Here is a 72,089-nt window from a genome sequence, read left to right as displayed (position 1 = left end):
TGGGATGCCCACTTTACACACTAGAAAAAGGAGACTGGAGGCCGGGTGACTTGCCAAGGTCAGGACCCTGGTAGTGTTGGAGGCAGGGTTTGAATGGTTTGATTCTAGAACCCAGGTTTTAATAACACTGGCCATGCTGTCTTTAAGATCAGCACCTGAATAATTCCAAAGGTTGTCTGTGTCCATGCCTGTGATCATCTCGTTGTACGGGGTCATCCTTCCTTCTAAATGAGCCCCTTCTGAGGGGTGGGTCTTCGGAGGAGGGGTACAGAGATACTCACTTCCTTGGGGCCTGGGATCTCCACTCCAGGGGCCCTAGAACCCCTCTACTGCTAGATAATTTAAAATCTAGAGTAGGGGCTCTGGGCCCTGCAGCCTAGAGATACCGGCCCCAGTGGAAGAGCCTGGTGTTTTGGTCTTGGTTCATTTTGCTTTAGCTCACAATGAATGCAGATGCTTAGATGCAGGAAAGCCCTCAAAAGAGGCTGGGCCTTCTTCCTCCATCTGAATTCTCCATGCAGCTGTGGATTCACATTTCCAGACCAGTGCTTCTAATAGACACTCTGCGACCACTCAAGGTGAATTGGAGAGAACGATTTAGTCCTCCACTGTCCACATCACACAACCCTGCATTTCCGAGCCCTCTATTTGGGCAGCGTGTATCTGTCCCTGCCTGGAGGAGAAGGCTCCTGCCACGGTGGGTGTGCTCCCACTGGGCTCAAGGCACAACCCTTGTGGGGAGGGATTAGAAGGGAAACTGAGGAAGGAGAAGGGAGAACAAAGTTTGAGTGACAGAACTAAATAATAACGGGAAGGAGGGACTGCAAGGTGGGAATGAAGCAGTGTCTGAGTGAGTCAGACCATGCTATGCCCACTGAGGTGGGGGACATGAAAACTTGACAACCCTAGATTTTACGTTATCTACATCCGTAAAACAACTTAAAGTTAACAGGCCGATGCCACCAATACAAAGATGCCATTTTAGCAAATGTGACAGATGAAAGATTCATATGTTTAAAAGAAGTAGTTCTGATATATACATTTAAAAACTCACAAATGCAATAAAAAATGACCAAAAACATTAATAGGCAACTAACAAAAGAAGAGCACTATGCCAAAATATCTTTTCCATCTCCTTAGCAATGAAACAAATTGTAACTTAAATGGGATACTAGAACTTGCTCCTAAAAAAAAAAAAAATGAAATTGTTGCACAGCAGAGCCAATTCTCACCTGGGCTGGGTGGACAGCACGCCATGTGCACTGCCCGGGGTGTGAGCACTATGCACACCTGTCTGGGGGATGTGGAGACCTGGAGATCTGGAGCCTGGAAGATGCGGAAAGTCGCTCATGCGCTGGCTCTGGTTCTAGGAGTAGAGCACCAGGAAATACGCAGGCAGGGACAGACGCAGGTAGAACCTTACTTAGTGCTGTTTACATTAAGTATGTCACAGGTAATGATTCAGTGATTTAAAAAGTAAACTTTAAAATGGATGTAAAACCAGGGTGTCAGTATCTCTGGAAGAAAAGCAGAGTAAGAGAACAGCCAGTACCGGTGAGACTCATTGAGTCTGAGATTTGCTGACGCTGCCGGAAGGGTCTGAACGCATGGGAAACAGCTCAGAGGCTGAAAGCAGACCCTGCAGGTGCACAGCGAGGGAGCCGAGTTTCCTCCAGGGCTTGAACAAAAAGTGTTTACTTTGCCAGTGGGCCTTGTCACAGGAGTGGAGGAACGGCCTGGAAGCGCGCTTGTGATCTCAGCAAACTGTTGAAATCTGTACTGGTCAAGGAAATGTATCCTTGCTAAGGGACGCATGTTCATGTATAAAAGAAGAAGCGGTTTGAAATGGAACATTGCTCTTGTTCGTTTGTCTCTGATTTAACGTCTGAATAGTCAAAAATTAAAAATTACTTCACATCTGACATACAGTAACATTCTGTGATTACCTTAATTATGGCCTCAAAATACAATGTCGTTTTCACAATCATAAACTCTATTTGAATATGGAACAATGGTGATAATAATACTCCATGGGATGAAACTCAAGCAGTATAACCTTTAATATGCATTAAGTAGAGAAATGTGCGCCAGGCGAGGTGGCTCACACTTGTAATCCTAACACCTTGCGAGGCCGAGGCAGGTGGATCACCTGAGGTCGGGAGTTCAAGACTAGCCTGACCAACATGGAGAAACCTGTCTCTACTAAACATACAGAAATTAGCCAGGGGTGGTGGTGGGTGCCTGTAATCCCAGCTACTTGGAAGGCTGAGGCGGGAGGATGCTTGAACTCGGGAGGCGGACGTTGTGGTGAGCCGAGGTCATGCCATCGCACTCCAGCCTGGGCAATAAGAGCGAAACTCCATCTCAAAATAAAAAATAAAAAATAAAAAAATAAAAAAATGTGATGCACAGCAAATGTCCCGGAAAGGAGCAGAGGTTGGAGGCCAGCAGGGAACCCTGCGAGAGGTGCCCCAGCTTCCGCCTGCCGGGTCTGACTTCCCAATCTGACCCGGGGGCCTACCTGCAAATCTCACTCTCTTCACGCAAAATGGGGATTAAAACAGGAACTCCTGCACAGAACTGTGGGAACCTCTATCACAACCCAGGTGGCCAATATCATAGCCCCTGTGGGCCACGTGGTCTCCGTCACAACCCTCAGCCCAACCCTCATAAGAGTGAGAAAGCAGCCAAGGGCAGCAATTAAACAGATGAGGCGAATGTGGCCCCAGAATTATTTATGGATGAAGAAATGATGCCCCCAAATTATTTATGGACACCAAAATGTCTGTTTCAAGTAATTCTCACATGTCATAAAATATTCTATTTTTGACTTCTAAAAAATATTTAAGAATGTAAAGACCACTCTTAGCTTAGGGGCTGTACAAAAACAGACATGGGTTGAATTTGGCCCAAGCGTCATGGATTTTGTTTTGTTTTCAAATAAATTTTACTGTGTGTATCTAAGGCATACAACATAATATTTTAAGACACATAAAGATAGTAAAATGGTTACCATCCTGAAGCAAATGGACATGCCATCATCTCACATCATCTTACATAGTTACCCACTTGGCTCGCTGATCCCAGATAGGGCATTGCCTAAAATTTATGTGAGTTGCTAAAATTACTGTAATTGTTAACTGAGAAAAAAAAAAAAAAGAGAAATAAAATACCATGTAAACCTTAGAATCCTTTAATCATGGTTTATTTTTATTCCTTTCTTTATATTTTCTGGATTTTCTTTCTTTCTTTTTTTTTTTTTTTTGAGACGGAGTCTCGCTCTGTCGCCCAGGCTGGAGTGCAGTGGCCGGATCTCAGCTCACTGCAAGCTCCGCCTCCTGGGTTCCCGCCATTCTCCGGCCTCAGCCTCCCGAGTAGCTGGGACTACAGTTTTCTGGATTTTCTAATTTTTCTAAATTAAATGTCACTGGTAGTCATTCCATAATTTAAAAAGCGAACTTTAAAATGGATGGAAAACCAGGGTGTCAGTATCTCTGGATGAAAAGCAGAGTAAGAGAACAGCCAGTACCGGTGAGACTCATTGAGTCTGAGATTTGCTGACGTTGCCGGAAGGGTCTGAACGCATGGGAAACAGCTCAGAGGCTGAAAGCAGACCCTGCAGGTGCGCGGTGAGGGAGCCGAGTTTCCTCCAGGGCTTGAACAAAAAGTGTGTAATCTGCCAGTGGACCTTGTTGCAGGAGTGGAAGAATGGCCTGGAAGTGCGCTTGTGAGCTCAGCAAACTGTTGAAATCTATTGTCATTGAGGAAACGTATCCCTGCTAAAGGACGCCTGTTCATGTATAAAAGAAGTGGCTTGAAATGGAACATTGTTCTTGTTCCCGTGTCTCCGATTTAACGTCTGAATATTCTAGCATGAGACTTCTTCTAATCTGTGCCATGAGTAAGGAGCCACGTGCTCTGTTGTGAGGTGTGTTAGTCAGGGTTCTCTAGAGGGACAGAACCAGTAGGATATGTCTATATCTATATCTATATCTATATCTATATCTATATCTATATATGGGAGTTTATCTAGTTTATATATTTATAAACTATATATCATATATTATATATAAACTATATATAGGGGAGTTTAAGCATTATATATAAAATACTTAATATATAAGTATTATATATTAAGTATATATTATATGTTATATATGATGTATATTATATGGAATTTTATTAAGTATTAACTTACACTATCATAATATCCCACAGTAGGCCATCTGCAGGCTGAGGAGCAAGGAGAGCCACTGTGAGCCGCAAAACTGAAGAACCTGGAGTCCAATGTTCGAGGGCAGGAAGCATCCCGCCTGGGAGAAAGATGTAGGCTGGGAGGCTAGGCCCATCTTGCCCTTTCACAGTTTTCTGCCAGCTTTATATTTGCTGGAAGCTGATTAGATGGTGCCCACCACATTAAGGGTGGGTCTGCCTTTCCCAGCCCACTGACTCAAATGTTAGTCTCCTTTGACAACACCCTCACAGACACACCCAGGATCAATACTTTGCATCCTTCAATCCAATCAAGTTGACACTCAGTATTAACCATCACATTAAGGTACCAATCATTTTTGAAAGAGAAGTTCAGAGAGGAATTAAAGTATTTTCCATAACCTCCCCTCCCCCCTACCCATACAGAATTTACTGGAAAGAAAAAGAGAATAACAGTTCTGGGAAGATGGGACAAGATATCCCTAAACCCAAAGTCCCCAGGGATGACGACACCAGCAATGGTGGCCAGCCCTGCTGGGTACCCACCTCTATGTGGAAGAAAGTGCAGGGGAGCAGCTCTGAATCCACTGAGCCTGGAGAGAGGAGACTGCCGGGGTCCAAAGGGTATTTCCTGGAAATCCCTGCAGCCACCCAGAGCGAGGCAGCAGGTGCAGGGGAGAGCTCGGTCCCCTCAGATAGAGGGCTGGCTGGAGTGCTGGCTAAGTCAGCCCTGAGGGCTCCCTCCCAGGCAGGGCCTCACCTGGAGGAGAAGCTGCTTTGATTTGACTGGACAGAGGGAGCAGGACAAAGACGCTGGAGGTGGAGGAAGGGAGTCCAGAGAAAAGGGAGCCAGGCAGAGCCGAGAATCTCAGGAAGCAGCAACTGTTTTCATACAGCGAAAAACAGAACCCCAGAAGAATTCCATGAAGACAGAAAAAATACCTAGAGCCATACCAAATCCTCAGGTTCAGGAAAATGAACTCACATGGAAACCAGCAATGAAAGAGCACCCAGGTCAAGCCCCACACAAAGCTTTAGCTAGAAAAGGACGGAAGAACATCCCTGCAATAACAGAAGAGCACACAGATCAACCCTCCAGTGGGCTCATTCTAAATAAGCTAAAACAAAGCGGCACGAAATAGGAAAACAAACTACCAATAACAAATATCAGAATCATGCAGACACAAAAATGAGGTAAAAGAACCCAGAAAGTAATTGGAAGAAAACCATCAAAACAAATAATGAAATAAAAATTTAAATGAGCAAACAAAAAAGAAGAAAAAAATTACAAATAAAAAAATGAGGAGATAAAAAGATTTGAAAAGGACAAATGCTGAAGTAAAGCAATGAAATTTTGACATATTAATAATTGACATCCCTGGAAAGAAAAATCAAAATAAAAAGAAACAGAAGAAATACTAAAAACGATACCTCAAGAAAACTTTCCTGAAATTAATAGAAAGGAGAAAACTTGAAACCACATGTTGAGAGAGCACAACATGTGTCTGAGAATATAAACGCGAATGGCCAAAGTGAAGAGATTTTAGTAAATTTCCTGGCCTTAACAAAAGAAGGGAAGGAAGGGAGGGAGGGAGGCAGGGAGGGAGGCAGGGAAGGGAAGGAGGAAAAGAGGGAGGGAGGGAGGGAAGGGAAGGAGGAAAAAAGGGAGGGAGGGAGGAGGAGAGGAAGGGATGGAGGGAGAAGAGGGAGGGAGGGAGGCATTTTTTGAGGTCCAGGCAAAAATAACAAGTGATTTATAAGGAGAGAAAATGATAATCGTCTTTTTTTTCAACAACACATTATGCCAGAAGTAAATGGAGTAACTTGTTATGTTTAAGAAAATATGAACCAATGATTTTGTAGCCAGAGAGAGGTTCTGTTAGTTACTTATGGTCTGTCATCAACATGGAAATCTCTGAAGGAATATTATTGCTACGGTCCTTTCTGAGAAGTCAGGAATTGGTTCTGCTAGAGAATCCTGTGTTTCTGTTGGGTTTTCAATCTGCTCCCCCCTCATATCTTTATGACTTTATGGGTAAGTAATATTGGTCCTTGTCTTTGACAAGCATTTCAAATATTGCTTTCTCAACTAGTTGTTTGAATTTGTTTATGGTGGTTATAGGTTGTTTTTTTTTTCTCTTGGACACTCAGAAGTTTTTGGTTTAATTTGTTTTTTTCTGGAGGAGGCAACAAATATTCTGTGAATATAGACGAGGAAAGCTTTCCAAGTTTCCAGTGTCAAGTAGCTCTTCTTTGTGGCTACCGCATTAAAATATGGGCCAGTCTGTGGCTTCCCCTGATCCAGAGAAGTGTTTATTGCTATCTGGGCTTCTAGGTCTCCTCAGAGGCTTCCAAAGTTGCATTTTGCTCTCATTTCCCGGAATGTGTTACCTCTCACCTCCTCGGAGGCTTCCCAAGCTTCTTTCTCCTCTTCCTACAGCAACCCCTGCCCTGGTTACTGTCGTGTGCTCAGGGGTGGGCCTTCCTTTTGTGAAGGTTTCTAAGATCCATCACCTGCTCCCCAATCCACAACACACGCACCCTTCGGGGTGCTCCCTGTTCTGTCCCGTGACAACCCTTCTACTGCCAAGACTTACTGTCCTCTGCCTCTGGAAGCCTTTACCTGCATCGTGGAGTATGCAGCTTCTCCTCCTCTCTTCCCAAGGCCCACTGGATGTGTAATTTGTGAGCATTTCTTCCTAATGTTTTGCTTTTTTGTTGGTGGTGTTTCTAAAAAGGAGAAGCATTCAGAACAAAGATGCTGCCATGTTCCAACCAGAACCTACTCCAAAGTCTTCGTTAGCTTGTTTTCAGTTTGAAATATATTCCCATTTTGCTGTAAATTTATTTTTGACATTGGAGGATCACTTGATCCCAGGAGTTGGAGGCTGCGGTGAGCTACAATTGCACCACTGTACCCCACATGGAGTGAGAGAGTGAGACTCAGTCTCAAAAATAAATAAATAAATAAAGTTCTGTGCCAAATAATTTTATTATCTGGAATCTTTCACATCCTACTTGTATGTTTCTTTTGTTAGATTTTGTTTGCTTGCTTGTTTGTTTTTATCATAGATCCTTGATTCGTTTGTGTGAACAATTGCTTTTGACGGTGTGCTCATCAGGAACTTAAATAATTATTTGAGGCCTAGAATGAAGGTGCATTCTTCCAGAAAATGTTTCCATTTGCTTCATTTTTTCTTTTATCACTTTATACTACCTAGATTTGTCACCTTTAAGTTAGGAATCAGAAACTCATTTCCTTTTGATTACAGTGAGTGTCAAGGAGGTTACAGGGATATTGTAAACCCACCCAGAGTCCTCTTCTGCCCTTGCTGAAATGTCCATTAATTTACCATGTGTATGGTAAGCCCTAGGCAAACACTATCATATTTAATTTAGACCTTTGAAATTAGTAATGTTCTATAGACTATATGGGTAGTGGGATTTTATTTATTTATTTTTTAAATTTTATTTTTCCATAAGTTATTGGGGTACAGGTGGTATTTGGTTACAGGAGTAAGTTCTTTAGTGGAGATTTGTGAGATCCTGGTGCATCCATCACCCGAGCAGTATACACTGCATCATATTTGTTCTCTTTTATCCCTCACCCCCTCTCACTCTTCCCCACAAATCTCCAAAGCCCATTGTATCATTCTTATGCCTTTGTATCCATTTGCTTCTGCCAGTGGCCTTGAGTCACTACCAGTCTAGGATCATTTGTGTTTAAGAATTGAGGTTCTGAGCAAAAAGAACGAAGTTGAAGGAGTCATATTACCTAACTTCAAAATATATTACAAGGTGATAGTAGCCAAAAAGGCATGGTATTAATATAAAAATAGAAACATAGACCAATGGAACAGAATGAAGGACTGAGATATAAATTCACATATTTACAGCCAACTGATTTTTGACGAAGGAGCCAAAAACATACATTAGAAAACACCTTCTTCAACAAATGATGCTGGAGTCTATATGCTAAAGAATGATACTAGACCCCTATCTCTTATCACATTAACTCAAGATGGATAAAAAATTTAAATATAAGACTCAACACTATAAAACTACTAGAAGAGGACATTGACCCAAGCGAACATTTTATGGCTAAGACCTCAAAAACACAGACAACTTAAATAAAAATAGACAAATAGGACTATATTAAACTAAAAAGTTTCTTAACAGCAAAGGAAACAGTCAAGAGTGTGAAGAGATACCTGTGAAATGAAAGAAAATATTTGGAAAGTATTCATTCAAAAAGGCACTAAAGTCTAGAATATACAATGAGCTCAAACAACTCAACAATAAAAGAATCAAATAATACCATTAAAAAGTGGACAAAGTACATGAATAGACAATCTTAGAAGACATACAAATGACCAACAGATGTATGAAAAACTGCTCAACATCACTAATCATCAGAGAAATGCAAATAAAAACCACAATGAGATATCATTATACCCCAGTTAGAATGGGTATTATGAAAAAGACCAAAAATAATAGATGCTGGTAGGATGTGGAGAAAAGGAACTCTTGTACACTGTTGGTGAAAATGTAAATTAGTACAGCCACTGTGGAATACAGTATTGAAATTTCTCAAAAAATGAAAAATACAACTACCATACAATCTAGCAATACCACTACTGGGTATCTAGCCAAAGGAAAAGAAATCAGTATATGAAACGGATACCTACACTTGCGTGTTTATGACAGCACTATTCACAATAGCAAAGATAAGCAACAAACTTAAATGTCCATGGATCCCATGGATGAATGGATAAAGAAAATGTGAACCAACATTGCATCCCGGGGATGAGGCCTACTTGATCATGGAAGATTAGTTTTTGGATGTGCTGCTGGATTCAGATTTCAAGTATTTTTTTGAGGATTTTCTTAATCGATGTTCATCAAGGATATTGGTCTGAAATTTTCTTTTTGTTTTGTCTCTGCCAGGTTTTGTTATCAAGATGATGCTGGCCTCATAGAAGGAGTTGGGGAGGAGTCTTTCCTCCTCAATTTTTTGGAATAGTTGCTATAGGAATGGTACCAGCTTTTCTTTGTACATCTGGTAGGTTCAGCTGTAAGTCCCTCAGGTCCTGGGATTTTTTGGATTGGTAGGCTATTTATTACTGATTTAATTTTGGTGCATATTATTGGTCTGTTAAGGCAATGGATTTCTTCCTGGCTTAATCTTGGGAGGATGTATGTGTTCAGGAATGTATCCATCTCTTCTAGGTTTTCTAGTTTGTGTGCATAGAAATGTTCGTAGTAGTTTCTGATGGTTGTTTTTATTTCTATGGGGTCAGTAGTAATAGTCCCTTTGTCATTTCTAATTGTGTTTATTTGGATCTTCTCTCTTTTCTTCTTTATTAGTCTAGTTAGTGGTCTATTTTTTTTTCCAAAAAAAAAAAAAAACCGTTCCTGGATTTGTTGATCTTTTGAATAGTTTTTCATATCTCAATTTCCTTCATTTCAGCTCTGATTTTTGTTATTTCCCATCTTCTACTACCTTTGGGGTTGATTTGTTCTTGCTTCTCTAATTCTTTCAGTTTTGAAGTTAGGTTGTTAATTTGTTAATTTGAGATCTTTCTAACTTTTTAATGTAAGTATTTAGTGCTATGAATTTCCCTCTTAATACTGCTGTAGTGGTGTCCCAGAGACTGTGATATGTTGTATCTTTGTGCTATTTTCAAATAATTTCTTGATGTCTACCTTAATTTTATTATTTACCCCAAAGTCATTCAGAAGCATGTTGTTTAATTTCCATGTAGTTGCATGAATTTTAGCAATTTTCATAGTCTTGACTTCTATTTTTATTGTGCTATGGTCCAAAAGTATGTTTGGTATGATTTTGGTTTTTTAACATTTGTTGAGGATTGTTTAATGTCCAATTATGTGGTTGATTTTAGAGTATGTACCATGTGGCAATGAGAAGATTGTATGTTCTCTTGGTTTGGGGTGGAGAGTTCTGTGAAGATCTATCAGATGCATTTGGTCCAATGTTGAGTTCACGTCCTGAATATGTCTATTAATTTTCTGCCTCAATGATCTGTCTTGTCAGTGGAATGTGTAAGCCTCCCACTATTACTGTGTGGGACTCTAAGTCTCTTTGTGAGTCTCTAGGAACTTGCTTTATGGCTCTTCATGCTCCTGTGTTGGGTGCATATATATTTAGGATAGTTAAGTCTTCTTATTGAATTGAATACTTTACTATTGTGTAATCCCCTTCTTCATCTGTTTTGATCTTTGTTCGTTGGCAGTCTGTTTTGTCTGAAATTAGGATTGCAAGATTGGCTCAACTTATTGCAAATCAATAAATGTGATTCATCATATAAACAGAACTAAAGACAAAAAACACATGGTTATCTTGATAGACACAGAAAAGTCTTTTGATAAAATTCAACACCCCTTCATGTTAAAAACTCTTAATAAACTAGGTATTGAAGGAACACACCTTAATTAATAAGAGCCATCTGTGACAAACCCACAGCCAAATTTATACGGACTGGGCAAAAGCTGGAAGCATTCCCCTTGAAAACTGGCATGAGACAAGGATACCCTCTCTCACCACTTCTATTCAATATAGTATTGCCAGTCCTACCTAGAGCAATCAGGTAAGAGAAAGAAATGAAGACATGCAAATAGGAAGAGAGGAAGTCAAACTATCCCTATTTACAGATGACATGATTTTACATCTAAAAACCCCATAGTGTTGGGTCCAAAGCTCCTTCAGCTGATAAATAACTTCAGCAAAATTATGGGATACAAAATCAATGTACAATAAACACCAGCATTTCTAGACATCAACAACACCCAAACTGAGAGCCAAATCAGAAAGGCAATCCTATTTCCAATTGTCACAGAAAGAATGAAATAGGAAGGAATACACCTAACCAGAGAGGTGAAAGATATCTATGATGAGAACTACAAAACACTGTTCAAAGAAATCAGAGATGACAAACAAGTGAAAAAACATTCCATGCTCATGAATAGGAAGAATCTATATCATTAAAATGTCCATACTACCCAAAGCAATTCACAGATTTGATGCTATTCCTATCAAACTATCAACAACATTCTTCACAGAACTAGAAAAAAACTCTTAAAATTCATAAAGAACCAAAAAAGAGCCTGAATATCCAAGGCAATCCTAGGCAAAAGGAACAATGTTGGAGGCACCATGTTACCTGACTTTAAACTATACTACAAGGCTACAGTAACCAAAACAGCATGGTATTGGTGTAAAAACAGGAATATAGACCAATAGCACAGAATAGCAAGCCTAAAAATAAGGCACACATCTACAACCATCTGTGTCTGATCTTTGACAAAGATGGCAAAAACAACCAATGGAGAAAAGACTCCCTATTCAATAAATGGTTCTGGGATAACGGAATACCCATAGCAAAAGACTGAAGTTGCGCTGCTTCCTTACACCACACACAAAAAGCAACTCAAGATGGATTAAAGACTTAAACATATAACCCAAAACTATAAAAACCCTGGAAGACAACCTAGGCAATATTATCCTGGACATAGAAACAAAGATTTCATGACAAACACATCAAAGCAATCACAACAAATGTAAAAATTGACAAGTAGAATCTAATTAAACTAAAGAATTTCTGCACAGCAAAATACACTATCAACAGAATAAACAGACAATCTACAGAAGGGGAGAAAATGCATTCAAACTATGTATCTGATAAAGATCTAATATCCAGCATCTATACGAAATGTAAATAAATTTGTAAGAGAAAAACAAACAGGGAGGGCAGGGAATCCCTGTCCCAGAAACCCAGGAGAGGTTAAAGTTGTGGTTCTGGTTCTTAATGAGGTTTTCTTTCTCTTAGTGATTTAAAATACCTCTAGTTAATGCTGATGTTTAAAGGTACAAGAGCCCCCAGAAGTCAAGCACAAATTAAAAGCCAGGCAAAAACATGGACTTGTAAGGAATTCAAGGAAACAATTAGCTAGCAGGAGCAGTTTAACTATTTTTCTGCTTAGTATGCAGATGCTGCTGTTGTTTTCTTAATCGTTGCTTAGTAGAACGAAGTACAGTGAGATGTTTAATGTGCATATGGTGTGCACGCCACAGGGTAAGGAGCCAGCCATGTCCAGGGCCATGTGGGAGTGAGTGGGAGGCTGGGCTGGTGTCAGGGGCCAGGGGTGCGTATATCCTGGGGGATGCCACTGCGCATATGCTGTGCACGCCACAGGGTGAGGAGCCAGCCGTGTCCAGGGCCATGTGGGAGTGAGTGGGAGGCTGTGCTGGTGTCAGGGGCCAGGAGTGCGTATATTCTGGGGAATACCATTGCCCTAAAGTGAAAGCAGAATTGCCTGATGTAACCTTTGTCCTCTATTGCCATGTGGAAGACAAGTCAGGTTTTAGTTTTGTCTGGAGCAGGCGAACAAGTTGTCTGTGGTGGAATGATTTCAGATGAACGATAATTAAAACAATCAGAATCATTTCCTGTGTCTGCTATCCACCCTCATCACAGATGTCAAAAGCCATTGGCCCCATGTGACCTGCTCTGCTCTTCCCTCCGTGGGCTCTCTAAGGTGCTGGCAGCCCTGGGAAGATGCCGTTCTTGGCTCTGCCCTGGGGAACGATCCCTCACATCTCAGGAGATGGAGCCATCCCGGAAGGTGAGCTACTCAGAGCCCGCAGGAATCACTTCATAGATGCTCAAGGAATTAACAGCCTCCGTCTCATAGCTGTGTCCAATCACGATTCATGTGACACTTGTTGAAGACAGAGGATAGAAAGAGGTCCGTGGGATACACCTCACATGTCAAACCTGCACACGTACCCTTGAGTCTAAATAAAAGCTGAAATTTAAAAAAGTAAAGAGTAGACGCCAATTAAGGGGTGGCTTACAAGCACGGGACCAAATCTGAATGTAGGAAGAAGAGAATTTGCTGAGAAGGCGTAAGCTAGCACTTGGGATGGACCAGATGGCTAGAGAAGGAAGGTGAGGCACAGATAAGATCAAGACAGAAACCTAGTCAGCTTTAGGGTACATGTGCTGGTCAGGCCCCCAAAACCCTGGGCACTCAGTGTAAGATGCAGCCCAAGAGATTAGTGCCCAAGGGTCCAGGACACAAGCCTCACCTCCTCCAGATACAGCTTCAGGGCAGACCCGCCTGTCAGAAGCCACCACACCTCGGAGGCATTAACCAAGGCACCTGCTCTCTCAGTCTCCTGTAATACGAAAAGGGCCTGCACCTCCCTGCATGCAATCCCCTGAGTGGGACGGGGTTTCACCCACCCCCCTGAGCAGGAATTCTGTCTCCATTACAAAGCCCTGGAGGCTGGATTCATTTTCTTAAAGGTAGTGAGATTCAGGCTGTGGCTTCTGATCTGGCAGGAGAGATCTTGAAAGTCCTCACTCCCATCCCCAGCTCTTTCTTTGGGGAAAAAGCTGAGCGAACTGAAAATTGACAGTTGTTCTTAGATCCCTCAGAGAAGTCGAGGCCCAGGGCTGCCCCAGTCGGAGCCATAGACAGGTTAGTGCAGGACCCTCCACAGGAGCCAGTGTCCCAGTGCGAGGCCAGAAACTGGAGCCATCCTGGACCAGTTGCTGCAGGCTCAACGTGGACGGATCTGAGGTGTAAACCTTCCAGGGTCCTCTCTCAGGCAAACCTCACACACTTTTGTGGTTTTTACCTCAAGGGGCTTGGCTGGGTCCTTGCAATTAAGATCAGAGAAGAATCCCCTCCTGCTTCTGCTGGTAGAGGAGAAACGAACTATTTAGAAATAATCAGAGACCTGGTTCTTCACAAGGCCTCTCTGCAAGGGAAACTTACCAGAGCATCGTCCACCGATGGGGAGAAACATGCCCACCTCCAGCCCATGCTAGCTGTGCTGTCCCGCCCGACGGAGAACCCAAAGAAACTGAGAAGCCACAGCCCAGGAACACAGGTTCGCTAGGAGACCCAGAGCAACTGCAGGACCACAGAGCCCGCCCCGCACCTCGTCACCCCATCCATGGGCTCCTCCCCACAGCAGGGCCCCAGGGAGAGAGCTGCAAGCCCAGACCTCACTCACCAGAGCGACTTTCTTCACGGCTTACATCAAGTTCAGAATATCTGACTTCAGGCCGGGTGCAGTGGCTCACATCCATAATCCTAGCACTTTGGGAGGCCGAGGCAGGCAGATCACGAGGTCAGGAGTTTGAGACCAGCCTGACCAACATGGCGAGACCCCATCTCTACTAAAAATACAAAAATTAGCTTTGCGTGGTGGTGCACGCCTCTAATCTCAGCTACTCAGGAGTGGAGGCAGAAGAAACGCTTGAAACCGGGAGGCGAAGATTCCAGTGAGTTGAGATCATGCCACTGCACTCCAGCCTGGGTGACACAGTGAGACTCTATCTAAAAAAAAAAAAAAAAGAATATCTGACTTCAGGGTTGGTTTGACTGGCTTTTAGCAAATAGTATTGTTTAGCAATGTCATTGGACAACTTTCAGGCCTGAGTCCATATTTCCAATTTTATGTGTCCTTTCTCTCACTTTATTCCTTGAATGTGATAGAATGTAAATGACTTTGGCTTTTCTAGGGACAGTTGTGAGCTGGCAGTATCAAAAGTATTGTCTACACATGACCGTGACCCGTATCCTAGAAAAGGCTGTGTCCATTTTCTGTAAACGACTAAAATAGGCTGTTTTAGAATTATTTACCTCTTTGCCAGAAGGGAAAACATAATAAAATATATTTGATTATTGACAGAAGATTACTTTAGCAATGCTTAAATTGCAGGTACACTTGCACAATTTAAGTGACTTAATGAATTGCCGTTTGAGAATCAATTTATGAAATGGAGCGAGCACTGAAGTGAGGCAGCATCTGGCCCTGCCCTGGCTCCCCGGGGACCTGCCAACAGTGCCTCACGCCCCGGCTTCAGCTGCCTTTGTTTTGTAAGAGGCATTTTATGGCTGAAAAACAGCAAATAGAGGTTGGCTTTCTGCGCTCCCCAGCCTAGAATCCACCTTGCAGAAGCCTACAGTGAGATTAATCAAGGGACACCATTAAATCTGGGCTCTGAAAAGTTATTTCAATTATTGAAGTAAAGAAGTAGATTGACCCGGGCAAGCGTGCCCTTGTGAGGGCAGCGCCTCTGGTGAAGGGCTCTTGGCCTGGCTCTGGCCGCGCACATGTGGTAGGCGGTGCTCAGTGATGCTGTAGAGCTTGGGGTCGGTGGGGTGAGTGAGTGAGGATCCAGCTTGCAGCCAGCACTCAGGGCTCTGATGCACCCTGCACCGACCACATTCGAGGTGCCCTGATCCCTCCAGTCTAATGTTTCCAGCTCATGTCTTTGCATCTGCACTTGGGTGCCTGCTATTGTTGCAGATTTGGGAATTCCACCCCAGACCTATGGGATTCAGTGGATTTTCTAGGATTAGGTATTCTCAGTGATTCCTATGTTCATCAAAGTTTAAAAAAAATAAAAAATAAAACTTGCTCAAGGAGAAGCCCAAATCCCCCAAGGCTCCCTCACACCAGTGAGGGCGTCTTCTTTTCAGGCACAGCTCCTCCCACCTGCACCGCCCCAGGCTCCTGCCCTGGGGGAGTGCGCTGGGCACCTCCGGCCTCCATTCTCTGCTTCTGTTCTCAGCTCCTGGATCTCCAGAGCCTCTCCCTGCTGAAGGAGGGGGTAAAATCTACCCAATGTAAACTTTCTGGATACAACTTGAAAAACCAGTGGAACAATGAGCAGTTGGTCCACATGACTTTAGACAACCGGGTATTTGAAGACATCCAATGACTGGGCTTCAGTTTTCCTACTTGCCTCATGCAGAAGGGATGTCTCATGCACACAGCCTTTACGCTGTAATGTTCATCCACTCACATTTAATACAATTCACATAGATGGATTTGGGTTTACTATTTTACTGTTATTTAATACATTCTGTTTAGATTCACTGTTTTGTTTTAATCTCCTCTGTGTTATGATAAATTAAATATTTTTGGTATTTCATTTTTGTTTGCATTCTAACTACACCTCTTTGCATTATTTTTTTAATGATACTGTGGGGGTTACAATGTGCATTTTATACATCTGAGAAGATGCTTTGCAGTTTTTTTAGAGTTCATATTGCACCACTTCAAGTGAAATACAGAAGTTCTACAACCATATAGTTCACCCACCTTGCCCACTTATCTTTATAGTATAATTTTATATAAATTATATCTGTATACATTATAAAATCCATGACCCTATTATAATTTTTTATTTAAAAAGGTGTGTATTTGAAATAAATTGAGAGAAAAAATAGTCTTGTAATTACTCACATATTTACTGTTTCTGGTGCTTTTCATTCCCTGCTAGAGAAAATGAGTCTCCTTCGGGTATTATTTTTTCTTAATCTAAAGGGCTTCTTTAGCACTGTGTGTAGTACAGTTTGATGGCAACAAATTCCTGGTGTGTTTTATTTGGGACTATATTTTGCCTTCATCCCTGAAACATGCTCTCTCTGAATGTAGAATTCTGGGTTGACAGTGTTTGTTTTTGCTTTTGTTGAGCACTTTAAATGTGTCTTTCCTTTGTCGGTGTGGCCTTTCAAATCACTATTCCTCCATATGTAATGTACCACTTATGCTTTCAAGGTTTTCTCCTTAACTGGAGTTTTCAGAAGTCTGCCTGCAACAAATCTATGTGTGTTTTTCACATGAACTTTTCTTCATGCTCAATGATTATCTTGAATCTAAAGTTGATGTTTTCAATTTTTTTCTCTCTGTTCTTCAGAGTGATCATTTGTATTGATTTATCTTCAAGTTCACTGATTTTTATGCTGCATTGAATCTGCTATTAAAATCATCAACTGATTCTTTAAACTTCAAGTATTTTTTAGTTCTAGAATTTCCATTCCTATTTCTGTTCTAAGATTTTCCTACTTTTTTTTTTCATTTGGGAGTATATCTTCATTTGTGCTGCTGACCATTGTTACAATATGTCTTTGCCTCTGCCAACTTCATGACAATTGTTAGAACATGTCTTTAAATCCTTGCCTTTGTCGACTTCTGGGTCATATTGGGTCAGTATCTGTCATTGTCCCATTTTTCTGTTTCTCCATTTGTTGACTCTGAATTCTATTATGTGCCCCCACAGAGTCCTGATTATTTTTCTTTTGTTTAGCAGGCAGTTGACTTGGCTACACTCAACTTGGGTTTTTCTTGGTTGTGAAGACATGTCACAGAATTTTTTTTTTTTGACTGTTTTTTTATGACCTTAAGAATTTTGAAAATTATTGGCCAGGTGTTTGTAGAATGTCCCTCAATTTATATATTTATGTTTTCCTCACAATTAGACTGAGATAATGACTTTTTTTAAGAGAAACTTCGAGATGAAAAGTAAAACCTCATTGCACCAAATTTAAAAAATTTGGATGAACTAAAGTTTACTCTGCTCTGTAAAGTTATATGGGCTTTACCAAAAGCTTAATTTTTTTTGTATTCATCATTACAGTATCATACAGGCTAGTTTTATTGTCCTAAAAATCTCCCATGCTTCATGTACTCAACATCATCACTCTACACTCCACCCCAAACCCTGGCAAACATTGATCTTTTTGCTGTTTCTACAGTTTTGCCTTTTCCAGAATGTTGTAGCTGGAATCACATAACAGGCAGCTCTTTCAGACTGACCCGTTTCACTCGATGATATGCATTTAAATTTCATTCATGTCTTTTCATGGTTTGATAGTTCTTGTTGTTTTATTGCTGAAAAGTATTCCATTGTATACAAAGACCAGAGTGTATTTTGCAGCTGCTGAATCATTTGGTAAGACTCCGTAGGAAACTATCAAACTGTTTTTCAAATGGCTACATCATTTTGCGTTGCCATTTGCATTGCCATTTCCTGTTGCTCCACATCCTTGTCCATATTTGGTATTATATATTTTTTTCTTTTTCATTTTAACCATTCTAGTAGGTGTGTGATGCTACTCCACTTCGTTTTAATTTGCAACTCTCTGGTGACAAATGAGATTGAGCATCTTTCTATGTGCTTATGCTCCAATTATATATCTTCTTTGGTGAGTTATCTGTTCAGACGTTCTCCCAATTTTTAAAAAATAGTGTTGAATTTTTTCTTATTGGTGAGTATGAAGTGCTTCATATACTGTGGATACAAATTCTTTGTCTGATATGTGTTTTGCAAATATTTTCTCCAAGATTGTGGCCTTTTATTCTGTTAACAGCATCTTTCATAGAGCACAACAATTTAATTTTCCTAAAGTGCAATATTTTTTTCTTTCATGAATTCAGCTATTAGTGTTATATTTGAAAACATAGCACCAAACTCGATATCTTGTATTTCCTTCAGAAGTCTTACAGATTTGTATTTTACACTTAGGACTATGATCCAGCTTGGGTTAATTTTTTTAAAGGTTTAAGGTCTGTGTTAACGTCCTTTTTTTTTTTTTTTGCATATAGATGTCCAATTTTCCCAACTCCTTTGATAAAAAAGACAAATACTTTCTATTGAGCTGCTTTTGCTCCTTTGTTAAAGATCAATTGACTGTTTTTGTGTTTATTTACAGACTCTGCTCTATTGCATTGACCAATACTGATCAATTGACTATATTTGTGTTTATTTATGGACTCTGCCCTATTCCATTGACCTATGTGCCTACTCTTTTGCCAATACCTTGTTGTCTTGATTACTGTAGCTCTATCCAGCTCTTGAAATTGGGAAGTGTAAGTCCTCTAACTCTATTCTTCTTTGGTATTATTTTGCCTATTTTAGGTCTTTCGCCTTTTCATATAAATTCAGAATCAGTTTGGCACTATCTACAAAATGACTTGCTGGGATTTTGATTGAGAATTTGTAGAATGTATAGATCAAATCAATTTTTTAAATGGTGTCTTAACATTATTGAGTTTTCCAGTCCATGGACACAGAATATCCCTGCATTTATTTAGATCTTACTTGATTTTTTGGTCATATTTTTAAGATTTTTAGACATAGGCTCTGTACCTGTTTTGATAGACTTAACACCACAGTGTTCCTTTTATGTTTGGTACTATTTAAATAGTATTGTTTTAAACTTCAAATGTTGCTTGTTTGTTGCTGAAATGTAAGACAGCATTTGATTTTTGTTTATTAACTCTGCATTCTACAACCCTGCTAAACTCACTGATTTATTTTGTGAGTATGTTGGTTGATTTAGGAGGATTTTCTAAATAAACAATCACATCATCTTCAAATAGAGCCAGTTTTATTTATTTCTTTTTCTAATCTACATAATTTTTATTCAATTTTCTTGCCTTATTGTACTAGCTAGGTCTTCCAGTGCAATATTTAATAGGCATGGTGAGAGAGGGCATCCTTGCCTTTTTCTTGATCTTAGAAGAAAAGCATCCAGTTGTAGTCTTTTAAGTATGATGTTACCTGTAGGCTTTTTGTAGATTTGTTTATATTTAATCACATGGTGGAAGTTTTTCTCTAGTCATAATTTGGTGAGACTTTTATTATGAATTTGTTTTGGATTTTTTCAACTGCTTTTTATGCACCGATTGTTGTAACGTATGATTTTTCTTATTTATCCTATTGATTGATTTTTCAAATGTTGAACCAGATGTGCATACCCAGAATAAACACTGTTGGGGTTTGATGTTCAGTTCTTTGTATGTACTGTTGGATTTAATTGGCTAATGCTTCATTTAGGACTTTTCCATCTATATTCATAAGAGATGCTGGGTTATAGTTCTTCTTTCTTGAAATATCTATCAAATTTTAGTATAAGGATCATCCTGGCTTCATAGAATGAAATAGAAAGTGGTCCTTTCTGCTTCTATATTTTGGAACAAATTATAGAGAATGGTTGTCATTTCTCCCTTAAATATTTGGAAGAAGGCACTGGTGAAATCAATTGACTCTCAGAACTTTTGGAAGCTTGTTAACTATTGTATTAGTCCGTTCTCATGCTGCTGAGAAGGACATACCTGAGACTAGGTAATTTATAAAGAAAAAGAAGTTTAATGGGCTTACAGTTCCACATGGCTGGGGAGGCCTCACAATCATGGTGGAAGGCAAGAGAAGAGCAAAGGCATGTCTTATATAGTGGAAGGCAAAGAGAAATGAGAACCAAGTGAAAGGGGTTTCCCCCTATAAAACCATCAGATCTCATGAGACTTATCCACTACCATGAGAACAGTATGGGGGCAACTGTCCCCGTGATTCAATTATCTCCCACCAATTCCCTCCCACAACACATGGGATTTACGGGAGCTATAACTCGAGATGAGAGTTGAGTGGGGACACAGCCAAACCATATCAATTATTGATGCATTTACTTTAATAAGTATAGAATTATAAGGTTATCTATTTCTCTTTGTGTGAATCGTGGTAGTTTTTTTCTTTCAAGAAAAGTCAGCTCCATCTAAATTACCAAATTTTAGGGCATTGAGTTGTTCATAGTATTTTTTATTATACTTTTAATGTCCAGAAATTAGTGCTAATTTCTTATTTCTGCTCATGGTAATTTGTCTTTTCTCTCTTTTTTTCTTGCTTTTACTGGCTAGTAGTTTATCCATTTTGCTGATCTTTTAAAAGAATCGGTTTATGCTTTCCATGATTTTCTCTGTTATTTTCCTGTTTTCCATTTTATTAATTTCTGCTCTAGTTTCTATGTTTCTTTTCTTCTTCTTGCTTTAGGCTGACATTGTTCTTCTTTTCTGGTTTCCTGAAGTGAAAGCTTAAAATACTAATTTTGAGTTCTTTTGTTTTCTTTTTTCCAAATAGGTTCATTTAGTATTATAAATTTATCTCTAAACACTGCTTTCCTGCATCTCACAAATTTTAAAAGTGAAAGTTATACTTTCATTATCATTTTGTTCAAAATTTTTAAAAATTTGTTTTGAGAATCCTGGGGCCTTGGCATTATTTAAGTGTCCATTGCATAATTCCTAAATATTTGGGTATTGTACATTTATGTTTCTGTTACTCATTTCTGGTTTAATTTTATTGTCATCTGAGAATATACTTTGTATATTTGTATAATTTCTTGTCTTTTAAATTTGTTAATGTGTGTTCTGTAGCGCAGGATGTTGTCTATATTGGTGAATGTTCCATTTGAGCTTGAGAAGGATGTGTGTTCTATGGTTGTTGGATAGAATATTCTATTAACATTAATTAGGTAAAGTTAATGATTAGTGCTGTTCAGGTCAACCGTTTCCTTATTGATTTCTGCTTTCTTGATTTATTGACAGGAGGTCAATGAAGTCTCCAACTATAGCAATGAAATTGTCTATCTTTCCTTCAGTTCTTTCAGTGTTTGCCTCACATATTTTCATACTACTTTGTTAAGATGTACATTCATTGAGAGTTATCTTTTCTTCCTGGAAATTTGGCCCCTTTATCATTGCATAGTGTAGTTAATTTTATCCTTGATAATTGTCCTTGTTCTTAGGTCAACTTTGAAATTAATACTGCCACTCCAGCTTTCTTTTAGCTTGTGTGAGCATGATTGTGATGGTTAATACTAAGTGACAACTTGATTGGATTGAAGGATGCAAAGTATTGATCCTGGGTGTGTCTGCGAGGGTGTTGCCAAAGAAGATTAACATTTGAGTCAGTGGGCTGGGATAGGCAGACCCACCCTCAATCTGGTGGGCACCATCGAATCAGCTGCCAGCCTGGCTAGAATATAAAGCAGGCAGAAAAACATGAAAAGGCTAGACTGGCTTAGCCTCTCAGTCTACATCTTTATCCCATGCTGGATGCTCCCTGCCCTCAAATATCAAACTCCAAGTTCTTCAGCTTTGGGACTTCGATTGACTTCCTCACTCCTCAGCTTGCAGACAGCCCATTGTGGGGCCTTGTGATTGCGTGAGACAATACTACCAAATAAACTATATATATACACACACACACACACACACACACATATATATAATATATACACATATATATGTGTGTGTATATATATATAGATATATCATGCTTTTTATATATATAAATATCATGCTTATATATATATATCATGCTTATATCATACGTGTGTGTGTGTGTGTGTATATAACTAATAGGATATATATATCTCCTATTAGTTCTGTCCCTCTAGAGAATGCTGATAAGTACAGATTTTGGTACCAGGAGTGCAGTGGTTTGAGAAGAAGAGAATATAAAGGATGGAATTCTTTTGTTGGTTTTGTGGTTTCTGGAGTTGCTGGCTTAAATGGAAGAAGGTACTCATCAATACCAGCTATGACCACATGAGCAGTTGCAGAAAGGATGGTAATTATCATGAATATTTCCTCCTTCTTTCAACAGCAATGGAGATAAGTTCATCTTTCCCCAGCCCTCTCTGTCATCAGCCAATGGACCCATGAACAAAGTGGCCTTTGTGGCAGGTTTGGAGGTTATGCATGGGCTCAGCAACATGGACTTCTACTCACTAAGGCTGACAGAGAGATCAATGTTGAGCCCTCAATATGACACCATTCCTTGGGGTGATTAGCCAGCTACCTTGTGCCAGGTTGATTATATTGGACTTCTTCTATCATGGAAAGGGCAGAGGTTTGTCCTCTGTGGAATAGACATTACTCCATTAAGGGCATAAATAATATCCAGATATGAGGCTTTATTGCATTGGCCAGCCACAATGGTCTGAGAAAATCTTTATTTTTTCTTCATTTTTAAAGATTAATTTAATTGGTTATAGAATTCTTGGGTTTTTTCCCTCTTAACAATTTAAATATTTCACTCCACTCATACCTTGCTTGTATGATTTCTGATAGGATGTCAGGTGTAATTCTTATCCTTGTTCTTCTCTCTGGCTTTTTTCAAAATTTTCTCTTTCTCTTTGAATTTTACAGTTTGAAAATAATATGCTTGTGTATAGTTTTTCTTTTTCTCCATTCTCCTCCTCTTTCTTCCTCTGCCCTCTTCTTCATCTTATATTTATTCTGCTTTGTGCTGTCTGAGTGTCTAGTATGTGTGGTTTTGAGTCTGTCATTAACATCAACATTGTCCTCCTTTGGTATTACATATTTTATATATATATATATATATATATATATATATATATATATATATACACACACACACACACACACACACTTTTTGAAATTTTCTCATTCCCAATAAAAAAGTTCTCTCTCTCTCTCTGTGTGTGTGTGTGTGTGTGTTTGATTTTTTTTTCTCTTTACATTGCTATTGACCTGTCTTCAAGTTCACTGATTCTCTCTTCAGCTGTGTCGGATCACTGAAGCATCAGTGATGCTCACTGATTAACATTCTTTGTTTCTATCACAGTGTTCCTTTTTGGTAGCATTTGTAGCAAATTCTTCAGACTCAGAATTTCCATCATTCTACTTACAGTCCCTGTTGGTTCTCTCATGCTTTCTACCTTTCCCACTACAGCTCCTGACATAGTATTCACAATTATTTACATTCCCATCTTCTCATTCCCTCATCAGGACCATGGCTGAGTCTGGTTCTGATGCTCACTTTGTCTTTTTAGACTAAGTTTTTCTATTTTTATTTTGTTTTGGTTTTTGCCTTTTGATATAGCTTGTCATTTTCTGAGGAAAATAGGCCTCTGGTATGAGTATTTATCTGATTGTGGCTACGAGTTCATCTTTACCTAAAGATTTTTCTAGCTATGGGTGCCAGGGACCTCCTATTCTTCTCTAGTCCTTATTTTCTCGGCCTTGGGCTTCCCTAAGAACTCCTCCTCAAGAGTTTGTGTCTTGCAGCTCCTCTAAATTACCAAATTTCCCACGTGCTTCCTTGAAGTCCCCTCATCTACCTCCCAATGAAAGCCCCAGGATGCTCAGCCTCTGCTTTTTCATCACCCACACTTCTTAGTTCCCTGGAGGGAACACATGCTGGGATCACGGGGTTCATCAGAGGAGGACGTAAGAGGAGCATTCATTCAACAGCAATGGAGATAAGTTCATCAAATAGTGACTTTCTTGGACATGAACCATTGTGGCTGGCCAGTGCAATAAAGCCTCCTATCTGGATATTATTTGTGCCCTTAATGGACGTTTCTATGTGTTTTATGTCACTTAATAATCTAAGGGATGGAAAGTTCTAAGGTGCCCATGTCCTGCTCACTGATGTGCACCTGGCCTAGCATCATGTCGAGCCTATAGAGAGGGGTCGAGAACTATTAGCATCAAAACAATCTGTTTTATAAATGAGAAACTGGAGCTTCCTTTTGTGAATGCTTCCTGAGCCTATCTATATAACTTTCTGTGCTCAAGCGTGGAGGCATCTCCAGAAGTAACCAAGGCAACATCTGCACCTCAAAATGGACAAGAAGCCCCCACTAATTCCCGTCACTCTACAGTTGCTCCTGATAACCACTGAATACACATGGAGAATCATGGTGGAAGCGACATCTTTGAAGCTCCCCTGACTGAGACTTCAAGACCTGAATGAGCTTTCCTCACCTGTTTGAAAACAGGCAGTTCTGTGGACCTTAGCCCTGAGCCGATGAGAAGGGGTCTCACTCTGGAGCAAACCCAGGTAGCCTTCTTCTCAAAATACTTGTTTACCACAGTTCACAGGAAAACATGGCAACGAGGTTCAAAGAGTGGGCAGTAAGCATAGCTCGTATGCCTATGCCACTGGCTCCAGCCCATGTGACTCCAATCACTGCAAATGCAGTCGACGTTACTCTAATTGCTGCAGATCCAGCCCTGTGACTCTAATCACTGTGGATCCAGCCCTATTACTCTAATCACTGCATATCCAGCCCATGTGACTCCAATCACTGCAGATCCAGCCCTGTGACTCTAATCACTGTGGATCCAGCCCTGTGACTCCAATCACTGCAGATACAGTCCACATGACTCCAGTCACTGCAGATCCAGCCCTGTGACTCCAATCACTGCAGATCCAGCCCTGTGACTCCAGTCACTGCAGATCCAGTCCTGTGACTCCAATCACTGTAGATCCAGTCCACATGACTCCAATCACTGCAGATCCAGTCCACATGACTCCAATCACTGCAGATCCAGTCCACATGACTCCAGTCACTGCAGATCCAGTCCTGTGACTCCAATCACTGCAGATCCAGCCCACATGACTCCAATCATTGCAGATCCAGTCCACATGACTCTAATCGCTGCAGATCCAGCCCTGTGACTCCAATCACTGCAGATCCAGTCCACATGACTCCAATCACTGCAGATCCAGTCCTGTGACTCCAATCACTGCAGATCCAGTCCACATGACTCTAATCGCTGCAGATCCAGCCCTGTGACTCCAATCACTGCAGATCCAGTCCACATGACTCCAATCACTGCAGATCCAGCCCTGTGACTCCAGTCACTGCAGATCCAGTCCTGTGACTCCAATCACTGCAGATCCAGCCCTGTGACTCCAATCACTGCAGATCCAGCCCACATGACTCCAATCACTGCAGATCCAGTCCTGTGACTCCAATCACTGCAGATCCAGTCCTGTGACTCCAATCACTGCAGATCCAGCCCACGTGACTCCAGTCACTGCAGATCCAGCCCTGTGACTCCAGTTACTGTGGATCCAGTCCTGTGACTCCAATCACTGCAGATCCAGCCCACATGACTCCAATCACTGCAGATCCAGCCCACATGACTCTAATCGCTGCAGATCCAGTCCTGTGACTCCAATCACTGTGGATCCAGCCCTATGACTCCAATCACTGCAGATCCAGTCCACATGACTCCAATCACTGCAGATCCAGCCCTGTGACTCCAATCACTGCAGATCCAGCCCACATGACTCCAATCACTGCAGATCCAGTCCTGTGACTCCAAGCACTGTGGATCCAGCCCTGTGACTCTAATCACTGCAGATCCAGTTCACATGACTCCAATTGCTGCAGATCCAGCCCACGTGACTCCAATCACTGCAGATCCAGTCCTGTGACTCCAATCACTGCAGATCCAGCCCACGTGACTCTAATTGTTCCCAATCCAGCCCATATGACTCCAATCACTGTGGATCCAGCCCTGTGACTCCAGGCACTGTAGATCCAGCCCTCTTACTCTAATCACTGCAGATCCAGCCCTGTGACTCTAATCCCTGCAGACCCAGCCCTGTGACTCTAATTGCTGCAGATGCAGCCCAGGTGACTCCAATCGCTGGCCCCAAGAGAGGGAAGCTGGTGAGACCGTGGGCCTGGGGAAGCTAGTCGCATGGGTGTGCTGAATAGAAGTAACCCACTAGCAAGGTGCTGCAGGCTGGCAGCTGAGCCAGATGCTGACAGTGGGAGGTGGCGAGTCCCTCAGGCTGCTGGAATGGCAATGCTAGCTCAGGATCTGACCAGGGAGCAGCTGCCCCCGAGGCTGGGGCCTTTCCAGGAGGTTTCTGGAGCCCCGTCCTCTCCGGTTTCCAGTCTCCACTAGTGCCCCATTGGGTAGCAATGAAGAGCCTCACTGTGGCTATGACCTGGTCTAGTCCTCCCTGGAGCATTTGGGCCAGCTCATCTGAACAGGGCTCCCATCTCACCAGAACATTCTCATAAACAATACGTTATCTGAACCCTGGGGGAACCATCACTGAACACATCCAGCTTGTCCTAAAGTAAGCGATTGTCAGAACCTGAGGCCTTAGAATTTCACACCTGCCCCCAGCCCCCACATGAGCTCCTTGAGCTCTACACACAAGGGTTCATCCTGTCAGGAAATTATGGTGCCAGCCTGCACAGCTGCTGCATCACCTCCACACCACTGGAGGCTTCCTGGGCTCTGTGGTTCTTTTCACAGACACACCTGAGAGAGAGTTGCAGGGTATCAACACATGCGGCACATTTAAGTAAAATAGGATTCCTTTTTCTTAAATATTTAACAAACCCTTCAGGATATACATGGAAGTAATTGAAGCATCCCAAGTAAGCGACCAGCCAAGTTTCCAAGATTTGACGTTATCTGAATTACTATTCTGAAAATAAAGTTTTCTTATCTGAAAAAAATGGCAATCAACAAACATTAGCAAAACAAAACAAAACAAACAAAACAAAACCAAACATCCTTAACTGTCTGGTAAACTGTATTTGAAATTGACATTTAGGAAAATGTTGCCTATCAGAAAGCAGCTGCCACTGTTGGGTAAAACTTACACGAGGGATGATGCAGAGAAAGCAAAGGTGATATCCAGGCACGGGGCTTCATGAAGTTGGTCACAGGGGAACTAGCACCAGGATGGAGCCAAACGCTGTGTGAAGTACTCCCTGCAGCCCCATCCCCCAAGGTGACCAGCACCTGGACAGGAGTCTGCCCTGAGCCTTTCCCCTCCTCCCTCGCTGCCTCCTTTCCCCTCCCAACTGCCACCTCTGGTCACCCCGACACCTGCTAAGCCTCCCACTTTCATCTGTCTCAGGATGACATCATGCAAATGCCCTTTCTCAGGCCACTTTAGCAGGCAGTCACTGGAATCTTCCATGATGGGCCAGACGTGTCCCTACACATGGATGCGGCTCTTTCCTGGGGTGTCTGGGGCAGGTGGGACAGCAGACATTAGTGCCAGTGACAGTTGGGGTCTTAAACCCACAGCAAAGCCCAGCACATCCTCCTGGGGCTGAGGAATGAAGTTTAGATGCCTATGCCTTGCTTTCTTCAAAACCTGAAATTACTGTGGATGAGCATATAGTAGATAGACCTCAGCAACATGTGCAATAATTAGTGAAAAATAAATGTGCACTTAAGTATTAATGAAATGAATATTTAGCAGGTTATTTGAGATCTTTGTTATATCCTGAAATATTTAAAAAATAATGAGAGGTTTATTAAATCTTTAAATGATGACTACGTAAGAGTTCTTGCAATGTACCTTTCATCCTAAGTTCAGAAAATAGAGATTTGTTTTCCAAAGATCGGTGAGCCAACCCTCAGAACAGAAGCTGGAGACAGACGTCCTGGACAGAATGACGAGATCTACGAGAATCTGAAAAGCAAGGACTCAGTCACTGGGAACAGAAAGCAAGAGGGACACAGAACAGAGTTAGAGCCTTGCCACATCACTGGGCTGTCCGGAGGACACAGATCTGAGCGTGGTCTTCAGAAATGAGTCCTGGGATGTCACCACAGAGCCTGCCTAGGGGAGCTGCTGACTGCTACAAAGTGGAGCGTGGGGAGCTCAGGCTGCCAGGACAAATATGCACAGGCAGGGGCTTACACAGCAATATCCCCTCCCATGGAGCCGCAGGCTGAGAAGTCCAGGAGGAAGGTGCAGCCGTGGCTGTGGCCAGGGCTCCTACTGGCTGGTGGAGAGCTGCTTACTCCTGTGTTTTTGTGCAGTGGAGAGAGGGTGGAGGAGCCCCCTGGACCCCACCCTCACGACACAATCACCTCTCCAAGGCCCCACCTCCAAATGCTCTTCCCTGGGGTCAGGAATTCATCCCAGACCTGCAGGGGATTCTAGCGGAGCCCTAGCGCAGCCTGGTGGAAGGCCCCTGTGGAGCCACCACCTTGCAACACTTGGGAAAAGGGACATCAGCTGCCAGGGTGAAGGAGATGCCAGTGATCCAGGCCTGCACCAGAAACACAGACCCCAGCCTCCCCTGCCGTGTCGGAGTCAGCCCTGGGCTCAGGCCCTGATTAGGTGAGCTCACGGGCAGGCCTCGGCTGCACCAGTGTCTGGAAAGGGACATTTTGGTCTCAGACTTTGTGGAACAGGGTTTCACCAGAGGCCCCCGGAACTGAGGCCGGGCCAGCAGCCTGGAGTCCTGTAGTCCACACGCAGGCTGGTGGCAGGGTGCCTGGCTGTCTTCCGATTCGCTGCTGTGTTTAGTTTTTGCCTGGATCTGGGGGCCACAGCATGCATCTTCGTTCTAGGAGGGGAAGCCCTCAGAATTCCCTCTGAGCCCGGCTTTAGTGGTAGGCAAGTGCTAGGTGGCCACAGGTGAGCTCCTCAACCAGCCAGTGACAATCACCCGTAAGGGGAATTTCAGTAATACCTGACAAACAAACCACTATTGCGGAGAGTGGATGAGAAGAAGTTGCTTGGGTGGGAGGGTCCCTCAGGCTCCATGACGATAAAGAAACTATGCAGCGTCCTCCTGCCCAGAGGGATGCGTCCCTGCGGGCACACCCATCCCCCCTAGACCCTCTGAAAACCCAGGAAGCCAAAGCCCATGGCACACTCAATTTCTTCTATGTTTGAAAACTGCTGCTCTGCCTCATGGTAAACAACCGTCTTCCCCACAAACTGTGGGTCCGTGTGTCCCTGCCACAACAGAAACACACATGCACAGGTGCACGCTCACACACGCGTCTCTCGCGCCATCCCTTACGCACAAGCAAACTGTGCTCTGCTGAGGCTTCACGTTTGGCCTTTTTTGTTGGTTTGTTTTTACCATGAAGGTTTCCCATTGATTTAAAAACGAATGAAGTTGGAAGACACCTTGGGAAGCACACAGTGCCTCCTGAAGTGAGAGAGTGGCACGTGAAGAAAGTCTTACATGGTAGAGTTTAAATGGTGTGAGCTTCACAGGTGGGTTCCCCGAGCTGGACAATCATTAGTTCTCATGTGGGGGGCATATTGGAGAGGGGATACGGGTCAGGATAGAAGCCCCAGGACAGGGCCTCTGATAAGACCTCTGGACACAGGAGGAAGATCCCATTTTCCTATTTTTCTTTTTTTAAAAAAAAGGAAAGGAAAAACCCTGAAGTCAGATGAAAAGCGGCCTCCACGTGCGTAACCTTCCACACTCCGCTCACCTGGAGAGCCTCTACCCACAATGCACTAAGTGGATGATTAAAAAGAAATAGGGGCTTAACGGAGGGTAAGTGCGGGGTCCCCAGAGCTCCGCGAGCGCTGAAGCGTGCGGCTACAGCTGTCTCCACACAAGCCCGACATTCTTTATTTATTTGTTATGAAATATTTATGGGTGTTATGAAAGGTTTAAAATAATGTGTCTGTCGCTCTCTCTCCCTTCTGTCTTTTCCCTTTGGCCCCAGCACACTGTTTTCCAATGCATAAATAATTCTGGGCTCGGGACAGCGGGGCGGCACATTAGGTGGGGTGTATCTGCTGTATCACATTTTTTCTGCCTGAGAGAAAATATCATTCCTCGTAATTTTCTACACTTATACAATCGGCGTTGACAGTAAATAATTGATGTATGAATTTAGGACTAAACTCCAACACAATATGACTTTATGTCAAGGGTTACTCCCAGCAGATTTTGAGCTAAATCATCTTGCAAAATGGGTTCTTTCAATGGGAGAAAAAAAGCTTTTTGAAATTATTTTAATGGAAAACTGGGACCTCCGTGCAGCTCTCCTTTTGATGAGGTCTTGCTTTGCATGGCTGGTAATAAAACCAAGCCATCTACCCATTATGAGATTGGAAATGTTTCATTTGTGATCACAAATGGATTTTTTTGGGACTGACATAAGCTGTTTTTATCTCGCGCATCCTTTTTTCTTTTCTTTTTTCTCTCCTTTTGTGTGTGTGTGTGTGTGTGTGTGTGTGTGTGTGTGTGTGTGTGGAGTATGCGCGCAGTGGCGTTTGTATGTCGTAGGGTGCCCTCTGCTTTTCATCCTAGTATCTTCCATAGAAAGTACAATTATGATTTAAATTACAAGCCAGATATATTTGCAACTTAAAGATATATAACTAGCAGAAAGGCTTTAGATAAAGGGCTCCGTATTCCCTCCTGTTGCTGCAATTAAAACACTTTTCAACATGAAAAGGAAAACTCCAGACCAGGAGGGGAAGAGTGGAAACAGGAGAGGGACCGTTTTCGTGAAACGGTCAGAAGAAAAACAGTTTCTGTCTTCACAGCTCTAACTAAAAGGCAGCCAAGAAGATCAAAGAAAACAAATTGGGTGAAATTCTTTGTTGGTTTTACTGTATTCTGGGGGTAAGGAAGATTTGAAACTATCGAAACTCTATGTAATTTCATTTTTGCTGAAACTAAGATACAAAGACAATTATTTAAAGCAAGGCCTTCTCCTCTTTGAAAAAATCTTATCTTTATAATTATTTTCTCTAGTGTTTACAATTGTATTAAATTGTATTTATTTATACCCCTCGTTTTCTTTAAAGATTATTCAGATCTTTGATATACTGAATTTAATTAAATTTGTAGTATAAACTAAGGAATAAAATAAAATTCAAAGCCTTCTGAAAAAAGTCCTTATGATACAGGCAAAAATTGCCTTAAAAGGAATTGAAATGCCTGCTTCCCTTTTAACCTTCTTCCCCTATTCTTCCTCTTCCTCTTCCTCCTCTCTCTCTTTCACTTTTCTTTTACTCGATTCTCTCTCTGAGGAAATACACGCCTCTAATTTCATTCTATAGGTGGCACTCACGTCTCTATGCACGAAGTTCTGAAGAAATTTCAGGCCAAAAACTTGTCTGTAAAAAGTCCTTGATCTCAGAGAAGTGTATTGATTTCTGAAAAACATAACACCCATTTCTGTAAAAATAAATTTTAAATGAGCTCTCTTAAGTAAAGTTCTTCAATTTATACCTTTATTTATGTGTGGTGGTAAGTGATTTCAAGAGCGGTGACAAATGAGTTTTAGGTAACAGAGACTCTGAGCCAAATGCTGAAGTACATGTGCGTGCATATGTGTGTGTACACCTGCGTGTGCATGTGTGCATGTGGAGGGTGTGATGCCTGGGTGGGCACGTGCAGGGATATGTTTGTGTTTTAGTGTTCACACCAGAGACAGCAGGTATTACAGGAAAAACTTCCTGAAATAGGCTGGCTGCAGCCCCCTGGGATGACGGCTCCCGGCTGCGGGGGCTGTCTGCCCTCAGGCACAGTGTGGTGTGGGGGCACCTGCCTCTGCCCGCATGTGTGTGTATGCATATGTACATGCATCTCTGTGTGTGCGTGTGTGCATGTGTGTATGTGTGTGTGGAGTCAGCATCTATTAAGAGTTGGTGGCAGGGAGGTTAATCAACATGAAACTATTCCCTGTTGTGATTCCTATAATGGCTCCCTTATCAAGCTGGGAAATTGATTCTAAATCTTAGACCTCAGTACCCCTTAGAGACAATCTTGTCCAAAGGCTTCCTGACGTGTGAAGAAACAGAAGCCCACGGAATTCAAGTCACTTGCCCCACACCCAGTGGTCAGAGCCCTGGTGGCTGTGTGTCCATATGTGTGCATGCATGTGTGGATGTGTAGCATGTGGATGTGTGTGTGTCTCTGTATATGTGGACGTGTATATCTGTGTGTGTGTGTGTTTGTATGTGTATGTGTGTGTATTTGTCTCTGTATATCTGTATGTGTATGTGTACGTGCACGTGTGTGGGTGTGTACTTGTCTCTGTATATCTGTGTGTGTGTTTGTATGTGTATATGTGTGTATTTGTCTCTGTATATCTGTATGCATGAATGTGTGTATGTGTCTCTATGCAAGTGTGCATGTGTGTGCGTATGTGTGTATGTGTGTGTATGAGTGTGTCTCTGGGTGTCTGTGCATTTGTCTTTTATGTGCATGTGTGTGGGTGTGTGTGTGTGTCTGTATATCTGTGTGTGCATGTGCCTCTGTGTGTGCGTGGGTGTCTGTATATCTGTGTGCACATGTGTCTGTGTGTGTGTGTGTGAGTATGTGCATATGTGTCTCAGTATATCTGCATGTATGTGTCTCTGTGCATGTGTGTGGGTGTGTGTGTATTTGTCTTTGTCTATCTGCATGCGTGTGTGTGTATGGTCTCTATGTACGTGTGCATGAATGTGTCTCCGTGTGTCTGTATCTCTATGTGCGTGTCCATGTGTGTGAGTGTGTCTCTGGGTGTGTGTATATGTGTGTGTGAATGTGTGAGACAATGGGCATGGGGAGGGAGTGGGACGGAGGCTCCCAGGAACAGAGGTGCACACCTGGGGCGCTGAGCTTCTATCTGGGTCAAGCTCCCCCAAAGTCCTCCTAGGGTCCCGGGTCCTCTGGATTGATGACATCAACAGGCTTAATGGGGGAGGCCCAGGATCTCAGCAATGCTCAGAGCCCCCTAATCAAGGCGAAGGCAGAGAGAAGGCGGCTCGTGTGCCGAGGGCATCATTCGCACAGCCTTGATGAGAGAGAAGCAGCGTCTGTTCCTGGATTTCTCTTTGGCCCTTGGTGTGAGGGGGGCGGGTGTAACAGGGCCCTTGGGCCACTTGCGATATACATGGCTCTGTTCCACTTTCAGAGAACACCGGAGTCAGACAGGCCTGGGGCCAAATCCATCTAGGGCACCTTTCAGCCTGGAGGTCTCAGGCGAATCAGTCTCTCTGCGGGCACCCCTGGGGTTCTGGGATACTGGTGCCTTCCTGACCTTACAGACAAAGCTGGGTCCACATGTGCTTCCGTCTCCCCCTGCTCCTGGCTGGTGCCTGCACAACCCTCACCCACAGAGGGTCCTCCCAGCTCCTCTGCTGCCTAGCCCAGCCCTCCACCCTCATTTTCCTGTAGAATGACAGCAACAGGTATCTGCTGTGTGGCCTCCTTTCCCCACAGCCCGGCCAGTTCCTGTGGCCCTCTTACACTGCCAGCCCCGAGCAGGCAGCCCATGGCTGTGACTTCCAATGAACTAGTGATTCTCTGGGTGGAGAAGCTGTGCCCCAGAGCTGGATTCCAAGACTGGAGGCTGCTGGAGGAGGTTGGCCTCAGCCTCCCCTTCCTGCTAGATATGACTCAATTTTCTTGGTTAAAACCCAGTGGCCAATAAAATGCCAACATCTCCAGAGAACTTCTGCCTCACCTAGTGTGGATGAACACGTCATCATGTCTTGGTTGGGGGTCGGGAAGGGCTGCTACAGCTTAGGAGGGACAGTAAGGGGCCCCCGGGGAGAAGGAGCCCACGGTGGGCTGAGGAGCTGGTACCGGCCTTGGAGAGGTGCCTGTGAGAGTCTTCCTGTGGCAGGCAGTTACGCTCCCCAACTTCTCCCAGCGTGAAATGTACTGGGAACAAGAGGTCTCCCTCTCAAGTGTCCGGAGAGCATAGAGACACGGTCCAAGACCCCGAGGCTCAGGCCATATCCACCTGCAATACACCAGCAGCGAGTGCAGGCTGCACGGGCAGCAGCACGCCTGTGGGACCTGTCCAGAAGGGGACTGAGACGTGAAGCGCCCTGGGGAATCGTGCACCCAGATGCCCTCCAAGCAATATACCCCAGTTCAGAAACAAGGTCTGATGCTCCAGTTCCAGAGTCAGGGTGGTTTTGTGGAAGCTGTAGACCAACCCTTCCTTGAATTCCCCATGAGAAAACCTGGAGATCTTTTTTTTTCATGTGCAATCTTGTCATGGGATGGAGCTGTCTATTCTTCAGGGCTCGGAAGATGAAAGGTTCTGCAGAATTCTGTACTCTGTGGGGCGCTCTTGGAGGCAACAGAAGGCTCTCTGAGCATGGCTGGCACCTCTGTTTCTGCTCAGATGCACACACAGGTGAGCATGACAGAAGGCTTCAAGCCAAGTGGAGCCACTCTGCTTCTTAAACAGGGGATGCATTCACCATTTGTAGCAAGCTTGGGGCCTCATGTGAATACCACATCGTACGGACAGACGTCCCAGTCCTGGTTGAAGAGCTACCCTGTGGAAATCCTCAACCAGGGCTTACCTAGGGTAGCAAGAGCCCTGCTGCTGTGCAGATAGAAGACTTCCACATGCAGGTGTTAAAGGCTTCTACGCAAGGGAAAATTATTAGCAATATCCCCACCAACTTGTAAAACAATACATACACTCGCTTGCTCCAACCAGCTACTATGCTGGAGACATTCAGAAGAAGAGCCGCCTGTGTGGAAGTGACCCTGCCCCACAAGCCGGCGCTGATTCCGGGTGAGGTTCTCATGCGTCACGCTCAGCCTAATTAACAAACTTGACACTGGCACGCAGGACCGCCAGGCGCTCCACAGCAAGGCCACTGGGGACACGGGAGAGCAACGCCAATGCAACGGCTGCTATTTTTAATTATTTGGAGAACCAATTTTAACAGAAAATGTAATTAAAGGTTTGTAAATAGAACACCCCAAAGTGCTCCCTCTGTTGCCTGTATGCATCTATTTGACATTTGCTTAACAAATTTTCAAGCAGTCATTTCACAGGTACAACATCTACACTCCTGTGTCTCCCATAAGCTTTGCAACCTGTGGTCTTTTCCATCATTTACGTTTCTGAGAAAGACCCTTTGCTTAGGTTTTCATCTTTTTCCTGCCTAGTTCTTGGTGGTGCTAATTTATGGAAGGGTAGTCCTTGTCAACGTGTCCACCCGTGGGTGGCAGCGAGCCTGGCCCTGCTGCAAGCACATCCCATCCAGCTCCTTGCTCGTGGGCGGATTTCTGGGGAGAAGAAGGTGCGCCATCTGAGTGGCCGGTTATGGTGTTTGCAGAGTTTATCATCACTGGCATTAAAGAGAAGGCCAGATGAAAGTTCTGTGTCGGGGTGAAAGGAGAAGCAACCGCAAGGCCGTATGGTACACTGAACCTGGGGCCTCGTAGACCTCCTGCTTGATTATGGTCACCTCTGCTAGAGGCTGGGCAAGGAATCTGGGCTCGCCCTCGCACTGCTGTAATAGAACGTCACTGCGTCAGGGTGACACGTGGAGCTCTGCACATGTCAGCTTCTCCTGGCAAAGCTCAGTGGAGAGGAGGTGGAAAAAGTGTGTGCTCCCACAAGGAAGTGTGCAAGTGTGTGCTCCTGTGAGAGAGTGTGCAAGTGTGTGCTTGTGTGTGGATGTGTGTGAATGTGTGTGTAAGTGTGTGTGAGCTTGGGTGTAAGCATTAGTGTGTGTGAGTGTGTAAGATACACAAGTGTGATAGGCGTGCATGAGTGTATAACAGTGACAGTGCCCATGAGCATGTGTAAGGGTGTGCGGAAATGAGTGTATATGTGCAGAAGTGTGCATGAGCCTGTGCACCTAAGCATGCAGAAATATGTGTGTTGCCAGTTATAGTTTGTTGACCCTGACAACGTTTCTGGAGCTGAAAAGACATTTGAAATGAGGACACAGGAAGACCAGAATGTCACCTGTGACCGCACTTACCCCCACCCCTCCCTGGGCTGAGGGCTGCTCTTTCTGGTGCACTTTGCCAGGAAGTTCAATCTCTTCCTGCTCAAAACCAAGGCATTTCTTAAAGAGCCAAGTCTGAAGTCGGCCTGAGGTTCAGGCAGGACACACCTGAGCTGCTCAGGTGCACCTGGGGTCGGCCGGTCGACCCAGTGTGGCAGCACCACCTGGACAGCCAGGGAGGCTGGCACGGCCAGACAGAAGAGAAAGGGGGGGCCAGCAGGTGCTGACTGAGGTCAGGGCTCTTGGGGCAGCTCACGAGGAAGCAGCCAGACTCCAGGACACCCTGCAGTGTGGAGCAGAGCCTATGGAAAGAGTGTGACCTTTCACAAGTGCTGAGCTGAGCCCTCGACGTCCCTTTTCTCACTTGATCTCACACAGCCCCGGGTGCCGGGACCAGCGGTCACTGGTCATTGTTACTCAGATGAGACTTAGACAACTTTGTCACTGGTTGCAGGGCTGTGCAGTGGTGCCACCTGAAGAGCCTGAGGGCAGAGCCCAGGAATGTCACCAACAGCTTTGCACCAGTTGCAGAGACATGGAATGGTGCGGCCTGGAGAGTCTAAAGGCAGAGCCCACAGGCATCAATGACAGGCTCCAAGGCCCATGTGGCCAGTGCTACCATGAGGACCTACTGCAAAGCGAGCCCACGGCAGACCTGGCCTGCCTGTCGCAAGCAGTGGAGCTGCGGATGTCCAGGCAAGGCCCCGGCCTGTGAATGGCTGCACACCGAAAGGACTCCATGTGTGGCAGGTGAAGCCATCCTGTGGCCAGACCCGTGCTCATCCCTCCTGCCCTGAGCCCACCGCTCCTGTGTCCTTGCCCTGCCCCTCAGGTGGCCTCAACATCCTTGGGTGATGTGCCCTTCAAGCAGTGACACTCGAGTCTCTCTCTCTGACCTTGCCCACCTGCTGGAAGCTCAGGGGGCAGAACTGAGGCGAGCATGAATGCAGGTCCTCAGCCTGGTTTTGCTTCCCCGTGGCGTCGTCCAAATGAGGAAAGTGTTTTTCTGATGCTCGTTCACAGAAGGAAAGAGTCAAACCCGCCAGGGCTGTGCTTGTCCTACGAACTCATTTCTTTCCTAGTGTGAAAAGAAAAGGGCTGATGGAACGGTGTTCTCACAGCAGGGAAGGACCCAGCCCGCCACGTGTCTCCTTTGGAAAAGGAACCGGCTTCTGCAGCATGAGGGCCGCCTGGAGGAGGGACAGCACTGACATCTGCGCCCTCTGAAACTCACTCAGACCCTCAGGAGGGGGCGTTGGGCATCTCGGATGATGGCGTGACTGAGTCCTGGGTGAAAGGTTGGCATTGGGAAAGGGGCCGACTCCAAAGACAGATGGGAGCAGGTAAAATGAGCACCGTCTCAGGAATGAATCCCGAGTGGGTAAGATCCTCCTGAAAAGAGAAGAAATTGCATGAGCCCCACGGCTACTCCGTGGTACAGAGATGGACGGAAGGTCTGCTCTCCGGGTGGCTCTGTGGCCGAGACAGGCAACAAATGGAAACAGCTGACGTTGCATCAGATCTCAGATGCAAAGGGCAGGGGTCCCTCCAGCGAGGACTCCCAGGGGGCTGAATTTTCCACCTGCATTCTAGATGTTCTCCGTGAAAGCATCACGTGGTGTTCCAGTGAGGGGCTTGGTTGAGTGGGCATCGGCTTGAGAACCTGGAGCTTGCTGGAGAAGAGGCTCATGGGCACCACTAGGCCCACCATGCAGACTTCAGGGAGAGAGAGCAGCCGGCATGCGTTTTAAATCCTGCCTGAGAGCATGGATGCTAAGGGACTCCTGGTGTGGGGAACCAGGCATGTGTGTATGTGCCCGTGGGCATGTGGTCAGCGAGGCAACCTTCACAGGACCACGAGGCCCTGGTCGGACACAGGCTGCCTGCAGCCCCTTCCCATGGCAGCACCACCAGTAAGGCCTTTGCTGTCCCCTTATCCCTAGATGTTTCCCTACCAACAGCCTGGCACTGGGCAGCTGGAGAGAGTGGAGGAGTGCGAGAGCCACGTCCACAGCAGTGGTGACCCTGCAGAGGGGAGGGGAACTGAGGGAAGACCGAATGGAGACTGTGGGTTCCACTTCAAGGGGCTTGGACACGACAATCTGATCGTCTCCCCATGACTTAGGAAAGACCTGTGTTGTCCTGAGGGGCTGAGGCAAGGACCACCTGCACCGGTAGATTTCAAGGACAAAGGGTCCAGGCACTTCCAGAGGCTGACCGTCTCCTGTGTGAAGTCAGGACCCACACGGCAACTCCTGCAGCAAATCCTGAGTCTTGACTTCCCGCCCGCAGCAGAGGAGCAGGACATCAGCACCCTGCCTGTGTCTCGTGCTTGGGAGAGTGGGATGCAACAGCCCCTGGAAGCGTGTTCATGTGTGGTGTTAAGTGTGTTCATGTGTGGTGTTAAGCGTGTTCATGTGTGGTGTTAAGCATGTTCATGTGTGGTGTTAATGTGTAGATATTACTCCTATAGCCGTTAGACTGCAAGTTTAGCTTGAATTAAGGTATTGGGGGGACCACTTAGCTCAATTGTGCTAGTTTGGAGATGTCTTTGTGAGAGTAGGGTCGGCACGGATCAGCCATGTGGAAGACTAGGATATGGGTCACACTTATCTGTGTTCCTATGGAAACTATTTGAGTATTTGTTTTATATGGATTTTTATTCAGTTTTCAGACATGCTACTCAAGGGTGCCCCTCAGCTTCTGAGCAAGCATTTGTAGTTTGTACGATGGCAGAATGGGTCAGAAGTTTAGTGTTTTGAACTGTTTTTCAAAATAAAGTACCTCTCTCTCTCTCTCTCTCTCTCTCTCTCTCTCTCTCTCTCGTGGGGGTCCAGGCAGAGTGGCTTTGGTGATTGCACTCCCTGGGTCCAGCCCACACAAGGTGCTGATTCAATACCAGTGGAAAGCCTTCACATTAGAAGTTCCTGAGGGACTAGGTTGCTTGCAAGCGTTAAATTAAGTAGAAGTGATGCTAAAAAATAAAAAAATAAAAAAACCCACAAAAGAACAACAAAGCTTCCCACGCCCCTGCCCAGCCCATCGTGGGTTTCAGCCAGAGCCCCCCAACCTCCTCTTCTCTAGACACGTCTTTCCCTTTGACCTGTGCTGTGCACAGAAGAACTCTGAAACCAGTGGGGCCACTCCCAGGACCTGAAGAGCGGGAAGGTCCACATCAAGGCGGCAGCCATGGGATCCCCTGGAGAGGGTTGGCCCGCAAGTAAGCATCCTCCTGTCCCTGACCCCAAGAGCAGGGGCAGTCAGAGGAGTCAGCACGGGTTTGGTGAAGATCTGCATATGAACCACAGGGGCCAGGACATCCAGGTCATCCCAGGACATCCCAGGACATCCAGGTCATCCCAGGACATCCCAGATCATACCAGGACATCCCAGGTCATCCCAGAACATCCCAGGACATCCCAGATCGTACCAGGACATCCCAGGTCATCCCAGGACATCTCAGATCATACCAGGACATTCCAGGTCATCCCAGGACATCCCAGGTCAACCCGCGACTCAGCAGTCCTCTTTGCTCTCCTTATAGAAAACAGTAGAAAAGACCTTTGCCAACCAGTTTTAAAGACAAACAGGTATAGATAAAATAGAAACAGCTTCAATAGAGTCTTGGCTGGATGTTTTTTTTTTTCTAATACTTATTTCTAAATGAACACAATCTACTCCAGCACTCTTTAATGTAATAAAAACATAGCTCTGGGTCAGGTATGAAATTAATGATACAAATTCAAAGTATTAATGCTCAGTGGGCTGAAACGACTTCAATGAAGAAATCATCAAACTCCGTAACCAGACCCAAATGGAAAAAGACAGAAGCATACGCACAATTCCAACAGCAATCTGCTATGAAGGAGATTATGAAAACATGTATAAAATATTTATTTTTAATAAGATGAATGTCCTATTTCTTAAAACTAAAATATGATTAGACTTTTATTATCAAAGCAAAAGGATGGTTATACAACACCACCTCTTCATGTGGATGGAAATGCTAATTTTATTATCTTAATTTGTACAGCTACGTTTCTTGTCTTTTTTGTTCTTTCTTAAGTTAAATAGGTAGAAATTAAAAAAAGCTTTCAGATTTCATTTATATAGAGTGAAATCCATAGTACCAAATATCCAACTAGAAAATTTAACAGATCCAATAATGATAGTGCCAGAACAATTTCCAATGTCACCAGAGTGTTGAAAGGACACTCCTAAGACAGATGGAGCCGACGGGAATGTGTAATAACGCCTTTCACCGTGTGAGATGCATGAATCTACGTGCCACTTTGCAGGCAACACATTCCTGAGGAAAGGAAGCCGACCACTGCAGTCTCCTGGAGGTGATTCCTCCAGGACCACCACAGCCAGCATCCACACTTGCAAAGTGCAGTTTCCAGGTACAACGTGGGCACAGCTCACGAGGTGGTAGTCAGCCCGCAGGGAAGTTAGAGACCTCTCACATGTTGTGATAGGCAGTCATGGCTCTGCTGGGACCCGGCTGTTCTCAGTCTTCTGGCTCATAGAGTGGAAATGGGCTGGCTCAGGGCAGAGGTTTCTGGTCCCAAGGGAGCTCTCGGGGAGCAGTGACCCTGCAGTAGAAATGGGTCACTGGATAATGCTCAGGCAGCGATCTCGGATGCACTAAAGGGCATTCGTTTACAGCTGTCCACCGCAGAACCACCCGCAACAGTGAAACCTCCAAAAGAACCTAAATAGACAGTGTTAGGGGAGGAGTAAATAAAACATGTTCCCCACATTAGATATTAATATTGTGAAGCCATTCAAGGCATATCTTTCAGGATATTCAAATACATGGTCCACATCTCACGCCAGTCAGAATGCCAATTATTAAAAACTCAGGAAACAATAGATGCTGGCAAGACTGTGGAGAAATAAAACCTTTTACACTGTTGGTGGGAATATAAATTAGTTCGACCATGGTGGAAGACAGTGTGGAGACTCCTCAAGGATCTAGAACCAGAAATACCATTTGACCCAGCAATCCCATTACTGGGTATATACCCAAAGGTTTATAAATCACTCTACTCTAAAGACACATGCACATGCACACGCATGAGTATTACAGCACTATTTACAGAGCAAAAACACGGAACCAACCCAAGTGCTCATCGATGATAGGCTGTATAAAGAAAATGTGGTACATATACCCCATGGAATACTATGCAGCCATGAAAAGGAATGAGATCATGTCCTTTGCAGTGACATGGATGGAGCTGGAAGCCATCATCCTCAGCAAACTAACACAGAAACAGAAAACCAAACACTGCATGTTCTCACTCATAAGTGGGAACTGAACATTGAGAACACATGGACACTGAGAGCGGAACAAGACACACCAGGGTCCATTGCGGGGTGGGGGCTTAGGGGAGGAAACTTAGAGGATGGGTCACGAGGTGCTGCAAACCACCATTGCACACGTATACCTATGTAACAAATCTGCATGTTCTGTGCATGTATCCCATTTTTTTAAAGAAATTAAAAAAAATAAACATGGTTTAAATGGTAAAGATTTCCGTTAAGTAAAAAGGCAAGATAAAAACTATATATTAATATAAGCTCTGCTACAGACATATCTTTATATCTGTACACATAAATATATGGCTACACAAATATATATATGCAATACACACATACATGTAAGTGTAAATACCCAGTAAAAACATAGTTTACTTGTGATTTATTTTTGTATCCTCTCGTTACCTTTTGTCCCAACAAAAATCTGTACGATGAATTTGAATTCATTCTGTCACTGAGCAGCTTGTATCTTAATGCATATTATGAAACTGCCACAGTGAATATGCATGCACGATAGTAAATGAAGGTAGTCATGTTAGCACACTCGGTCTCCATTGGTATTTTCATTTTTAATAAAATTACAAAATTGATAGATAAAAAATGTTGTTTCCTGCTTGTCTACCTTTTATCGGCGCTATGACTTGTGAACCACGGTTGCCACTATCCTGGCCCTGCCCCGCCTTCGGCTCAGTTCACACGCCTCACTCCTCTTCCACTGAGGTCTTAATATTTTATCTTGCTTAAATTTATAAGATATTTTAAAATCATACCTGTTGCAATATTTTCTCAGTGTGTCTTCCACTTAGTTTTATTTTTTAAATGCAAACCTGTTCATCATTTGTGTGGTCAAAGGTATCAATGTGCATTTGCACACTGCCTCAAAAACTGACATATTGGGAAAATCCTTTTGCATCCAGAGATTTGTGACCCCATTTTTTTTTGTATGTCATGTGTTTTCATTTTTATTACATATAGTTTTTAAACTATCTTGTTATCATACTTACTAATGCCCTACGTATCTGCCATGTATTAAATGCTAGTCTTCAAATTCAAGTGTGTATATCTTTTTTCCATTTGCGTATTTTAGCATGAAAGCCAAATAATGACTGTAACCTTACAATATGTTTTAAATCTTCTAGATTATATAAATTTTCTTTATAAAGACAAAAATGAAAAAAGCAAAAAAAAAAAAAAAACAAAAGAAAACAAAAGAAAATTGAGGGTAAAAAGGGAAGGCAGGGCCGGGCGCAGTGGCTCACGCCTGTAGTCCCAGAACTTTGGGAGGCTGAGGTGGGTGGATCACCTGAGGTCAGGAGTTTGGACCAGCCTGGCCAACATGGTGAAATCCCGTCTCTACTAAAAATACAAAAATTATCTGGGTGGGGTGGAGGGCGCCTGTAATTCTAGCTACTCAGGCGGCTGAGGCAGGAGAATCACTCGAACCCAGGAGGCAGAGGTTGCAGTGAGCCGAGATGGCGCCACTGTACTCCAGCCTGGGCAACAAGAGCAAAACTCAGTCTCAAAGAAAAATAAAATAAAATAAAATAAAATAATGGGGAAGGCAGGGAAGCAGGGAGGGAGGGAGAACTATTTGCAGTAATTTTGTTATTTCAGACACATTTTTAGAGACATTTTGTCACGTAGACCTCTAAAATGGTTCCCATGTTAATTTGTTAAACAAAAACAACTTGCATATTTTCAATTTCATCTTTGACTCAAACTCTTCTATATTTTTCAAATTATAACAATACTTCAGATGGGTCCTACTCATTTCTTAAATATTCTTTGTTATGAATTGAATTATCACTTTCCCATCATAGATGATAAATGTCAATTGCAGTATGACATAAAAACCTCTGATCTGGTGACAGTGTGAGTGTCTCCACCCGACCTTCTGCTATTTCATTCGCTCACTTGCTTTTAGGTGATTCTTTGGTGTAGCCCAACAGCAAAAATCACATGATCAGCAGATAATGGCAATTTTATTTCCTGCTTCCCAGTCACTTTGCCAATTATTTCTGACTCACAGAATTGCACTGTCCATAATGTATTTAGCTTTTATGGTACAGAAGAGGCCACAAGGAATACTTCACATATGTCATCTGATTTAATCCTCAGAGTCTCCTAAAACAAGCAAACCAAAGTTTTCCCCAGCCACAGGGAAGGTGGAGGCAAAGGTAGAAGTTAAACTCCAATCTAGGGGAGTCCTATAGCTCCTTAACACAGCTGTGCCCGAGCAGAATGTTGGAAAGTGCCTTGAGTCCTTGGATTTTAGTGAGGATACCTCGGGTGTTTTGTTATTAGATGATGTTGATTGGTGGGCTGGGGCAAATATTCCCTACAAGGTTAAGTACATTCTCTTTAATAGATTTTTGAAATTCATGATATATGCTAGTTTAATATATATTATGATACATAATTCTTACATACAAAGATATTAACGGGCTTGCCTTTGTAACATCTATTTAGCTACATGGCTTTTTAACAGTTAAACTATTAATGCCATATACTATATTAATAGATCTATTATTAAGGTAAGCCACCTTACTTACTTTTTTGATAAATCAATTTTGATATTGGTAGATTTGACTTTTAATGGATTGTGAAGTCTGATTTATTAGTATTTTATGCAGAGAAATGCTAGTAAATATCTAACTCTCTGAAAAAATTATATGCATACATACGCTTACATATTTTTAAAAAATAAGTTCTTCTGATATAAAGGGTGTTTGGCACATAATCAACAAATAATGATACAATATACAATAGTCTTTATTGTAAATGTCACACAAGCAATTGATCCTCAGAATGTTTTATTGGATTTGCTGAACTCCTGACTCTGTAGCCAACCTCTGGCTGCAATAGACAATCACTTTCAATATGAATGAGATGAAGGTTGGTTGATATTTTGATTTATGTTAGTGACACAGAAGTTTGACGAGAAGAACAGGGTCGGAATTTGACTCATTTGTCAGTGATGTGAGGACTTCTTTGCTGAACTGCATAATAGTTTTCCAATACAGGGGAGAATTTTTTCCAATACAGGGAGAGTTTTTTCTCAGTTCATTGTGTTCATCACAATAGCATGGCTAAAGACATGAGCCACCTTTACATTTGATTTCATATTTTGCATTTTGTCTTCCATTACTTCTGTACGTTTAGACAGTCAACAAAACCAAACAACGAAGCAAGTCCTGGTGGGCAGCATCTGCCAGGCTCCATGGTGTAAATATTCCCGCGGGGGTGCTGACCTCAGGCTGCCAGCAGGACTTCCGGGAGCGTTGGGCGAGGAGGAGCACGGCGGCCATCCTCAGTGCATTTCCACCGCACAGGCGCGGGAGTACAGGCGTGCAGAGGGTAAAACGGGAAGCTTCTTCAGTAAGCAATGCCTTTAAAAATACAATTTATTAGTTTTAAATTTACATAATGATGTCATAATGACTTTCATAATGGCTATTTTTAACAATAGCCATTAGTAAATTTTAAAATAATGACTGTTTTTAATAATTAATACATGTTTATTTTAATCATTTTTAAATAATGGCTACTTTTAACAACTGATAGGGTCTGGCTCTGTGTCCCCACCCAAATCTCATGTTGAGTTGTAATTTCCAGTGTTAGGGGAGGGACCTGGTGGGAGGTGATTGTATCATGGGGCGGATGTCCCCCTTGCCGTTCTCGTGATAGTGAGTGAACTCTCATAAGATCTGGTGGTTTCCAAGTGCGGGGCTCTCTCCCCTTTGCTCTGTCTCTCTCTCCTGCCACCATGGTAAGACCTGCTTGCTTTCCCTTCACCTTCCACCGTGACTGTAAGCTTCCTGAGGCCTCCCAGCCACGCTTCCTGTACAGCCTGCAGAACTGTGAGTCAATTAAACCTCTTTTCTTCATAAATTACCCAGCCTCAGGTATGTCTTTATGGCCATATGAGAATGGACTCATACGACAACCATCTTGCAAAATCCCCAGCCATGTAAAAGTAAAAATCTCAGGGATTTCACAGACACCTGCATGTGAGCCCCAGCTGTGTTTCTCACACTCTGTCTTTGTTGTCAGGTTATTCATGCACAGATTTTTGCTATTTTTAAGATTCGAATTGAGTAGCTTTTCTGTCGTCTTGTTTGAACTTTCTTGTAATTCATACAGTATTGGAATAAAATGTTTCTTGAAATCTTGATGAAATTTGCCTATAAATCCTCTTGCCCTAGAAACAGTTATGGGAAAAATTTTGACTTTTTTTTAGTTCCATTGATTCTTACTGATAACCTCAAAATTTCATCTTGAGTTGATTATTTATATTTACCAAATAATTATGAAGCATACCAATGTATTTAATTTATTTTTATTTTAATTCCTCTCCTTATACTCCTTATACAAATTCCAGTGGTTCTCTGGAGAACTAACTGGAGTGTGGATTTGACTTGAGTTTCTATGGGAGCCTGTCACCCAGCCTCTGGTCCCCTTTTTCCTGGCCCACACAGCTGGTGGTGGGTGGGGCTGGCTTTGTTTTAAAGGCAAGATGACAATGGTGTGAGTTCTTCAGAAAGAGGTTTCTCTAGAGAGAACCGGCCTTACCATCCAACTAACCGGTTCAGATTCTCCAAATAAAAGAAGACATCAAGAGAACAGCGTGGTCCCCGAGTCCACACAGGTGCCCTCAGCAGGCTCAGCCCACACAGCCCCTCCTGTGCCTACGCTGGGTGGGCTCTGAGTCAGTGACTGCTCTGAGCGTGGAGAGAGCTGGTTACGGGGAGCTAGTTACAGAGAGAGGAAGAGCTAGTTACACAGAGCTGGTTGCAGAGAACTGGTTACACAGAGCTGTAGACAGTGAGATGTGGTGGACCAGTGGTGGGTGGACGGGGTGGCCAAGCAGGCAAGGGGGTCTCACCAAGGAGCCACCTGCAGAGAGATTGAGGAGGAGTTTCCCAAGGAAGGGGGTTCACCTTAGGCTGGGCTTCATGACAGGCTGGGGGCCCCAACAGCAGATATTTATTGCCACAGTTCCAGAGCTGGACGTCCAGGATCAGGGTGTGGGCACAATGGTGGGCTCTCGGGAGGACCCCTGGCTCTGAGGGCTGCCTTCTTGCTGTGTCTTCATGTGATGGAAAGACAGTGGGAGACACAGTCAGCTCTCCCCGTTGGACACTGCCCCATCTTGAGCACACCATCCTTATTGCCTGATCTCCTCCCTCCCAAAGCCCCGCCTCTTAATGCTGCCACCTTGAGGGTGAGCTTTCAAAATATGGATTTGGTGGGGGACACAAACATTCAGATCATAGCAGGGATGTAAGCAGAATCTTGGTAAATAAGAGACACAGGGTGTTCCTGTAGGAAGGACAGCAGGTGAGAGGAGGCAGAGGCAGGGTGGGGCTCAGGGACAGGCCCTATGTCTCCAGGCAGGGGACGCACCACTTACCACACCCACCTCCACCTGTTCTATGCTTGTTCATTTATTTTAATAATTTCAGTGTCTTCAATGGGTTCATTCAAAACCCAGCTGCATGCAAAAACATGGGAATTCCCCTTAATTTTTCAATAGATTTAGAGTTCGTTACTACATTGCATAGTTACTGTCCGTCATTCCATCATTTCGGACCTTTGGATTCTGCCTTCACACCTCTCACTGCAGCCAGGTAAGGTTTGTAAAGGGCGCTAGTGCTGCGGGCTCCAGGTCCTCCTCTGCTTTTCTGTGCAGCCACCCCAGCCCGCAGGCAGCTCCTCCGGGCCTCTGTTTCTGCTCAGGAGACTCCTCCTACCTGACACAGCTTCCTCAATCCATTCTTGTTTGAGAAATACCTGTTCTTCCTGGCCACTGTTCCCGGGGTCGGGGCTGGCCGTCCTCGCCTGGAGTGCCCTGCGGTTGCAGACAGCACTGACCCCTGCCGCACAGCTCACAGCTGCTCACCTGCCTGCACCACCTGCACGCAGTGCGGAGGATCGGCGGGAGGCAGATCTATATGCAGGGCTGCACACACACCTGTGAGCAGAATACATATGTGATATTTGAAATAATGAAAACAACTTCTAGTTAGTCAAACTAAAAGAAAAAAAATTAGATGACTTAAAAACATTTGCAAATTTGTCGAGCAATGGAAATTAAATTATTCATACTCCTCACAAACCCTCTCTAAATCCATGGATGACCATTTTATCGCATTCCTGAGAGAAATGAGTGGACTCTTAATACATTTTTTAATCTGATGTTATTTATATTATACCAATTAAGTTATTACTCAGAGAAAGGGTGAAATTGTAGTTAAATTATGTATGGAAAAGGTGTGGCAATTAAAGCATCACTTTAACCTGTTAGTATCTTGGTTTTTCTATCTGTAAAACAAAACATTTTATCTGAATTTGGCAACCAAACAGCACCTTAGAAAAAGGTGATGCTTATTAAAATCAGAGAGAACCCTGGACTCCTAAGCCTTCTAGATGCAGCTGCAGGGAACAATTTCCCTTCCCAAATGCAGGAATTCTTCCCTGAGAAGGCATCTCTGTTTCAGCTTTTGTGTTTGCAAAAGGGAGACCTGCATGCTTCTGACCCCAGGAATGGGTGGCTTGGGGTCTTCCTCGGTTGGCCCAGTGTTGACCTTTAGCAGGACAGAAGGGGGGCATGGGTCCAATGCTGTAACTGGCTTGTGGCTGCTATCACGGACTCATGGTGGGCAGATCTGTGCCTGTAGGAGAGTGGTCAGGGGAGGGGAGTGGTCAGGGGAGGGAGGTGGTCAGGGGAGGGGAAGTGGTCAGGGGAGGGGAGTGGTCAGGGGAGGGGAGTGGTCAGGGGAGGGAGCTGGTCGGGGAGGGAGGTGGTCAGGGGAGGGGGGTGGTCAGCGGAGGGAGCTGGTCGGGGAGGGAAGTGGTCAGGGGAGGGGGAGTGGTCAGGGGAGGGGAGATGGTCGGGGAGGGGAGTGGTCAGGGGAGGGGAAGTGGTCAGGGGAGGGGAAGTGGTCAGGGGAGGAAGGTGGTCAGGGGAGGGAGGTGGTCAGGGGAGGGGAAATGGTCAGGGGAGGGAGTCCTGGAAGAGGCTAGGGATGAGATCCACATTCACACAGCAAACCTGAAGCTACTATTTGAGTAATTCAAGGTCAGTCGATTTTATTCTAAGAAAATAAAGTTTATTCTGCATGAATTATTCACATAATCATTTTCAATAAACATGTATAGTTATTTAGTACATAAATATATTTATACGTATCAATAACATTCCATAGTAAGTTTTACTGAGGAAAGTAAAATGGAGAGTTTTCCATCTCGGACTCGTGGAGTCACCCCAGGGACTCTGCGAAGGGCTGGGAGAGCCGCCTTCTGTCAACCAAGGTGTGTGTCATTCGACATTCGACCCCTCCCAACTGGCCTCCTCCCTATTAACAAGTGAATCAACTGCCTTTCCACAATGACAGCATCCTTAAGTGGACGGAGGGTATGGTCAGACCCTCCTGGCCTCTTCCCAGTCTCTGACCTGCCTCACTCTGGCCCTGCACCAGAGGGTGGCTGGGGTTGGAGGGGGAGGCTGGAGAGGCTGGCATGTTTGAGGGATTGAAGTCTCCAGGCCGGGGTCTGAACGTGTGTTCTTGGGCCCCAGGTGGGGAAGCATTGCATGCAATGCCATCCAGGGTCCCACAGAACCATCCAGCCTTATGAAGTCTCCCAGCAGTCCTGCAGAAAGGCAGCCCATTTAAGCCAATTTACCCAGAGTTTCCTGAATCATTTACCCAAGCGACCCCCTTTTTCCTTAAAATATCTGTGAATCAATGATGAGATTGCAAGGTTTCACGCCCTTCTCTGCTTGGGTGCATAATAACAATGCTATTCTCTACCTCCATGAGCTGTTCTGGCTGTTCAAATCTGAGTGGAAATCCTGGACCTTTGGGTGTGCTTGATTAGAAAACCCTTGTTCTGATGAAATGAAAATCACCACAATGAAATGAGAGCACCACAATTCACAGGCCGTGAAGTCACAGTCATGGAGAAGGGCTCTTCCCTGACCACTGCTCTCTCCTGTCTTCAGTTAGATGCACTCAGGACAGCCAGGAAAGCCAGGACAGCTGTGTGGGGACCCAGACTTGCAAACAAAGATCAGCCAAAAATGAGACAGCAGCTGCCTGCAGGGAGCGGTGGTCGGAGCCACTGAAGGGCGAGGTTAGGGGATGTGAAGGGTTCCAAGTCAAGAAGGCAGCACTGATTTACATATACGCAGCGACTCACAGCTCGTGATGTTGGCTTCATAGCGTACCTTGAAATTCCAGCCCACAGCCCATGGCTCTCCCACGGCCCCTGGGCCTTTCCTCTGGCCCCAGGTCAATAGTATCTTCCTCATCAGCTCTCTTCTTCCACTTTCCTTTTTTTCTCTCTCTCTCTTTTAAAAATAATGTTTTAAACACCTTTTCCTTTGCAGGAAAGCCTGGAGAGCAGCTGCTTCCTCCGTCCTCTGCGTGCCGCGTCGGTGGGAGCCTCCCTGCTCTGATAAGGGCCAGACGCCATCCCCGGCTGGGCTGGGCTGCCAATCTATAATGTTCCTGGCCATGATTAATCTGATAAATAATAAATATATCAATCTAGTCTTTTAGACAAGGACAAATTCCTACCAGCAGGGAGGCATGAGGCCTCTTTTACAGCTGCCTGTAGTGCTGGGATTAATTATTTAATGCTTAATTCTTCGGGAAATGAGAAAGTTTTGATTAATGCTGTCCAGTGTGGTTTCTTGCATGTTTGATATGTGTCAGATAATTTTTCCTCGGCAGTCACTCTGAAGAAGCTAGAGGCTACTGTCACGGGGATCAGACACCGAATTTCTAGAGATTAATTGAAGTGAAAATTTAGAGAAAAGCACCATAAGTGCCCGCCTGAGATAACCTTTCTGGGCTGAGTTTGGCTTCATCCGGGGGGCAGGACTCACTGTGCCCTTATGTAAAACACTGATTTTCATTGCTGTGAAAAACCAGATTTGGTTTCTAGTAGATTTTTTTTTTTTTTTTTTTTTTTTTTTTTTTTTTTTTTTTTAGCTCTCTACCAGCTTAACAGGATTAAAATACTTGCTTGGCAGATGTTTCATCATTAATTCTATATCTGGCAAAATAGTAATGGGTGGATATCAAAAGTCAATGTTTCTTTATGATTCTGAAGCCACTTCAGTGAATTGGACTCAAAAGTCTTTCTGCAGAGTTCAAGTCTGGTTTCAAAACTCCTTCTTCTCCTCTCCTCCTCCTTCTCCTTCTTCAGAGAGAGAGAGAGAGAGAGAGAGAGAGATAGGAGTCCTACTGTGTTGCTCAGGCTGGTCTGGACCTCCTGGGCTCAAATAGCCCTCCCTGCTCAGCCTTCAGGATAGCTGAGATTACAGCGCACACTAGGATGAAACCGGTTCTTTTGAATTTTTCCTTCAGCTTGTATTATAAGTTCTGGAGTGCACGTGCAGGATGTGCAGGTTTGTTACACAGGTAAATGTGTGGCATGGTGGTTTTCTACACAGGCCATTCTATTGCCTAGGTATTAAGCCCAGCATCCGTTAGCTATTCTTCCTGATCCTCTCCTTCCCCCGAGCCCCCAGAGGCCCCAATGTGTGTTGTTCCCCACCTCCACTTGTCCATGTGTTCTTATCATTCAGCTCTCACTTTTAAGTGAGAATATGTGGTGTTTGGTTGTCTGTTCCTGCATTCGTTTGCTGAGGATAACAGCTTCCAGCTCTGTCCATGTCCCTGCAAAAGGCAGGATCTCCTTCCTTTTTATGGCTGTATAGTAGTTCATCGTGTACATGTGCCACATGTTCATTATCCAGTCTGTCTCTGATGGACAAAGCATGTTTACTATAAACAATGATCTGTGTTTACTATAGCCAATGACTACCTGATCTCCATCTGCTGTACAAATTCTTATTTCCCAGAGCTCTGAATCACAGACAAGGTACACTCATACAATTAACTTCCTTTCATCATACCCTGACTTCCACTCAAACCCATTCGGACCATTAAATGTACGTCAGCTGCGTGTGTGTCTCCTGTGGGTGGTGTCTCCTGTGGGTGCTGCCAATGGCTAGGACAGAAGGGCTCCAGGGCTCAGAGAGGAGAGGGTTAGTGGCCCTCCCCTCCCTCCCATCACACCCTCCCACAGGTAAACCCCTTCATCCAACCTCAGGAATGCTCCCAGGTGACAAGGCTTCCCATTTCTATCACTTCTTTTAAAAATGCCCATTTCCACAGTCTGAAATGGCCACTTTTCCACTGTGTTTCTATCTTCATGTGGTGATTATGGACTAAGAAACCCCTTGCTCAGAAAGGAGGAAGGATGCACACAGAGAAAGTTAAAGAAGATTGAACAAGATTTATGATGAGGACCGGTTTCCTTCAGGACCAGACGCTCACATGAATGCACACCAGCTTGGGTCAGTTCACAGAGACCATTTTCCCTTACACTTTAAAAGAGAATGCTTTAGCACCAAGGCCTCTAAACCTTCTTCCAAGGCTCTTCAGTCCCACAGTTTTCTCCTAGGTCCTCGCCCTGCTTTACTAGTGACCTATAGCTAAGGGTTTCGAAGGCACATGGCTCTCTCCTGCCCCGCAGCCTCCTGCAGAGAGAGCATGTGGCAAAGAGGAAATAATGGTGCAGAATGAAGCATTGGGGGCACCAACACTGAATTGTCTCCCGCTGTTTATAATGTGCACCGTCCTCATTGAAAAGTTGATGAAATGGCTGTGTTGACCAAGTGACCAGGGCATGCTATATGACTATATTTCTTTTCCTTTTTCTTTTTTGAGATGGAATCTTGCTCTGTAGCCCAGGCTGGAGTGCAGTGGCACAATCTCGGCTCACTGCAACCTCTGCCTCCCAAGTTCAAGCGATTCTCCTGCCTCAGCCTCCAGAGTAGCTAGGACTACAGGTGCCTGCCACCACACTGTGAAAATTTTTGTATTTTTAGTGGAGACGGGGTTTCACCATGTTGGCCAGGTTGGTCTTGAACTCCTGACCTCGTGATCCACCTGCTTCAGCCTCCTGAAGTGCTAGAATTACAGGCAGGAGCCACGGTGCCTGGCCCAGGGCAGAGTATATTTCTAATTCAAATTAAATTTGCCAATCAATTAAGTTCCACCATTAGCAAATTCTGAAAAGTAGGCAGCTTATACCACTTAAACAGCCTACATCCAACTCACATCTGGAGTTTCAAGTTAAACTGGAAAAGTGGTCTTGGGTCAGGGAGAGAGGCTTAGGGTGGAAATTGGAGGGAGAATAAGCATTTGAGATGCTGCAGGTGAGAAAACCTTATGCTGGGGCTGGTGTAAAGAGAATCCACATCTAAACTATGTGAAAAATCAGAAAAATGGAACATTTTGGTATTTTGCATCTTTCTGCTATCCAGCATACGTTGGAAGACCAATGTGCACAGAATTTCATTCTTAGTGTGCAAAAGCTTTTATAACAGGCCCTGGACTGTTAAATGTATGTCAGCCCCACGTGTGTTCCCCCGTGGGTGCTGCCACGTGGCCAGGAGGGAAGGGCTCCAGGGCTCAGAGGGAAGGGGGCCTGTAGCCCTGTCCTCCCCCCCATCACACCCTCCCACAGGTAAACCCCTTCATCCAACCTCAGGAACACTCCCAGGTGACAAGGATTCCTATTTCTATCACTTTCTCTTTGCTCAAAGTTGGGTTAAATTTGCCCATTTTACAAATGAAGAATTTTGACTCTGGGAGATTTGTTGAATTTCCCACATTCAGGAAGTCAGGATGTGAATCTGGGTCTTAGGCTCCAAATCCTATATGTTTTCCATTTCGTAGAAGAGTGTGGAGAAGCTGGTGCCTGTAGGCCTGCTCCTCTCCATGCTAGGGGTGGACTGCTGAATGCCCTGGGTAAACCTCTGGCTTTAACACAGAGGGAGGCATGGAGGGGCATCTACCTAATGGAGTTGCTTTTAGGCTGCAGAGTAATGGGCAGTGCTCACAGAAAACAGAAGACATGGCTCTCATCTCTCTCTTTCTTTCTTCTTTCTCTTCACAAACGTGTAAATTTGAGCAAAATCTAGGCCTCCCCATAAGAAATGCATACACCCGCATTTGCTTTTGCATTTTTGCGCTGTCTTGTACAAGAGAAGATGAGCCCTGAAGCTCACGAGAGGGGACAGATGAGCCTCTCTCCATGGATGCTGCCCGTGCCCTGGGAGTCCCCAGCCCTTCCAGGTCCCTGGGATAGAGTCGGAGGCACCAGGGACGGAGGACTTGAGGCCTGCAGCCTCCTGCCCTTGTTTGTTGAAGCCCCCATTCTTCAGGGGCCTGTCCCGTACGCACTTCCTTCTCCAGAGTCTCTCAGACAGCCAAGGACGCACACAGTGTGGGAGCAGGACCCACCATGGTCAGGCTGAGTGTGTGCACCCTGCCAGCTCCTTCACCCCCCAGGGGCATCTGAGGGTGGGATGAGCACAGAGCCAGGAACAGTACGGGCCACCAACAGGAGGCTCCCCTACTGGGTGCTGAGCCCCCGCGCCCGCATCTGTTGGAGTCTCCGGCCCTGTGACAGTCCCTACATCACTGACCCTCATGCCTCTCAGGTCCACATTTCAGTCTCACGTGTGTAGCTCGAGGCCCCACCGCCAATGATCGAGTGTTTCCTGAAATGAGAGACCTCAGGCCTCTCCCCTCCTGTGGTCCTTGATGCTATGCTGGCTTTGTTGTTGTTGTTTGAGACAGAGTCTTGCTCAGTTGCCCAGGCTGGAGTGCAATGGCACCATCTTGGCTCACTGCAACCTCCACCTGCCAGGTTCAAGTGATTCTCCTACCTCAGCCTTCCAAGTAGCTGGGATTACAGGCATGCACCACCATGCCCAGTAATTTTGTATTTTTAGTAGAGACAGGGTTTCACCATGTTGGCCAGGCTGATCTCGAACTCCTGACCTCAGGTGATCTGCCTACCTCAGCCTCCCAAAGTGCTGGGATTACAGGCGTGAGCCACTGTGTCCAGCTTGTGATGTTGTTTTTCATCTACTGGGACGCAAACCTGAGGCACTGGTGTCTGTGAGTCATCAGAGAAGACAGACCGGGTGGCTGCCCTTCCCTGTGGAATCACTGCCTCACAGAGAAAGAGAAAGGAGAGGAAGCTCTGTCAGTCAGAGAAGTTTGGCAATCTGGGGGTGCAGGACCGTGGGTGGCGAGTCAGTCATGCACAGGTGTGTGGAGAGTACGGACGGGAGCACAGCTAGGTCTGCTGAGTACCAACGGTCGGTGATGCTGCCGGCTTTCCCCACGGCATGTATTCCAAATATGCTCAGCCTCCCAACTGCAGATGTGCAGGACCCTTGTCCTCTGCCTTCTACATCAGACCTTCCTCGTCCCATCCAAGCAGATCACCTTTTGAGACGACCTGGCCCCTGAGCTCAGGGGCACCCCAGCTCTCAGGACACAGCCCCTTGTGGTGGGACAGAGCCTGCACCTGCAGCCCTGTGGCCCCTGCACAAGGAATTTGTTGAGGGAATTGTATTTTCTGCTGCTTTCTTCTTGAACCTATTTGCATTTTAAATAATTAAAACATTAAAACTGAAAAATTTATAAATGAGAGCTGCTAAGAGAATCCTGTCTGGCAGACAATAGAGAAAAAATCATTGCCGTGTTAGGTTTGCATCAGTGTCCTGTCTGTCATTCTCCCCAAGGTGCGTCCACTGCTGTGGCTCGGGCCCCAGGCAGCTCTGTGGTGCACACACACAGTGCAACGGTGTACACACACAGCATCACAGCAAATCACACGCATCGCCAAAGACACCCCCACCCAGCGCCGTACACACGCACACTCTTCCTCCTCCACACCCACCTCTCTCGAGACCTGGCCGTCCACTCCCTGACACTTCAGGACTCTATGGAGGAGGACTTTGATCTCATTATGGAACAACCTAGACAGAATCTCATCGGTCCTCAATAACCCTGTTTTCCCTTTCCCACTCCATTTACTTTTCCTTAAAAGTTCGCTTGGAGGAATGGAAGGGTGGCGAGGGTGGTGGGAGCGGCGGGTGGTGGGGAGTGACAGGCGCTTGGTCCGGCGCGGCTTTGCCTGGTTGTAACAAGCGTCGGGACACGAGGAGCCACAAAAGCCGGGCTGGCCACATCATCAATCACGGTGCTGACAGCCGCCTTCAGTTTGTTTGTTCCACTCTGCATAATAAGTGATTGGATCAGGTTTAATTAGATATTGGGTAATCAATCATTGCCAACGAGGCAACTCAGCTTGGGATCTAGATGCTGCAAGGGGAAAAGGGAAAAAAATAAAAAAATAAAGAAAACAGCAAATCTCATCTCGTGTGCATAAATACTCCAGCCCATGAGCACACACCGTGGTGTGTGACCGAGAGAGGTATAGAGATGTCTGCAAGATGCGAGGAAGAGAATAATTCACATCTGTGCCGCCGCTTCCCAGACAGCACCGGGTGACATTTTACTTTCACTGCATAATTACTTTTCAATATAATATAATATGCAGACCTGAGGGAGGAAGGGAAAGCAATTAAATTATGCTCTGGTCCTTCCTCCCGCCGCCAGCCCCAGAAGTGACCAGGAGCTGTCATTACAATGCCACTACTAACCTACCACTTAGGTTGAGGTCCGAGACCAGCTAGGGCGTCCTGCCTTTTGGGGGCCCGCTCTCAGCGCGGGAGCCTCAGAAGAGCCCGGTGTAGTGTTCCATCACCAGCCGTGAGACGCGCAGGTTATGGCTTCCTGCTTTAATATCAGTAGCCAAATCTATGCCACAGCTCAGGAGATCCAGGGAGACAGTGGGTCTCAACCATGGGTTAGGTATTTATGTATTTATTTAAAAACTCCATTTAACCTCATGGGTGGAGAGAACAAGGAACATCATTGCATCCATTATGTGGATGTCAAAGGTTATGTCAATTCTCGTATGCATCTAATTAGACACAAAGGCAGCCAGGTCTATTACAAACTTGGGGACTCTGAGTGTTCATTAAAGGTCAGGAGGCAGACCCCTGTGGCCTTCAATGCCCGTTTGCACCATTCCTAACTTCTTTGTGTTATAAATAGATACACCCTTCCTGATTCTGATTCTAATTCCTGTGTGTGAGAGGAATGGGCACCTCCAGGTCCTGAAAGAACTGATCCCTCAGCATTCCTCAAGGCGTGAGCTGGGAAGGCAGCTCTCTCTTTCCTCCTGTCCTCTTCACATTGCAGTCAGAATTTTTTACCTACCTATTCTCCTGGAAAGAGGACGTGTGTGGGTGTGTCACAGGTAAACCAAAGGTTCTGTGGCTTGGTGGAAGTTTCTGCATGGGTGGGTGATTGAGTAGGTGGTGGTTCTGTGGCTTGGTGGAAGTTTCTGCGTGGGTGGGTGATTGAGTAGGTGGTGAATGGATAGATGAATGAATGGACAGATGGGTGGTGGATGAATAGATGAGTGGATGGGTGGGGGAGTGAGTGGGTGGGTGAGTGAGTGGATGGGTGGGTAGGTGGGTGGGTGGGCGGGTTCATGAATAGACAGGTGGATGGATGGGTGAGTGGATGGATGGACAGATGGATGGGTGGATAAATGGCAGGTGGATGAGAAGAAGAGTGGATGTGTGGATGAGTGGGATGGGTGAATGAGTGGGTGGATGGAGGGATATATGGACGGGTGGGTGGAAGAGTGGGTGGATGTGTAAACGGATTGATGAGTGGGAGGATGAATGGGTAAGTAGATGGATAGATGGGTGGGTAGATGAGTGACTAAGTGTGTGTGTGGATGGATAGATGGGCAGATGAGCAGATGGGTGGATAGGTAGTAGATGGGCAGGGGGATGGGTGGGTGGATGGATGAGTGGGCAGGAAGCAGGCAGTTAGGTGGATGAGTGGATGAGTAGATGAATGGACAGGTGGATGGGTGGGTGGGTGGATGAGTGGGTGGCTTAGCAGGTGGATGGATGGTCAGGTGGATGGGTGGATGAGTGGATGAGTGGAGAAGAGGATGGGTGGGTGGTGAACAAGTGGGTGCACATGTGGATGGTTGGGTGGGTGTATGAGTGGGTAGGTGGGAAGGTGGATGGGTGGGTGAGTGGATGAGTGGAGAAGAGGATGGGTGGATGGTGAATGAGTGGGTAGGTGGGCAGGTGGATGGGTGGGTGAGTGGATGGGTAGAGAAAAGGATGAGTGGGTGGTGAATGAGTAGGTAGGTGGGCAGGCGGAAGAGTGGGTGAGTAGATGAGTGAGAGAGTAGATGAGTGGGCAAGTGGGCAAATGGGCAGGTGGATGGGTGGATGAGTGGATGGGTGGAGAAGAGGATGGGTGGGTGGTGAATGAGTGGGTGGGTGGGCAGGTGGGTAAGTGGATGAGTGGGCAGGTGGATGAGTGGGTGAGTGGATGAGTGAGAGAGTAGATGAGTGGGCAGGTGGATGGGTGGGTGAGTGGACAGGTGGATGGGTGGGTAGGTGGATGAGTGGATGAGTGGGTGGGCGGACAAGTGAATGGGTGGGTGAGTGGATGAGCACGTAGGTGGGCAAGTGGATGAGTGGGTGAGTGGATAAGTGGGTGTGTGGACAAGTGGATGGGTGGGTGGGTGCATGAGTGGGTGAGTGGATGGGTGGGTGGGTGGATGAGTGGGTGGGTGGATGGATGGGTGAGTGGGTGAGTCGAAGGGTAGGTGGGTGGACGAGTGGGTGGGTGGGTGAGTGAATGAGTGGACAGACGGGCAGGTGGTTGGGTGGGTGAGTGAATGAGTAGGTAGGTGGGCAGGTGAATGGGTGGGTGAGTGGATGAGTGGGTAGGTGGACAAGTGGATAAGTGGGTGTGTGGGTAAGTGGGTGGGTGGACAAGTGGATAAGTGGGTGGGTGGTTGGGTGGATGAGTGGGTGGCTGGATGAGTGGGTGGGTAGGTGAGGGGATAAGTGGGTAGGAGGATGGGTGGATAAGTGGGTAGGTGGTTGAGTGGATGGGTGGGTGGGTGGATGAGTGGGTGGGTGGGTGAGTGGATGAGTGGGGTGTGTGGATGAGCAGGTAGGTGGACAAGTGGATGGGTGGGTGGGTGGGTGAGTGTCTGGGTGGGTGAGTGGATGAGTGGATGGGTGGGTGAGTGGATGAGTGGGCAGGTGGACAGATGGTTGGGTGGGTGAGTGAATGAGCAGGTAGGTGGGCAAGTGGATAAGTGGGTGTGTGGATAAGTAGGTGTGTGGTTGAATGGATGGGTGGGTGGGTGGATGAGTGGGTGGGTAGGTGAGTGGATAAGCGGGTAGGAGGATGGGTGGATAAGTGGGTGGGTGGATAAGTGGATGGGTGGGTGGGTGGGTGAGTGGATGGGTGAGTGAGTGAATGAGTGGGGTGGATGGATGAGCAGGTAGGTAGACAAGTGGATGAGTGGGTAGGTGGATGAGTGGCTGGGTGGGTGAGTGGATGAGTGGGTAGGAGGATGGGTGGATAAGTGAATGGGTGGTTGAGTGGATGTGTGGGTGGGTGGATGAGTGGGTGGGTGGGTGGGTGAGTGGATGAGTGGAGTGGGTGGATGAGCAGGTAGGTGGACAAGTGGATGGGTGGGTGGGTGGATGAGTGACTGGGTGGGTGAGTGGATGAGTGGGTGGGTGAGTGGGTGGGTGGGTGAGTGGATGGGTGGGTATGTGGGCAAGTGGCTGAGTGGGTGGGTGGGTGAGTAAGTGGGTGGGTGAGTGGATGAATGGATGGGTGGATGGGTGGATGAGTGGGTGGGTGGACAAGTGGATGGGTGGGTGAGTGAATGAGTGGGCAGGTGGGCAGGTGGATGGGCTGGGTGGATGAGTGGATGAGTGGATGAATGGAATAGTGGAGCTGCTGGTTCTGTGACTTCCTTCAGCAACCTTGCACAAAGGGGCATCAGCCATGGAGCCCTGCCTCTGCCAGATGAGGACCAGTGGCTAAATGGAGCAGTGGTGGGATATGACCCACCCAGATACATGAGTGACTTCCTCACTTATAGAAAGGACAGAAGAAACAATCTTCCTTGGATTAAGTAACCAGCTAAAATATAACTTTATAATAATATCTGGCTTTAACAGTTATTTTAACCATTGTATAGAATAGAAGTTTAAGGTATTTTATTGGACACTGGAATGTAGAGTAAACACGGCAATGAACAGCACCTGTGGCATTCATGGCAGAGTCTAACATCAGGGGCCAAGAGCTTGCCGTGGGCAGTTCTGCCTGACAGTGAGTCGTGAAATTCACGGCGTCCTTTTCTTACGAACACACTCAGCTCTCCCTCTCCTCAGAATGCAATCCTGGTGCCTCTGCTCCCTGACCTGGAGGGAGCCTGGTCCTTACATTGCAGCCTGCTGTTTGCTTGGTACCCGGGATCCTGTTTCCGGGCAGCCATCACCCTTCCCCTGGGAGTAAGGATGACTGGTAAATCCATGTGTGAGCAACACGTTCTGTGTGACATGCCGAGGGGAGCCCCAACTATATGCACGGTAGGGACACACAACGGTGCTCATGACTTGGCTGCTCCTCCCGGAAGGAGGCAGGGGTGGGCTCAGCCCGGTCAAAGGTCAGTAGGGCCGTTGTGGGGCTCGGCCTCTGACTGGGTCACAGTGTCCAGTGATGGCCAAGGACAGATAGAGGCAGAGCAGGCCTGACCCAGGCCCTCCTTGGGCAACGTGGAGGAGTAGGCAGGGCCTGATGGACAGGTGACAGGTAAGCATCAGGTGGGCCTGTGGGTAGGTGAGGAATAGGTAGAACTGCAGGTGGGTGAAGGGCAAGTGAGCCTGCAGCAGGTGAGTGACAGGTGGACCTAAAGCAGGTGAGGGACAGGTGGACCTAAAGCAGGTGAGGGACAGGTGGACCTAAAGCAGGTGAGGGACAGGTGGGCCTGCAGCAGGTGAGTGACAGGTGGACCTAAAGCAGGTGAGGGACAGGTGGGCCTGCAGCAGGTGAGGGACAGGTGGGCCTGCAGCAGGTGAGGGACAGGTGGGCCTGCAGCAGGTGAGGGGCAGGTGGACCTAAAGCAGGTGAGGGACAGGTGGGCCTGCAGCAGGTGAGGAGCAGGTGGGCCTGCAGTGGGTGAACAGCAGGCGGAGAGCTGGCATGCTATTGAGGGCTCTGTCTCCTGTGTTGAGGATGAGCTCTTTGCAAATGTCCTGTCCTTGGCCTGGGTGGGTTTCTTCTTCTCTGCATGTCTCCTCCAGATGAGCTGGAGTGTTTAAATGAAATGAGTCACCTTAACTGACAGTATCTCCCACTTGCTCCCAATCCACAATTTATTTGTCTTTTGTGTTCCTTCTTAGCCTTCTGGGGGAAGCGTTTTTCTGTCTGTCTTCAGAGCTCATTTTCCTTAATCCTGGATTAGCCTCCTGGCCCTCGTGGCCCTTTGCTCTATTTTCAAGGGCTCTGATCGCGTTTTTTCTCCTGTGCAGTAATGACAAAGAAATCGAGTTCTGTAAAAGCTTCATGGTTTCTACCAGGGAATTACACTATCCCAGCATATGTGCCGGGCTTTTACACTCTTCGACTCGTTTAGTCTCTTGTTTCCTGTGTTTTGTTTTTGTACTTACAGGAAAAGGCTGCGTGGATATACTGCGTGTTTCGGAGAGAAGGCAGAAGCAGGTCCCGGTTTGGAAGGTCCTAATCCACTGGCCACCTTAACCATGTGGGAAGGAGGGTGGGTCACGTCTCTCCTGCACCAGCCCCTCCCTGGGCTTACCTCATTTATTTTACATGCCTCTGTGTTCCCAAGACGTGACCTTCTATGATGAGAGACTGTTCCATTTGTTAAGGGAAAGAGCCCTAAATTGGGGTTAGCCGGGAGATTAAATGGAGATTGAGAAGGTCGGCAGCTTAGGACAGAAGGAGTTTTTCAAGCATCAGGACAAAATAAAGTCACAGTGTTACAGCCGTGTGACCCACTCCTTGGAAGAGTAGAAGGCCAGAGGTGTAAAAGTTTAGGTGCTCTCGGCATCCACACCAGATTCTCCTCTCTGCAGCCTCATGCAGTTAGAAAGAGGATTTCTCACGGCACCAGCTGGTCTGGGTTTCTTCCAGGCTGGCCAGTTCCACCAGAGTGAGGGTGCATGGTGGCAGCGGCCCCTGGGCTGAGCCTAGGCTGAGCCTGGGCTGGGGGCCTGGCCGGCTGCAGGGGCCGTTGGTCGGGAAGGCTGCTACTCCATGGCTGCTGTCTGCGGGTCGGGTTTGGGGCCAGGGTAATGTCAGGGAGACCCAAGGCCTCCCCAGCTGAAAGGAGCAGAGTGAGGAACACGGCATGAGCACTGGTCCACGCTGAAGGCCCGTTTCGCCCTATGACCCTGAAAGGCAAGGGCTGAAGCTGCCGGCTGCTCCACGTGTCCTGTGTGGACTTCTCAGTGAGGGGGAAGGGCTGTTTTCCGCTTTGGACCTGCCTGCTTCATGATGTTGGCAATTCATGGGCCACCCCACCTGTGAGACAAGAGGCAGATCCATCAGGGCCCTGTGGAGATGGCAGGACCTGGATGGGTGAGGACCACATGGCCAGAGAGAAAAGCTGATCATGGGGCTGCACCTACAGGGGTGGGACAGGAGGCTCCTGGACTCAGGGAGGCAGCAATGGATGCAAAGTCCAGGTGATCTTAAGAGTTGCCTCTACTGGGAAAATAAAGAAATGGTGGTTCCCTGATCAGTACTTGGATTTGTGATGAGCTGATATGGGGGACCCTCTGCAAATCCCCACTTTGTGGGGGGTCCAGAGCCATACTTGGATTTGTGATGAGCTGGTATGGGGGACCCCTGCAAATCCCCACTTCGTGGGGGGTCCAGAGCCATACTCGGATTTGTGACGAGCTGGTATGGGGGACCCTCTGCAAATCCCCACTTCGTGGGGGGTCCAGAGCCATGCAACGTTACATAGGTTCAGAGGTCAGAAAGCAAGGACTTCATTACACGCGAATAGTTACAAAGGCATTATTGACGTGCTAGGAGCTTCCCAGGAACAAAATCGATGGTGGTGACCAGCTCTTTGAAGCTATGAAGGGAGCTGTTTTTTGCTGAGATGAGTGTCATTGCATGAGGAGATGGCAGCAGGAAAGAACCGCTGGCCTTTGTTGGCATCATAGCCTCTAACTCCTGAACATCTCCCCTTGGCTGCCATCATAGCCTCTAACTCCTGGACATCTCCCCTTGGCTGCCATCGTAGCCTCTAACTCCTGGACATCTCCCCTTGGCTGCCATCATAGCCTCTAACTCCTGGACATCTCCCCTTGGCTGCCATCGTAGCCTCTAACTCCTGGACATCTCCCCTTGGCTGCCATCATAGCCTCTAACTCCTGGACATCTCCCCTTGGCTGCTCACCTCAGTGGCCTTTCTCAGAGGAAGGCTCAGAATTTCGAAGGTCGGCTTCACCCCTTCATAGACAATCCAGGAGGGACAAGTGGAGCCTTTGGGGTGCAGGGCACTCGATGAGTTAATTGCACATGAACATAGAAGCTTTGAGCTCTGCCCCCACCGGGACCTGAGAATGTTTCCCCTCCTATTTCCCGGACCTCAATTTCACCTTCAGCTGAGTATTTTGAAAATAGCCATAGGATCCAGACTGGTGGACCACTCAAGGCAGTTAGGATGGAGGAGCTGGCATTCCTCCAGCCTGGGAATCTCGATGAAGTTGCCTTCCCATATGCACAGGAGCGACCTCGTCCCGGGCCTGGGGCTGCAACATGTCCCCATGGAGGGGTCAGTTTGGTGTCCTTTGGTCCTTCACTTTCTGCTTCATACACTAGCAAATCACTGGCTCTTGGTAACAAGTTGATATTCAATTGCAGGGGAAGTAAGGAAGAAATGAATCCAAAACATCAAATTTGTTCAATAAGGCAGTTTTGTTTTATTGTCTCAAATACCAGTTTGACCTAGGCTGAAAAAATAATTTGAAAAACTCAAGCTGGAAATGTACATGTCCAATGTCCCATCACGTGGGAAGTGTGTGCTGTCATCTCAGACCTGGTAGGACGTGACCAAACGGGGGCAGCGGGGAAGGAGCCGGGTGGGGAAGTGATGCAGGACCTGGCACTCAGGGCTAGCATTGGTCTGGGATTAGCAGCTTCCCTTGTCACCCCTAACAACGTCTTCCTCATATTCTGACAGATGAAGCATCAGATGAATCAATGACCTGAGACAACCCTAAGGGACGCCCACCCATGCTGTCTTTATCTGAAAACCTCTACTGCTTCTATTTTCCCCTAAACACAAAACATGGTGAAATAAATGCCACTACATAATCATATGCACCTGTATAAAATGTGTGTATATTATATGAATATGTGGGTATATATTTATACCCATGTGTGCATGTATAGGAACCTGCAGAGCTTCATAGTTACATTAATCTAAGATTAATTTAATTTTCATTTCTAAAAACACAAAAATTAGGCTGGGCATGGTGGCTTATGCCTGTAATCCCAGAACTTTGGAAGGCCGAGGTGGGTGGATCACAAGGTCAGGAGTTCAAGACCAGCCTGGCCAAGATGGTGGAACCCCGTCTCTACAAAAATACAAAAAAATTAGCCTAGTGTGGTGGCGGGTGCCTGTAATCTCAGGTACTCAGGAGCCTGAGGCAGAGAATTGCTTGAACCTGGGAGGCAGAGGTTGCAGTGAGCAGAGATCGTGCCATTACACTGTAGCCTGGGCAAGAGCAAGACTCCATTTCAAAAAAAAAAAAAAAAAACCAAAAAACCCCGAAAATTAGAGTATTTATTCCAAGGTAATGATAGATTCCCATTTAGTCCCAAGTGTTGCTAGAGACCCTCTGTACCTTCCACCCGGCTTCCCCGTGGTAGGACGTTGCTTAGCTTCAGTGCATCCACACCAGATCCTCCTCTCTGGAGCGTAGTGAGAGGACTTCTCACCGTGATGTGCAGGTCTAGGTTTCTCTCAGGCCAGCCCAGTCCCACTGGGGTGAGGGTGCAGGAAATTGCTATTGGAACAATCCACCGAACTTATTCAGATTGGACCAATTTTACATGCACGTGTATGTGTGTGTTTCCAGTGTGTGTTCGCATGTGTGTGTGTATGTCATGTGGTGCATGTGTTTGTGTGTGTGCATCTGTGCATGCATGAACATGTCTGTATGCTCATGTGAATGTACACATACGTGTGTGTTTCCAATGTGTGTACATATGTGTGTATATGTCATGTGGTGCATGTGTTTGTGTGTGTTAGTGCATGTGTGAACATATGGGTGCCCATGTGTATGTATGCACACATACGTGTGTGTTTCCAGTGTGTGTGTACATATGTGTATATGTCATGGAGTGCATGTATCTGTGTGTTAGTGCATGTGTGACCATGTGTGTGCCCATGTGTATGTATGCACACATACTTGTGTGTTTCCAGTGTGTGTGTGCATATGTGTGCATGTGTCACACATATGTGGTGCACATATTTGTGTGTGTGCTTGTGTGTATGTGAACATGTGTGTGCCTATGTGTATGCATGCACATGTACATGTGTTTCCAGTGTGTGTGCGTGCATATGTGTGTATATGTCATGCGGTGCATGTGTTTGTGTGCCTGTGTGTTTGTGCATGCGTGAACATCTGTGTGTACACACATGTATGTATGCATGTGCACGTGTGTGTTTAGTTCTATGCAGTCTTATTATGCACGCAGATTCTTATCTCCTCCACGACCACGATCAACATCCACAGCTGTGGCACCACAAGGACCCGGAGCTGTTTCCAGCCACCACCACACCCCGACTTTCTGCTTTCCTAACTCTGGGAAACCACTAATTTTTTCTTCATCTCTATATTTTTATCATGTTAAGAATGTATGATAAATGGAATCATGCAGCATGCAACCTTTTGAGACTGACTTTTTTCGTGCAGCATGGTGATCTTGAGTCCCTCCTATTTGCTGCCTGTACCTACCTGTAACTTTTCCTTTTCATTGCTCAGTGGTAACCTGCGGTGTGGAGGTCCCACCGTCTCGTTAACCTTCCAACCACTGAAGGTCCCATGGGTCATTTCCAGCTTTTGGCCATTATGAATAAAGCTGTCACAAGCATTTCTGTACAGGGTTTGTGTAGACATAGAGTTTCATTTTTCTAGGGTAAATGCCCAAGACTGCAGTTTCGGGGTGGTATGAGAAGTATGCGCATGTTAGTTTTGCGAGACACTGCCCTACTCTTTGGGAGTGATGGCAGCATTTCACATTCTCTCCATCAACGTGTGAGTGATCCAGTTTCTCCATGTCCTCACCAGCATTCGAAGTTGTCACTATTTTTTATATGATTAACAATGAAATTATTCAGAAAAGTGAAAAGTATACATATCTGTACATTTGGACATCTGCTCTGTTTTAAAAGTGAGGTTTTCCAAGAAATTAAGCTTCCATTTATAGTGAGGGATTAGTTTCACGTAGGTGAGGTTTATTTACACACCCAAAACAACAGGTCAACCCCAATGGGGGAGACATGAACCGGTTTGGCTTCTTGAAGAAAGAAGACTCTGCACAACCGAAATTTTCACTTTTCATTGGTTTTCTTCATCAAGGATGTAAAAGGTAATTTTCTCCCAGAGAGTCAAGCTCACTTTAGAATTGGGGACCAATCTGCCGGGACACTCGCCATTAGCTGAGGGAGACTGAGGCAGTGCCCCGCGAGAGGGAGGAGAAGATGCTTCTGGAGCCCCGGATGCCCGTAGGCACCTGCCATCCCTTTATACACACACGGGGAAACTGAAATATTCAGGAACTTAAAGGACCTCACGAGGGAGCTCAGTCAGCAAGGCAGACAACAGACACTGTGTCCTTGTGTCTGGGCTGGCAGCAATTTGGTGCCTCAGAGGAAAGGTGGCTTTGAAGGCCTTTCAGGGCCCCAGTTCTCATACCTGCACTGGGTCTAGAGATTGGGGATACAGTTGGATGGATCTGCAGATGGGTCTGCAGACCTGGGTCTGATGCAGGATCCACAGCAGGGTCCGCACCTTGGGAATGTTTCTTCTGCAGCACAGGCTCCCTCAATTCTCCAGTTATAGCTGCAGGGAAGGAGCCACAGGTTGGGCTCTGATGTCCTGCAAAGAAGAGGGGGCAGGTAGAGAGGGGTCTTGCCTTGTCCCCACCGATCCACAGCCAGGGACCTTCAGAACAGCTGCCAGACAATGTTTGATCAGGGATGAAATAGGCCGAGGTGACAACATCCTGCTCTCCTTGCTTTTCAGGGACAGTCATTAAAAATGAAACAAGGCACAAAGAGGCCCAGAAGGCCCCATGCTCTCTGCAGATACAAGAGAGAGAGAAGTTCACAACACGTCAGCAACAATATCCGTTTGTGTTGATTCCTCCGACCCGCCCAGTGGCCTTCCTGGCTGGGGCCAAGGAGGATCCGCGAGAGACAAGGGGGTGGTGTTTGAAGATACCCCTAGGATGAAGGATGGTCTTGGGGATGAGGGCTCAGGAAAGCCGTCTCTCTTTGCTCATCAAGGGGAGGTCTGCCTTGAGCATACTTGGAAAGAAGTTGCAGCCCCGTACCACGTGCCACAGTCTGTAGTTGAATGTTTGGAGGTTTTCAATTTTCCTTTAATAATACATTGATGTGGGCAGCTTGGGAATGCCGAACACATTCTCCCCACAAACGTTCAACTGCTGGGAAGGGCCTCGCCATCTGGCAAAGTGTATTCAGGGAGGAGACCGCTCTGGAGCCTCCCCGCCAGCCTCGTGGTTCTGAGGAAGCACCGGCTCCGCAGGCCGACTTCGTCAGTGTTTGTTGAAGAGTGTTTCCTCTGGCTTATGGAACAAAGCAGCTGTGGGCCACGGCCATCAGTGGTCGGCTTTCCAGTGGAATCCTGCGAGGGCTTTCTTGAGATGACCAAGCTGTAGGAATTTCTGCAGTGGAACTGGGATCAAAATGCTGGGGAGGCCATGAGCCCCAGGGCCAGACCATCAAGGGGCTTCAAGACCAGCCCCTGCCCGCTATGAATGCGTTTGTCCATGTCCCAGGAGGAAAACTCATTATGTCTTGTATTTTTATTTATACCTTGGGTGGTGTGTTAGGACATTCTTGCACATAAAGGAATACCTGAGACTGGGTAATTTATAAAGAAAAAAGGTTTAATTGGCATGTGGTTCTGCGGACTGTACAAGAAGCACGGTGCTGACATCTTCTCTGCTTCTGGGAGGCCTCAGGGAGATTTTACTCATGGCGGAAGGCGAAGTGGGAGCAGGCAGTCACGTGGTGAGAGCGGGGAGCACGTGGGTGGAGGAGGAGGTGCTATACACCTTTAAACAACCAGATCTCGGGTGAACTCACCATCACCAGGACGGCACCAAGCCACGTGGGATCCATCCCCACCATCCAAACGCCTCCCACCAGCCCCCATGCCAATGCTGGGGACCACATCTCAATATGAGATCTGAAGAAGACATCCAAACTCTGTGCAATGTTTTCTGCTTGTTTGTTTGTTTGTTTCCAAACATAAATATTGGTTTGCCAAACCTTCCAAGTATAGCTTCAGAAAATTGCCTACTGCAACTGGGGGGCTTAATGGCAGAAACCACATGGCCTGGGCTGGGGAGATGGTCCACCCTCTGCCCTCCTCTTGGTGACTGACCGCCACCCACCCCAAGGTACCCAAGCAAGCTGGATGCCTTCCAATAAGGCTGGCCCCAAGGTTTCCCGGTCCTGAGACATTTAAAAGAAAAGCATATTGGGAGACCGAGTGGGCGGATCGCTTGAGTTCAGGAGTTTGAGACCAGCCTGGGCAACATGGTGAAATCCCCTCTCTACAAAAAATACAAAAGTTTGCCGGTCATGTTGATGTGTATGTGTAGTCCCAGTCACTCAAGAGGCTGAGGTGGGAGGATTACTGGAGCCTAGGAGATGGAGGTTGTAATGAACCGAGATTGTACCACTGCCCTCCAGCCTGGGAGGCACAGCAAGACCCTGTCTCAAAAAATAAATAAATAAAATAAAATAAATAAATAAAAATAAAAAGATTATAGAAAATCTATTCTCTGTGAACTCCAAAGACATTCGTGGCATAAAGAAATGTGCATATGCCTTACAAATGGAGATCTTCCTGGAGTCCCAGCAGGCAGAATGGAAGGAGGGACAGACGCCTTGTCTGTGAATTCCCGGGTGTGTTTGTGAGCCTCACAGTTTCCAAGGACCACCTCACCCCGGCTGTTCTGTGTCTGGCTTTCTGGGTGCTGCTAAGACACACTGAGGTTTGAGAACTTGAATCTGGTTCCAGAGCTCACATTACAGATGATGAAACCACTGCTGGGGACGATGCTTTGGCTAATCGAGGGCACAGGGACCTTCAGTAGCAGTGCAGTGAGTCTATTGTGGAACAACAGAGCATGTCTGTGTTGGCCCATGGAGTCTCACCGAGAGTTCTGGGACAGGCCGCCTCACATTGGTTGAGTGAATAATGGAGACACAGAAGGCCGAAGTGGAGGATCCTTGCATCTCCCTGCCCCTGCAGTCCTAGGTCCTTTTTATTCTTTCTTTCTTTTCTTTTCTTTTTTTTTTCAGACGGACTCTCACTCTTGTCACCCAAGCCGGAGTGCAGTGGCGTGATCTCGGCTCACTGCAACCTCCACCTCCTGGGTTCAAGGGATTCTTCTGCCTCAGCCTCCTGAGTAGCTGGGATTACAGGGGCCTGCCACCATGCTGGCTAATTTTTGTACTTTTAGTAGAGACGGGGTTTCACCATGTTGGCCAGGCTGGTCTAAAACTCCTGACCTCAGGTGATCTGCCCGCATCGGCCTCCCAAAGTGCTGGGATTACAGGTGTGAGCCAGCCTGCCTGCCCGCCTTCCTTCCTTCCTTCCTTCCTTCCTTCCTTCCTTCCTTCCTTCCTTCCTTCCTTCCTTCCTTCCTTCCTTCCTTCCTTCCTTCCTTCCTTCTTTCTTTCTTTTTCTTTCTTTCTCTGTTTCTCTTTCTCTCTTCCACTCTTCTTCCTTTCCTTTCCTTTCCTTTTTCCTTTTTCTTCTTTTCTTTTCTTTCATAGGGAAATACAAGGGATCAACGAAGAAGGGTGTGTACTCTGCAGTTGTCAGCAGGCACTCCTGGGGTGTGCAGCCCGAAGAGCAGGCTCCTCTTTGGGGCTTGGGCTGGATGCTCTATGTCAGAACATGATATGGGATCCATGAGCACGTGAAGCTCCCAAAGACTGCTGTTCCGCCCAGCTCCTGACCACCTGGCTGAGGTTGAGGCTGCCCAATGCATACGCCTTCAGCCAGCCCATCTTCCTTTCCCTGTGGGAACTTCCTTGGCTCCACACTGGTTCTCAGCTTCACAGCGAGGCAGCTCTGGGGTCTGTGATTTTCCTGTCCAGCTTGGCCTCAGTGCGGAGAGACCCGCCTCCCACACGAGGGTGAGAGAGGCTGAGCTCTCTTCCTCCTTGTGATTTTTCTAATAGGTATGAGTCAGCCCCCCAGGAGGGTGATGCCACACCCCTGACATCCCCACACCAGTTCCCAGAAGCTGGCTCAACACCTGGGCAACCCCAGAGATGCAGCCAAAGTCATGGCTTCCTGCAGGGCAGAAGGAGCCGCAGGCAGGCCTGGCACTTCATGCAGGGGCAGCCCGAGCACCAGGAAGGTGTGGAGTGCCAGTCAGCCTGTGTCTGTCCCGAGCATGGGGCATGGGCCAGAGTTGGCCTGTGTCTGTCATGAGCGTGGACGCTGGGCCGGGAGCCGAGTCTGTCCTGAACATGGATGCTAGTCTGGGAGCTGTCTCACTCCATCTCATGTGGTCTCAGGGGTGTCTCACCACATGGGCCCTAAAATATTAGGGTGTTTAGGGAGCAGCAATGCTTATCTCAGGGCCACTGGCCCCTGGTCACATAGCAGGATGGACACCCTCCATGTAGGCTCAGGCATATCTGCCTCCAGAGCCCTTAATTCTATCCTAATCAAGTTTGCATTTGTCTGTTAAGTTTGTTATTAAAAGCAGGTCATCACGAACAAATGGAACTGAGCCTTCTCTTCTTTGTTGTGTGTAATTCCCTGCCCTGGGCCATGAGTCTCATGGGGACAGCAGGTCAAAGTCCCTTTGGTCACTGGATAGGACCTGGACACGCAGCTCATGATTGGTGCAGACTCCTGAGGCCACATCTCTGCCTCACATGCTCTTGACTGGCAAAGGAAGACAGACATTAAGACAGAGAGGACATTGTGTGTCTTTGTCAGCTTTGTCAAAACTCACACGGCTGTAGATGTGTGGCTTTATTTCTAGGCTCTCGATTATGTTCCATTGGTCAATGTGCCTGTTTTGGTACCAGTACTGTCAAGTTTTGGTTACTGTAGCTTTGTAGTATAGTTTGAAGTCAGTCAAGTGTGTGATATCTCCAGGTTTGTTCCTTTGGCTTAGGATTGCTTTGGATATTTAGGCTCTTTTTTGGTTCCATATGAATTTTAGAATAGTTTTTCATAATTCCATAAATAGTTCTGGGATAATTGGCTAGCCATATGCAGAAGATTGAAACTGGGCCCCTTCCTTTCACCATATACAAAAATAAATTCAAGATGAATTAAAGACCTAAATGTAAGACCAAAACCTATAAAAATTCTAGAAGAAAACCTAGGAAATATCATTCTGGACGTAGGCCTGGCAAAGACTTCATGACAAAGATCCAAGAACAATTGCAATAAAAGCAAAAATTGACAAATGAGGGGTCCCCTAATTAAACTAAAGAGCTTCTGCACAGCAAAAGAAACTATCAACAAACAGACACCGTACAGAAGGGGAGAAAATATTTGCAAATTATGCATCTGCAAAGGTCTAATATATAGAATTTATAAGAAACTTAAACAAATTAACAAGCAAAAATCAACCAACCCCATTAAAATGTGGGCAAAAGACATGAACAGACACTTTTCAAAAGAAGGCATACACACTGCCAACAAGCATATGAGTAAATGCTCTACATCATTCGTCATTAGAGGAATGCAACCAAAACTACAATGAGATGCCATCTCACAGCAGTCAGAATGGTTACGATTAAAAAGTAAAACAGTAACAGATGTTGGCAAGGTTGGGGAGAAAATGGAACACTTCTACACTCTGTTGAGAAGTCAATTTGGTTCAACAACTGTGGAATGCAGTTTGGAGATTTCTCAAAGAACTTACAAGGAAACTATCATTAGATCCAACTCTCCCATGATTGGTTATATACCCAAAGGGATATACATTGTTCTACCATAAAGATACATGCACACATCTGTTCATCACAGCTCTATTCACAATAATGAAGACATGGAATCAACCCAGATTTCCATCAATAGTAGGCTGGAGAAAAAAAATGTGGTACATGTACCTCATGGAATAATCTGTGGCCACAAAAAAGAGTGAGATCACATCCTTTGCAGCAACAGGGTTGGCGCTGGAGGCTGTTAACCTAGGCAAACTAATTCAGGAACAGAAAACCAAAGACTGCATGTTCTCAGTTATAAGTGGGATCTAAATATTGAGCAATCACGGACACGAAGAGAGGAACAACAGACACCCAGGTCTACTTGAGGGTGGAGGATGAGGGGAGGATGAAGATGAAAAGAAATACCTACCAGGTACCATGCTTATTACCAGGATGATGAAATAATCTGAACAACAAACCCCTACGACATGCAACCTGCACATGTACCCTGGAAACTAAAATAAAAGTTTTTTTTTTTTTTTTTAAAAGAGAAAGGGCATTTGCTGCTGCGAGCCCCAGCTCAAGGCACTGTGCTTCCGCTTGTCAACC

The sequence above is a fragment of the Macaca nemestrina genome, chromosome 6 (genome assembly GCF_043159975.1).
Source record: "Macaca nemestrina isolate mMacNem1 chromosome 6, mMacNem.hap1, whole genome shotgun sequence".
NCBI classification, from domain to species: Eukaryota; Metazoa; Chordata; class Mammalia; order Primates; family Cercopithecidae; genus Macaca; species Macaca nemestrina.
Note: the sequence above shows the minus strand (reverse complement) of the source record.